Source organism: Adelges cooleyi, unplaced genomic scaffold (assembly GCF_023614345.1).
Source record: "Adelges cooleyi isolate 19-005CV unplaced genomic scaffold, UGA_ACOO_1.1 ACOO_flye_CR_arks_rails_tigmint_CR_PRNA_210, whole genome shotgun sequence".
Classification (NCBI taxonomy): domain Eukaryota; kingdom Metazoa; phylum Arthropoda; class Insecta; order Hemiptera; family Adelgidae; genus Adelges; species Adelges cooleyi.
Genome location: NW_026095872.1, coordinates 1 through 58,573, shown reverse-complemented (window position 1 = coordinate 58,573; position 58,573 = coordinate 1). Strand labels below are relative to the sequence as shown.

Here is a 58,573-nt window from a genome sequence, read left to right as displayed (position 1 = left end):
AGATTCTGTGAGACATGATGAGTAATATTAGAGAAGTCGCATACATTTTACACGAAACCTTACTATGATGCGGTCGAATGTTTAATAACACACATTTCCAACACGTTTGAAAATTATTCCATATTGACTGAGCCGTTGCATCAAATAAAAGCCGCCATCAACATAGTAAAAGTTACAGAATATTCTAAAAAGTATACAAAAAGGACAAAATAATTTCTTCGTCAATACTACTTAGAGAATAGGCAACGATATGGTAACATAAAGGATTTGGTGTATACTGTCAAATTTGGGAAATTCGAAAGTTTAACGGATTGTCAAAAATCTGCCAAAGAACTACAAAATATCCTTAAACTTGCATTTCAATATTTCAAAAAGAAACTGACATCGAATCAAGCGGTGACAATTCCCATACACTGCATCAACTCTAAAATGAGGTAATAAATATACAATTATAGTACTTACGGACGGCATCAGTTTAGGTCAAAATGAACACACACATTTTCCAACTAATGACTATGTAAAAACTGATCAAATTGGGGCTTGCATATAAGTAGTAGGCAGTAATATAATAATATATTTGACCTCAAAGTGTCCTTAAATCTTATAATTATTATATTAAAATAATTTTTTTCTCAAAAATTGTTTTCATGTTCGAATTTTTAATACTAACATTTTTAATAAACTATAAATATTATTATTTAAACTTTTGTTTAATGGATGTAAAAACTATGTATTAAATTGAAAATTTTTAGATTAAAAATTGAGTTTTTATAGGCATTTATATCTAAACTATGTGGTTAGTATTCTATTAAAACTGGTAAACTGAATTTGAAAAATGTTCAACCCTGATTTTTTTTTATATTAAAGAGTTTCAGATTTATCCGCTAGATTGCACTAGTAAGATGAAATATGACAAACGAAATAATGGAAAAGGGAAAATAGATTGTTACGAGAAAGCAACATGGCGCGTTGAAGGGTTAAATTGGTGTACTAAAATTACCGGTGAACATTTTCCTTGCTTAAATATTAAGTTCTAATATTATGTTTGATATCTTTTCTCCCAATTGTATATTGTAACCAGTGAGCGGATTATTGGGGTTTTACACATATTTATAGGCTTTATGCAGCTCTACGGGGTTAAGCAACTTGGACAATACATCAGAGAATTTGTTAATAGATATTATTTAGCATAACAGAGCATATTTGGTAATCTGGATATTATATTCAGGTTTGAACATCTTTAAAATTCATTTTACCAGTATTAATAATATATTATAAAATTTTTTTTAGTGCATATGGGTATAGTATTCGTATATTTTGCTAAAGCACCGCCGTTAGTATCACTATATTTAGATCATCCATAGTCATATATTGGTCAATAGAGGATTTAAAAGCCATACTGTTACTAGCATTTTACTTTTTCAAAGTATTAATATTTTAATACATGTCGTACAGGGTGATTGGTTGGACTACGATTCTCTCAAATTCATCTGAGATGTTAGACTTTTTTTTTCATAGTTTTTAGTTGATCTTATTGACAAAATATTTTTTTCTTGTTTTTGATCAAATATATCAAAATTGGGTGGACTGAAATAACAAATAATAAAATTGTAAAAAATAATAATAAGTCTTTTTCATTCTGTACAGCCAAAATCGCCTTGTATTAGAAACTATTCCGTAAAGTTTATGTCAAACGCGCGCGCGAATAATATCAGCTATTCAAACATAACATTGAACAAATAAAGCCTTAGCTCGTGTTGCATACATCAGTTATAAGAATTATTTTTTTATAATAACATTAAAATCCGCTGCAGTTTTACAGAAACGCGCGACATAGCGTTTGAAAAATTATATTGTATGTATTTTTTTTGGCTGACGAAATATGTGTAATTATTAGTTTTACACGATATCTTGAATTTGCAAAACATTTTAATAATTTCTAATTACTTTTTTTGGTTAGAAATCTTGTATCTTATAAATATTACTTCTTGTTATTTCCCCAAATTATTTAATACTGTTAGTACTTGTTTAATACCGTACCCATTTTATTATCGGCGGTGCAGATTTTTTATAGCTGAAAAAAAGATAACTAAAATAAATAAACGTGTCAACATTGTCGACACAAAGAAAACAGTTGAATCTCGACGATTTGTTCGGATTGAGACAAAATAATAATTAAAACAATTTGTATAGTAATAATGAATAAGTAATATTTCATTAAGACTAACACAATAAAGAAATAATTGAATACTTATAAAATTATAAGTAGGTACACAGAACGGGTGATTATTTTGAAATGTTAAATATCATTAGCTTACATGAAAATAGCGTGAAAAGCCTGTAACTAAGGCATCTCCAATACCCTTTGATATAAGATATACATAGATTCAATTTTCTATCAATTAAAGATTAGAAAATTGAAAATTGAGCGTTTATAAGGTGTATCAAACAGAATTTGTTCAAATTAAAACCGTTATACCGCATGAATGTGAAATCCGATTTACCTATTTATTATCTTTTATTAAAGCTATTAAAAATATCTATCCCCCCCCTTATTATAGTGTGTATAATTGGCGTAGGGCAAAAGCCTCAAATGTATATAATAATAAATACCCATATCCCACACCCCTCCTCCTCCCGTTAACATTATGTGATTATCGATTTTTATTATTTAGATTCAACTTTATACCAAATAAATATTAGGGTTTTTATGTATAGCTTAAGCTAAATAGGTACAGTCTAACCAAGTTGATTGTACCAAAGTCAAGTCCAGTATCTACACATTAACAGAGACAACCGGAATGTCCGCTGAAGTCGCATTATTAACTACATCAATTTTTTTTTTTTACATTTAAATAACAATAATAAGAACTATATGTGCTTTTAACAATTATTCTGTATTAACGTTAGGCTGAAAAATACTAATGACAAATTATTTTTTTATTTTTGGAAGACGAGAAGGGGTGAAGTACACGAAACGAACATCAAACCAATCCAATATCGTCTTGTTATTTGATCAAGTTTTTTTTTCTAATAAATCAAATCTACCCACTACCGAATGTATTATCGTTAGAAACAAACTTTAAGTGGGAATTTACCCTTGGGGGGGGGGGGTGGAGGGACATTACATGAAACTTGCATAGGACATTGTACCTATCTAAAAACATCGTCTTGTTATTTGTAAAAGGTTTTTTAAAAAGTCTAATTAAAATCCACTACAAAAATGATGAGTAATCGTTAGAAACAAATTTAATGTAACTGTGAAAAGTGTTTTAGATTGCCACGTAAGTTAAAACGGCGATTCAGTTGATACAACATATACTTCGTGGTGAGCAGTTATAATTTTGTAAAAAAATATTAGCTTTCATTTTATAACAATTATCATTTGATCACAGATAGCGTTTTTGGTTTTTTTTTTTTTCAAAAAATAACAAATAAAATAAGTTTAAAAAATGTTTTTGTTCCAAATCTGTGTTATTGCCCTATGCAGTCTTCGCTGTTGTCAAACGATGATCACATTGGAAACCATTCAAAAGTTGTATGAAACTGAACGGAAATTTATGAGTTTGGTGTTTTCGGACACTACGTGCTATACTCGCGTACCCACAATTCCCCCTCAGATGAGATGTGTTTGTACTCCGAGCGTTGTAGTGAATAATTATGAAAATTTCGGTGTGATACCGCCTTTCCCGGTTACTGAAGATCTGAGCCACAATATTTTATTCACCGGAAATTCGCTGGCGACCAATTATCAAAATGTAGAAAGTTTTATGGCCTTTGTAAGGAATTCCTATTGCTGTCCTGCCGTAAACCGAACATTGCACGCAGTGGTGGAAGACTGTGTAAGTAAAGGACGTTACGTCGAGGCATTCATTCGGCTTATGAACGTGATCGAAAGTGAAGGCATTTCGATGTTGGGTAGAATATGTCGTATATCATATAAAATAATAAAAAACATGCCAAAGAAGGCAATCAAACCTCACTTTGATTTGATCGATCCTGTAATAAAACACATTGAAGACAAGTTTAAATTGTATTTAATAGCGACCGAGCCGGTGCGTCAAATAGGACAGGCCATCAAAGCATTAAGGGCGCAATTTAAGTCACTGGATGAACGAAAAGAATTCTACAATGATGTGTGCATGGAGTTTAATCAACGATATGTTAACATGATGAACTTGGTGAGCACTGGCCAATATGCTGACGTCGAACATATACCGTCCATCTCCATAGCCAATCGAGAATTCGAAAATATCTTAAGACTTGCAATCGTGTACTTTAAAAAAAAACCCGACGATGGACCAAGCGGCGGTGATGACGAGTTCAATGTGCTATATCAACTCCAAAGTGAGAATAGAAACAGACAATTTTAATATTTCCGAGTGGCATCGCTTTAGGTCAAAATCAACACACACATTTTTTAACTAAAACTTAAATTCAAAATATCTAAAAATGTTTGCCAAAAGTTCCTTATGTGTTATCTAATATATAAAAATCTACGTATAAATGTATAAGCAATTAAAAAAATTAAATTTTTTCTATGTAATATTTTTGTAATTATTATTATTATTATTACTATATTATAATTTTTCGCTTGAAATGGTTATCATCAGTTAGCAAAGTGAAATTTTCCCATTTTCCTTTTACTTAATGTTTGACTACAGAATTTTGAAGAAAAAATGTACATATATATATATATTATATACATTATATGTATAATGTTATAGGTCACCTCCATTATAGTTCTACTTACGGTCTAATTTGCATACCTTAATCCTTGAAACTTTGCTTGAAAAAGTGAATTAAAGAAAAAAAAATTCCATATCCTTCTAGGGGAAATGGTTTATGCTATTATTTTTTTTTTGGTTTCCCAATATTTACCGCTAGTACTATGTTTAACGAATATTCCATAAAAATATATATTTTATTTTTTACATCATTTAAAGTGCCTTTCTGGTACGATTTGTGATTTATAGAGTAGCTACACGTAGAAATCGGTATTTATAATATTATTAATCTGACCAACAAACATTAAATGGTTATACGAATAACTACCGTACTTTGTAATATCATATAGTACGGTTGGTTTTGCTGTTTCCTCTACTTGCAATAGTACCGGCCAGCCTCTTCATAGTTAGGTGTAGGTAATAATTATTCGATAAAATTATTTAGGAACATAATGATTTACACGTTTCACTAACTATTATTTTTTTCATTGTTTTTATACATTGTGATCTAAATTGTTAACATTTTTTTAAAATTTTTACCGCCCTTCCAACTAAGTTTTTTTGATAGCAACTTTTGAAACTTAAACGGCAATGTGTACATTTCAATGAGTTTTAAGGTTAAAAATAATATACTTAAAATTTTGATTGATTAATAAACAATTCTGGACAATTAATTTGAATGTTATAAGATTTTAAAAGTCCGGATGGGAGGGGAAGTGCGCGCAGATAAAAATAACACTGCCCTCGACGACCATTCCTCTTGCCCTAAACTAGAAACGGCAATAACATCAAAAATAATTATCCAAAACCGGATAACGTTCAGTACATTATTCTCATTGTTTCAAAATCGTCTCGTTATCCGTTCCGAGTGTTTCTAATAAGAAACAAATAGTAATACAACTCCACAGTAATGTACCCGTAAAATATGTTTTGGAAGTTGTAACGAAAATTCAGTCGACAGAAAAATAAGCAATTATTAAGGACGGGAACGCGCAAAGTACATGAAACGAAACGAAATTTCACCAAAGTCAAACATCAAAACCGTCTTGTTGTTTGTTCAAGTTTTTCTGCCCGAGAAAATAGAAATATACGCGACCTACTACGGAAAAATAAGCGTTTCAATGAAATTGTATAACACTGTAAAATGTGAGATCGGATTGCCACGTAAGGTAAAACGACGATTCGGCCGACACAAAAAACTTTCGTAGTGAACTATACTTTTGTAGTGGGCAGTTATTATTTTGTGAAAAATATTAGTGTTCACGGTATACCCGTTTCGACGATTACCGAACACGAGTTGAAAAATGTTTTTCTTCCAAAATCTGCGTTATTGCTGTATGCAGTCTTCGGTGTTGTCAAACGACGATCACACGTGAAACCATTCAAATGTTGTATCGAATCGAGTCGGAATTTATGGAATTGAAGTTGTTGGACACTACTTGCTACACTCAAGTGACCGGATTCACTCGGAAAAGATGTGTCAGTATCCCGGCCGTTGTGGTGAATAATTATGGAAAATTCGGCGTGACACCGCCTTTTGCGGTCACTGAAAATCTGAAGCACAATGTTTTGTTCGTCGGAAATTCGGTGGCGACCGGCTTACAAAATATAGACAGTTTTATGGCCTTTGTACAGGGACCCGTTACCCGTGGTGCCGTCGGCCGAACATTGCGCCAAGTGATGGACAGCTGTGTGAGCGAAGGACGTCACGTCGAGGCGTTTATCCGGCTTATGAACGTGATCGAAAGCGAAGGTGTTTCGATGTTGAATAGATTTTGTCGTATATCGAAAAAAATCATAGAGCATATGGCGTCGGAGCCGATCATTGAGCACTTCAGGGATATCGATCCTATAATAGCCGACATTGAAAACAAGTTTAACGCTTATTTAATATCGATTCATCCGGTGCGTCAAATAGAAGAAGCCATCAAAGTGTTAAGGAAGAGAGACGAGTCGTTGGAAGTTTCTAGTTTTTCTAGTTTTTCAATTTTTTCTAGTTTTTCCAGTATTTCTAGTTTTTCTGGTTTTTTTGTTTTTCTAGTTTTTCTATCTTTTCTATAAAAACTATTAACACTAGAAAAACTAGAAAATCTAGAAAAACTATAAAAACTAGAAAAACTAGAAAAACCAGAAATACTTGAAAAACTAAAAAAAATTAAAAGTAGAAAAACTTTTCTAGTTTTTCTAATTTAATTTTTTTTAGTTTTTCTAGTTTTTAAATTTTTTCTAGTTTTTCTTTTTTTTCAATTTTTTCTAGTTTTTCTATCTTATCTAGAAAAACTAGAAAAACTAGAATAGTTTTTTAGTTTTTTAGGAAAACTAGAAATTCTAAAAAACTAGAAAAACTAGAAAAAATTAAAAGTAGAAAAACTAGAAAAGTTTTTCTACTTTAAATTTTTTTTAGTTTTTAAAGTGTTTCTGGTTTTTCTAGTTTTTCTAGTGTTAATAGTTTTTATAGAAAAGAAAGAAAAACTAGAAAAACAAAAAAAACTAGAAAAACTAGAAATACTGGAAAAACTAGAAAAAATTGAAAAACTAAAAAAACATTTTTAGTTTTTATAGTTTTTCTAATTTATCAATCTTTTCTATCATTTCTATAAAACCTATAAAAACAAGAAAAACTAAAAAACTATTCTAGTTTTTCTAGTTTTTCAGGTTTTTCAAGTTTTTCAATTTTTTCTAGTTTTTTAGTTTTTCAATTTTTTCTATTTTTCTAGTTTTTTAATTTTTTCAGGATTTCTAGATTTTCAATTTTTTCAATTTTTTCAGGATTTCTAGTTTTTCTAGTATTTCATTTTTTCTAGTTTTTCTAAATTTTCAATTTTTTTCAGGATTTCTAGTTTTTCTAGTTTTTCAATTTTTTCTAATTTTTCTAGTTTTTCTAAATTTTCAATTTTTTTAGGATTTCTAGTTTTCTAGTTTTTCAATTTTTTTAGGATTTCTAGTTTTTCTAGTTTTTTAATTTTTTCAGGATTTCTAGTTTTTCTAGTTTTTCAATTTTGTCAGGATTTCTAGTTTTTCAATTTTTTCTAGTTTTTCTAGTTTTTCTAAATTTTTAATTTTTTCTAGTTTTTCTAGTTTTCTTAATTTTCAATTTTTTCAGGATTTCTAGTTTACCTGTTATAATATTGTGAAGTACATGTCCAACATGGCTTTGTCTCTCTCGCACATATTATTATCTTGGATAACATTAAATTAGGTTTCAATTGGCAGTCCATTTAATATAGTGAATAATTATCGTTCATTTTGGAATTTTTTACCCATTCGTAATCGTGACATTGGGATTTGTACTTTGGCAAAGTATAATATATTTTTTACTGTGACTCGACCATGTCGTATTAATTGTATGTTAGGTATAATATAGTATACATAATAATATACATTATAATGTATATACTATATATACATTATTAAAACTTATAAAAACACATTGCCCCTTTTCCGCAGTCGGGTATTGACGTATTATATAAGTAATCAAAAAATATAAAAATCCAAATAATAAATAATATGGTTTGTCCGGCGAACATTGATCCTTTTTTTTTTTTTGTACCGGTCTTCGAATTTCGAATCCGACCTTTACAAGTATAATATAGTTATCTAAAGAACGACAATAGTAATGAAGGGTGTTTTTAAAAATACTATATAAGACCGCAGCGTAGGTATATGCCTATTGTTATCTAATGTGTAAAAATTCCGATTGTTTGGTAAATATCTATGGCATTGTTGAATAGGTAAAAAAATAACCAGGCCAAATGCTGATGAAAAAAGGTTCCCAATGCTATAAAGGCTAAAATTTTTCATCTACCTAAAATAAATCGAAAATGATTTTATCAAACGACTAAGTGTGACAAAAAAAAAATCACTCATTTTAGAGAGAAAAAAATGATTTGGGCTATAAAATAGATTATTCCAAAAATATAGCGTACGCGTGCGATGTTGACATTTAACTATAGTCTAAATGCGATGTCTCTCGAGCGGGTTTACTAAGTAAAGGATCTCGGATTTGTGTAGGTCCCTACCCTAGACTTTCTGCCCCATATTGATTTCGCAATCAGTCGAGCGTTACGAGCTCTTGGGTTTATTAGAAGACATTCGTCTGGTTTCAATTCTACCGAATGTCTGTCTGCCCTATATAATTCCCTAGTTCGGTCTAACCTAGAGTATGGCGCTGTCATCTGGGCGCCATATACTGCAGGTGACAGACAGAGAATGAACCGTGAACAGAATAGGTTTTTAAGTTTTGTTGGGTACCGCTTAAAAATCTTACACCCACCTCATGATTACAGTCCCATTGATAATGTTCTTGGACTGCAACCACTAGAACAGCGGCGCAAGAACCTCTGCTCTCGGTTTATTTCGGGTTTGTTAGACGGCCGAGTTGACGCCCCTCGCTTATTGGAACAACTTAGTATTCTGGTCCCGACTAACACCAGACTTCAAAAGTTCTTTTATCTTCCTACTACCAGATCTAATTTCACTAAAAATGCACCTCTCAATCGTATGATGGGAATTTTTAACGATTTTTGATTTATATTATTCGTGTTAAGGCCACACCTCTCAATATTACCTTTTTATCATGTATATTTTTTGTTGTTTTGTTTTGCTTTGTTTCGTTTTCTTTTGGTTGATTTGTGTATTTTAAATATCACTACATATATATATATAGGAAAATAATAATAAAATTTGGTTGTTTTATTTATTTATTTTATTTATTTATAGTAATTTACGTCAAACGACTTTTTATAAATTAGAAAGTTATATATATATATATATATATAATTTTCTAATTTATAAAAAGCCGTTTGGCGTATATTACTATAAATAAATAAAACAACCAAATTTTATTATTTTTTTCCTTGTTCGAAAACACAAAAATTTTATTTCATTGGTTGTCAACTCACCTAGTCCTAAGTAATCTTATATAAAATGTACTTTTATTTGAATACCGGCAGAAAAAGGTAACCGCTAAAAATTAAATTTCGTTAATAGCATTAAACATTTTATAATAGGTACTATGATATTACAAAACTAAATTAACCAAAAAAAAAATTGATCCAGCATTTAAACGATGAAGTTAAAAAAATTATATTTGGCTATTTCTTGAAAAAACGGATTTGTGTATTATATTTTCTAGCGGTATGCGCTTCATATATTATTTATACAATTTTAAGGATGTCTTAAAAGCATAACATATTTTCCGGTAAACGCATTGTCGTCCATAAAAGTAAACCTATTATCAAGTGCATTAATCACGGACATGTTTAGAGCCAAGCCGATTTCGATGCGGATTTCACTCGTTTAATCAACACCCGTTTTCAACAATATGTTAATTTTTATGTAATAAAGTATTACCGAGGTTTGAGTTTTACCTATGTATTTAATTGATATTATTGTTAAATTTAAATTCTCAACGCCAACCCGGGTAATAACACGCTTCCCCCGTGCCATAGGCGACCGTTAGCCGGGCAACGCATGCTGTGTTTATACCGCGTCACGGGGCTTTTTTTTTTTTTTTTTGGGAAGCGTTTGTTTTGGATTAAAAACCAAGTGTTGCCTGTTATCTATATTTTATGTATGTTAGTATATATTGTGTGTGGGTGTAAGAGGGCCGAGGTTACGAAGACATGACGACGGCGGAGACAGAGAAAATCTTTGCGGGCAAACCGAACTGGGAGTACGACCACAGGCGAGCGGACGAATCGTTACAATCGCTCTGCGGGTTCAGGGTCAGGCCCCGGCTGAGGGACGCGTTCAACGAGCGGCTGGTCAGGACCGCCGTGCAAACCGTCCACTCGGATTACCTGGCCGGGAAGACGTGGGAAGACCTGGACCACAAGGTCACTTGCCGGGCCGTTGTCCGGGACGTGGAGCGCCGCGTCAAGGAGATATGCGACGACACACGCCCGGCGGGGTCCCGGTACAAGATAATTGCACACACGTTCATCAATAACAATACGGTATCGTTTCATGTACATGGTGACTTTGGCTGTACAGAATGAAAAAGACCTATTACTCTATTTTATAATTTTATAGGTTTTAGCGCGCCTAATTTTGATATATTTTTTATAAAATCAATGATTTTAGGTTGAAAACTTAATTAAAACTGTGGGGAAAAAAAATCTAACATCTTAGAAGAATTTGAGACAGTCATAATAAACCAATCATACTGTACAACATGTATTGAAATATGAATACTAAGAAAAAAAAAAATTTCTTGTAGCATTATTACTTTTACATCCACTATTGACTAGTATGTAGCCATGGCTCGTCTAATGATGATGATATTAATGACAGTGCATTAGCCTTACACACGAATATCAATATACCCATAACAGTTTAAAAATGAGAGATGCCGTTAAAAAAATAATGATCTGGTCTTTATCGTTATTGAGCAACATCTGCGGCTAATTACGAAACTATTGGCCGATCTAGAATTTATTTTTACATCAAAAACTTATCGATTTTTCCGCTAGATAGTACTAATAAGATGAAATATATGAAATTATATAATTAAAAATGAAAAGATTGTTTCAAATAAGCAACATGGCGCATTAAAGGGTTAAATTGGTGTAGGGTTAGTTGGGGTAAGTGCGTTAAAATATTTTTTTTTTTTTACTTATTCATTTATATTAGCTTACTTTCTAGGTTTATGATTTCGCTAAGGGTATCTTTGTTATCCTTAGTATTGAAGCTATTCATATTTTATAACAAAAAATAAATAGTTGAAAATGTAATTTTTAGAAGAGCTTAAAAAAAAAAAAAAAAATGATGCATTAACCCCATAACTCGGGGTAAATGTATTGTATGAATATACTTCTAAATGTAATAATATAAGTACGACAACTGGGCAAGAGCGTTATAATATAAAATCATAGCTATAAACATTTTTTATCAGATATAAATTATCATTTTTTTTCATTCACAATAAACATTTTAAATTAACGAAATTTTAAATTTTAAATTTAACATTTTTATTTACTTTAAATCAATCAAAATTTCACTTAGAATAAGTCTTAGAGGTACAAATTATCACATTTATTATTATTACTATTTAGGTAGGTACCGATTTAAACAATTTTTTTAGGAACTTTTTTTCTTGTAGACGTTCTTGGCCTATTACGAGGCCTTGTGCCCTACAAGTAAATAATATATTTTTTTTTTAGTTAGACTTTAATATTATTTATTAACAATTGTGTTTTTGTATGGAAAAAAAAATGACGCTCTTGTCCCGGTATTACATAACGGGCTTTACCCGTGAATACTTTTCAGCGGGGTAAGTGCATCATTGAGTATAATAGTAATTAAAAAGAAGAATTACATAAAATTCATGACAAAAACACAAAGCACATTAGTAATGGGTTTATATTGACTAGGAAAAATTTGATGACTCTGTATATTTTATTGATTATAAATTTTCAAAAACAGTATGTTCATTTAAATAAGTTGATAACACTACCGAGCATTTCTTTATCAAGCCAGTTTTATCATGTGTTTGTTATACAGTGTTGCCATATATAAAAATGTGTTTGGAGTAACATTTAATTCATTATTTACTTATTATCTGTTGTTTGAGAAGTATCATACTGTTATTAGTTTGTAACAACGCGCTTACATATTATTACAAGAAAGAAGATTATTAGTTTTTTACACATATTTATTAGCTTTATGCAGCTCTACGGGGTTGAACACATTGTACAATACAATAGATATTATTTTGCCTAATAGAGCAGATTTGGGAGGTAAGAGATTATATTCAGGTTTGAAAATTTTTGAAATTTAGTTTACCAGTAATAATAGAATATTATGAGATTTTTTTTAATAAGAATATATTTTTTTTTAGCTGACATATATATATGTATGACTAGTCTAATAGTGTGAATATTCGTGGAAAAAAATAAACCAATGCGATGCTCCGTAACAAGAGATTATAATTTTATTTTCTGCGTTTAACGTCATATTTACAATATTTACAAACTTACCTGTAACAAGAGAAACCACAAATTGTAATTCTTTGTTACACCTCTAACTGTTAATATAAACTTAATATGTTAAACAATATCTTACACTTTTTAAATTAAACAATATTTTACCGAGTTATGTCTTACCGAGTTGTTCTGGATTATATAGCCTTAATATTTTACCAAATCCGAGACGAACGTAAATTTCTTGAATTTTAATCTGAAACCTTTTTTTTGTTATTGCCTCTAATACCTGTTTTATATGTTCCACGTGTTTCTCAAACAATGGTGAGTATATCAAGATATCAACAATATCTTACACTTTTTATATTAAACAATATTTTACAATTTTTATTTAAACAATCTATATCAACTGATTCCATATATTCATTTCTTCTGATCAGTAATACCTTCTTATGTAGCTCACACCAATGTACAATAAAGAAAGTATTTTGCTTTACATAAATAAATAAATATATATATATATATATATATATAATATTTTCTGTGGTCAAACATTAAATAATTATGGAGAATCAAAAAAAAAAGAAAGTAAAAAACCATTTTGGATGAAAAATCATAATTTAATAATAATAATTATACAAGTATAATAAAGAAAATTTGTAATTTTTTATTAGACAACACATAAGATATTTTTGACAAACAAAAGGAGATTTTGAGGTTAATTATAACACATTACTATTTTAAAATATACATACATGTGAGCTTTAATTTTCATCAATTTTTCAAGTCATGAGTTGAAAATGTGTGTGTGTAGATTTTGGTCCAAACCGATGCCACCTGTATACATTATAATTGTCTATTTATTTCCTCATTTTGAAGTTGTTGTAGTACATCACCGCCGCTTGGTCGAGCGTCCGTTTCTTCTTTAAAGTACATGATTGTACGGTTTAAAATACGTTTTAATTCTTGTCTGGCCATTTGGGGAGTCTCTAGAAGTTCGACGTCGTCATATACGCCAGTACTCACCAGGCCCATCATGTTACCATACCGTTGACTAAACTCCATGCATGTCAGTTTAAAGAATTCTTTTCGTTCATTCAAACCCCTCCTTTCGGACACTCTTACTACGTTGATGGCGTCTCTCATTTGAAGCACCGGCGCAGTCGATATTAAATATAATTTAAACTTGTTGTAAATGAGTTCTATTATAGGAATGATCGTATCAAATAGCTTATTAATTCTCTTCGATACCTTATTCGTTATAATTTTATTTGATACATGACATAATCTACTCAACATCGAAATTCCTTCACTTTCGATTACGTTCATAAGCCGAATATATGCCTGGGCGTAACGTCCATTATCTACACAGTTCATCATCACTGCATTCAATGTTTGACCTACGGCACCACCGCAATAGGTTTGCAGTATAATGGCCATATAGCTTTCTGTTATTTCTATATTGGTTGTCGGCGCATATTCAGTGATTAAAATATTATACTGCAGATCTTCAGTAACCGTAAAGGGTGGCATCACATTGTAGTATTCATATTGCACTTGTACGTCTGGGTTACTAACGCATCTTTTCTGCGGTGCTTCTTCGGTCTGGTTCGGTTTATCTCGAGTGTAGCACGTATTGTCCAAAAACACCAAACTCATAAAGTTCGACTCGGTTATTAGCAAATTCTGAATAGTTTCCAATGTGATCATCGTTTGACAACCGCTAAGACTGCATAGTGCAATAACACAAATTTGGAACACAAACATTTTTTAACTCGTATTCGTTGAGTGTCGAAAATAATCAAAACAGGTAAACTATGAACACCAAAAACTTTCATAAAAGAATAACTGCTCACACTACTGCAATGCGGGTTAATACCTTACTTGGTTACATTGTACCTATTTAGTTTAGGAACGAGCTAAGGCTTTATTTGTTCAATGTTATGTTTGAAGAGCTGTTGTTATTCGCGTGCGTTTGACAAAAACAACATGGTAACGTTTCTTTTTCATGGCGACTTTGGCTGTACAGAAAGGAAAAGACATATTATTCTGTTTTATAATTTTATGGGTTTTAGCGCGCACAAATTTTATATATGTTTTAAAAAATAAATCTATTAATTTAAGATTAACTAAAAACTGTATAAAAAAAAGGTCTAACACTTTAGACGAATTTAAGAGCGTCATAGCCAACCAATCATACTGTACAACATTTATTGAAATAATAATACTTTGAAAAAATCAATTATCGATTATTCTGCTAGATAGTACTAGTAAAATGAAATATAACAAATTATATTATTTAAAAAAAAAAATATTATTTTAAATAAGCAACATGGCGCATTGAAGGATAATTTGGTGTACTCAAATGTATTACCTGTGAACATAAAAAATAGAATTTCATTTGTTTTACTAAAGTACTAAGTCCTAATATATTGTATATTATAATAAGATTTTAATTAGATTTTTAGGTTTTCACACATATTTATTAGCTTTATGCAGCTCTACGGGGTTGAACAAATTGTACAATACAATAGATATTATTTTGCCTATTAGAGCATATTTGGGAGGTAAGAGATTATATTCAGGTTATTCAGGTTTGAATATTTTTAAAATTTAGTTTACCAGTAATAATAGAATATTATGAGATTTTTTTTTTTAGTGCATATTATCAAAATATTTTGAACTTTTAAAAACCAAAAGTCCAATCTCAAATTTAAACAATTCTTTGGATTCAAAATACATTTGTCAATTACATATCTTTACATTACAAACATTGGCAACTCGTTTACAACTTATTTTATGTTGACTGAGCCGTTTCGTCAAGTTGTTATCAACGTAGTAATGCTTACAGAGTCTATTAAATATCAAATAGTAACCGGCCATCTTAGTACACTATATTTGAAATAGAAAAGAAAATAATACATATTATCTCATTCGTGGAAAAGAATCTAAAGCGTCCCGGCGCGCGTTATCATGTCAATACGTTATCACATTATAATAACGGTGACGGCATTTTTTGTTTAATTGTTTTTTTGTGACATTTTGTTACATGGTATTCATTTTATAGAAGTCGACATGTTTTCCGGTCTGACAAAGATTACCTATGTGACGTTGGATTGTTGTTTAATTTGCTTATGAATAAAAAAAATTAATAATTTTTCTACGTTTTTAAGAAAATGTATAATTTATATTTACAGAGTGTTTCTCTTATCATGAACCACTCAATATTTCATAGGGTTTAATTAGAAATTAAAATATTTTTTTTTCATATTGTTGTTGTAGAATGTGATCTCAATTTTTCACAATGTTTTTTGTTTTTACCCCCTCCCAACTTGGTTGTTTTGATAGCAACTATTGAAACTTATATGGTAACATAATATAATATATTAACTTTTTCTATAGAGAATAATGTACTAAAAATATTGACTGGTCGATAACCAGTTTTGTATAACTATTTTTGAAGTTATTAAAGTTTCAAGTTTAGGGCAGGAGGAAAGGTGGATTAATATTTTTATACCAACGCCTGTATGGTCAAAGACACATATCGGTATATCGCACTGGCTGGAGCGCTTATAGTATGTTTATCAATCATCATGTGCTGTGCTAAGCCACTGGCGTTAAGCGTCTATCAATACTACACGTGTTCAAGCTGGAAGACAAACGATAAGTTATGAGCACTAATTACGTCACCCTTAATTTTCTCTGACACTACGATGTTGAATGTGTACAACTCGCTTGCTGAAATAGCTAAGACAGAATAACTATTTTTTCCGAGGTAAATCAAGTGCGATATCAGCAGTTAAGCTCAACAGTTTTCATAGCACCATTTTACAAAGAAAGCGACAAAGACTGCCGCTGGTCTTTTATCTGAATCGGACGTGATATTACCCAAGTTAAATAGAAAACTTTTTGGTTCAACATAAACTTCACGATTACCTGATATTTAAGTATAAAAAGAAAGAAAAAAGATATTAACGATTTTTATGATGAGAAATAATGATCAACTTTTTGGTTTTTGAGTTGAAATAAAATTGCATAAGCACTAGATAGAAGTTATATAAGGAATAAATTATTTAAATATAAGAAATAGTTGTCGGGTCGAACGCAATCCCACTGGCCAAGAGGCTTGATAAACTAAACTGGCTGGGTTGATCTTGTTACAATGCGTTATTGTTCTGAACTCGACTTCTTTGATCCCAACACTAAAGATCTATGTAGTGTATTTTCATTAATGTATTCCTTATGAGTTTCTGTCCAGTTTATATGGCTCACGTTTATTAAATAGATATGACATTTTACAAATTAGATAAATAAGTGAAATTGTGTTATTCTGTGCATGGAGTATTTTAAAATATTTAAAAAACATTTGATATTTATTGTTTATTACAAATGCTATCCAAATTTTCTTAGCCGCGTCCTCGCGGCTAGAAATAGAATTCCGATGATTTTAAATAATAATATTATGGAAGATTTGTAATTATGATTTTAACTGTAATGTACATATAAATGTATTTGATACATACATGTTATGTATTACTAATATTAATTAAATTTGTTTGATAAATATGAAGTTTTACAATAAAAAAAAAAGTGTTATGTTTGACATTTGTTTATTTTACTTATGTAATCAAGCACAATTGTTTAGCTATTCAAATTCTATATAGGTTGTTAAACTTCGAACTATAATTAATAATATTTTTTGTTACAAAAAGAGATGCTACGAATATTTTATATATTATTTGTTTACAATATGTGATAACAACAGCATTAGCGGTAATCGATTAGAAGTAAACATTTATGTTTATTACAAAACGTATCTTCTTTGAAAAAAAAAAAACGATTTAAACACAATAAGTTGCTTGCTACATTTTTGTGGAATGAAGTTTTTACAAACGGTCTTTCACGAATGAGATAGAGATTTCATATTTACTCTTAATTTTAAATTATTTATTGACAACAAATTTCATAAACTTTAATAAGCACACAGAGAAAACAGCAAATAACTTGATGCATAAAAACAAATAGCCAATTTCGATTTCGTTACAACAATCGTCAAATATTAACGTGTTCCGGTAGGTTATCTTGGCAAAATATTTGTAGGCAGTTTTACTAATATTACTCTAAGTGTTTATTATAAAACTAGTTGTTTTAACTATTCCTCTCATAGAAAATTCAAAATTGGGCATAATTTCTTTAGTAATCAAATCAACAACAGAAAACAGAAACGGAACAGAAGAAAAATGATTTTATAAATTAAAACTAAAGCTGCTGTATTTATATATTTAACGTAATTGACTGTTAGATGGGTATATAAATATCACGGTATAGAGCCACACAGGTTTCATTTCTTATGAAGTCGTCCCTATGACCGTCGATAGCACTTGTCTCTCTACGAATCTAAAATATATAGAATTTGTAAAAAAATTACTTATATTTTTAGAAAATACACACAATTGGCACAGAGTAATGGATAAAATCAAAGATAATATTATTTATTTTATTAGACACAGAATGAACCCAAAGCACAAAAAAAAATTTTAAGTTTATGGGTTTTAAAAATAAATTAGACAGTAAGAAATAAGATAATACTCCTAGAATGACTATTTACAATATTAAAGAAGAGTATTCATTGGCGAACCGCTTTAGTTGAATAATAGGGAAGTTTGAGCCATAGTTTGTAGGAATGGGATTAGGAAGAGGATGATAGAGTGTGTGATAAGTTAGGTGTGCGGAAATTAATCAATGAAAGTAGAAAAGGACAACCTATTTTACTAGTGAGAAAAGAAATAATAGCCAGGATATAAGTTAGGACATAAAGTGCGGGAAACAAATGGTATTATAGTAGTAATCTCAATTTATCACAAGTTTTAGTTTTGAAACTCAAATAGGTACGCATACATTTCATTAACTTTAATTAAAAATAATGTACTGAAAAATGTTGAGTTTAGTTTAAAAAAAAACACCCAAAAAATGTACATATTTTTCAACTTAAAAATACTACACTCTAACACTTTTTTTTTAAATGCTCTAACTATTTCCAAATTTGTATGGAATATTCTTTTAACATAGTACTACCGGTAAACATTGGCTAACCAAAAAAATAGCATAAACCCTTTTTCTAGGAGGGATAGAATTTATTTTTCTTTATTTCACTTTTTCAAACTAAGTTTTAGTGATTAGAGTTTAAAAGTAGACCAAAGGTATAGCTACAGTGAAGCTATTACATTATAAATATATAATATTTTCTGTAGTCAATCATTAAGGAGAACCAAAAAAAAAAAACATTTTAAGCGAAAAATTATAGTATAATAATTATAATAAAAGAAAGTTTGTAATTTTTTAAAACATTTTTTACATTTATAACGTAGAATTTTATTATTAGATAACGCATAAGGACTTTTTGTCAAACGAAAGGATATTTTGAGGTTAATACATTACTATTTTATAATATGCATACATGCAAGCTTTAATTTTTATCAATTTTTTAAGTAATAGTTAAAATATGTGTGTGTAGATTTTGGTCCAAGCCGTTGCCACCCGTAAACATGACAATTGTCTATTCATTTCCTTAAGAGTTGTTGCAGTTCGCCACCACCGGGTGGTTCAGCGTCCGTTTCTTTTTTGAAGTACCTGGTTGCACGTTCTAAAATACGTTTTAGTTCTTGTCTGGCCATTTGGGTAGCCTCTAGAAGTTCGACGTCGGCATATACGCCTGTACTAACCAAGTCCATCATGTTACCATACCGTTGACTAAACTCCATGCATGTCAGTTTGAAGAATTCTTTTCGTTCTTTCAAACCCCCCCTTTCTGACACTCTTACTACGTCTATGGCGGCTTCCATTTGACGCACCGGCTCAGTCGATATTAAATGCAATTTAAACTTGTTGTAAATGAGTTCTATTATAGGAATGATGGTATCAAAGACCTCATTAATATCCTTCGATGCCTTCTTTGTTATCAATTTATTTGATACATGACATAATCTACTCAACATCGAAATGCCTTCACTTTCGATCACGTTCATAAACCGAATAAATGCCTCGACGTAACGACCTTCATCTACATAGTTCTTCATCACTGCGGTCAATGATTGACCTACGGCACGACCGATATAGGTGTCCAGTATAAAGGCCATAAAACTGTTTATACTTTGTACATTGGTTGACAGCGAATATCCAGTGAATATAAAACTGTATCCCACATCTTCAGTAACCGTAAAGGGTGGCATCACACCGTAGTTTTCATATGGTACTTTAACGTCCGGGATACTAACGCATCTTTTCTGTGGGGCTTCTTCGGTCATGTTCGGTTTATCTCGAGTATAGCACGTATTGTCCAAAAACACCAAACTCATAAATTTCCATTCTGTTATTTGCAAATTCTGAATGGTTTTCAGAAAGATAGAAAAACTAGAAAAACTAGAAATATTAGAAACACTTGAAAAACTAGAAAAAATAGAAAAAATAGAAAAACTAGAAAAAATTGAAAACTAGAAAAACTAAAAAAGTTTTTTTAGTTTTTCTAGTTTTTCAATTTTTTTCAGGTTTTTCAATTTTTTCTAGTGTTTCTAGAAAAGATAGAAAAACTAGAAAAACTAGAAAAACTAGAAATAATTGAAAAACTAGAAGAACTAGAAATCCTGACAAAATTGAAAAACTAGAAAAACCAGAAAAAATTGAAAAACTAGAAAAACTAGAATAGTTTTTTAGTTTTTTAGATAAACTAGAAATCCTGAAAAAATTGAAAAACTAGAAAAAAAGAAAAAATTGAAAAAATTGAAAAAATTGAAAAAATAGAAAAATTTAAAAACTAGAAAAACTAGAATAGTTTTTTAGTTTCTTAGCAAAACTAGAAATCCTGAAAAAATTGAAAATTTAGAAAAACTAGAAAAACTAGAAATCCTAAAAAACTAGAAAAACTAGAAAAAATTGAAAAACTAAAAAACTAGAAATCCTGACAAAATTGAAAAACTAGAAAAACTAGAAAAACTAGAAATCCTGAAAAAATTGAAAATTTAGAAAAACTAGAAATCCTGATTTAATTAAAAAACTAGAAAAACTAGAAAAAATGAAAAAAATTGAAAAACTAGAAATCCTGAAAAAATTAAAAAACTAGAAAAACTAGAAATCCTGATAAAATTGAAAAAATTGAAAAACTAGATATCCTGAAAAAATTGAAATACTAGAAAAACTAGAAATCCTGAAAAAATTGAAAATTTAAAAAAACTAGATTTTATTACAACTGAAAGTGATAAAATCACTTTTAAATAAACGCTTCGATGCGAATCTGTGGATAGTTAGTTCAAACCAGTTATAGCGGCTTAGAAGATATCGTGGGACCAGCAATAATGCACTTAAAATTTAATATTTAGTCTTGTGCAGGGTGGATACGATAAGGGTTGATCGTCTGTCTATAAAAATGTACTGTCATAGTTACCCATGTATCGTAATTAAAAATATAATGAAAATATTTTCATTTTACATATTTTTAAAGAAATTGTATATGTTGTAGTTCCATTGTAGATCTATCTTCGGCCTAATTTTCAGATCTAAATCTCTAAAATTTGCTTGAAAAAGTGAAATAAAGAAAAAAATTCTATCCCTTATAAGGGAAAGGGTTTATCATTTTTTTTTTGGTTTGTTAATGTTTATCGATAGTACTATATTTGAGGAACAATTCATATAAATTTGGAACATTTTCGACTATTTTTAAAAAAGTTATAGAGCATCGTAATTTTAAGTTGAAAAATTTGTACATTTTTTTCTCAATTTTTTTATAAGGAATAAAAATATCTAATAATAACACTGTCATTTTTGTAACGGCAATTAACGTTTGCCTGAGCTCTATATGTTTATTCTCCATTGACTGTTTGTTAATAACATAGACATTGCTTATCATTTTTACCAAAATTTAAGTAGACAACTGTGTGTGTTATGTTACAGGTTTGGACGCCCAAGACAGTCCAGCATTAGTATATTTAGATGAATAAATCAATAACCAGATTACAGTAAGTACATCTAAATGCTACATAATATCTAAATGTTCTTCTGCTGACAGAAGGGATGCCAAATAATATCAAATTTCAACTATTCGAATAAATAAATTCAAAAAATTGCATTAAAAAAAAATATTTTATTATTTGAGTAAAACATTTTTTTGTACATTCTTTGCAAATTTGTTTTACTATCATTTGTAGGTGTAAAAAAACTGACAATGAATTTAAAGCCAACGACACATGTAAGACATTGATAAATTATAAAAATAACACACGTGCAAATTGAAAATATTAAAAACAAACAAAATCACTACTACAAATAAATCTTATTTAAACCATTATAAAAATAAACTTAAATTTAAAAAGTAATGACACACATGCAATTAATTTACTAAGACATTTTTAAAACGTTATTATAAAGAAATACAAAAATAAATAAATAGATAAAATAAAAAATACAGTGCATAAGTTAGACAAAAAAAAAATTTTCTTTAATGTCAATTTTCTTCGACAGTAAATGTAATAGAGAATATAAAAATATTTAAAATTTAGTGATTTTACGTTACGTGAACATACTCAAGTCTTATGAATTGAATTTCAGCCGAATAAAATGCATTGACTAGTATAGGATCGGTGGGGGTTTGGAACTTCCTATTCACTGAAACATGCAAATCAAAAATTATAGAAGTAATATACTATAAGGATAGTAATTATTGACACACACATAAGACGTCAAAATAGGAATGTTTGAGAACAATTGGAAATAATTGTTGTAACGCTTTACAGCAGTAAAGAAGTCTCGACTCTGGAATATAAGTCTTGACCGATGTGTCAGTGTTACTCGACGTTGTGATAGGTAGGAGTATGCTTTTGTATAGTATAATTATCCAAGCTATAAAATGAACTTACGCTAATTGTACACAATGATTTTTTTGAATCTACGCTCGACACAGTTGGTGAAGTATTCAAAGGTCTAGGCGCTACTGATGAAACGGAAACTATTTTAATGCAGTTATCATCTTCATCTTCATCTTCGCTGATAAGAGATGAGTATAGTGAAGTGTCCGGACAACTGATAATCTTTGCTTTTTTATTTTCATAATATTCATCAATGTCCTGATGGTCTTCCGTTTGTCGTCGTTTGATAGGTTCTTTTTCTTCGCTGTAATCTATGGAAAAAAAAAGATTAAAATAAAGAATGTTTGTCTATTATTTGGGTTAGGATTTAAAACGCCGAGTCAGAAAACATAATACGTTGTCGATGGGAATATAATAAGAACATTAGCTGTAAAACATTTTAAATTTGACGCAAATACTTTTTTTTTTTTTAGACCACTAAAAAAAATTAAAATCAAACCTACCTAATTTGGTGTTTTTGACTTTATGTTTATTCGCAGGATGTGTCAATTTCCAATCTCTGTACAGATTTATCTTTGATTCGTTGTTGGTGCTTAGATAATTGTATTCGTGCTTTTCAACCCTTTGGAGATATTCTTCGAGCGAAAGTATTAAGCTCTCAGGGTTTCCCTCGGCTACGGATTCCTCGATAAGCGTACGGACTCCTTGCACAGTGTTGGCTATCATTTTGAAATTATCTTCGTTAGGTTTGAACTGGGATCTCGATCGAAACGTTTTACATATGCCTAAACAAAGTAGGAAATTGTTTTAAAAAAAGAGAAACAACAAAAAATCAACGTTATCTCACCTTTGAGCCTAGGCAATTCGTCTTCCAGATCTCTGTTTTCAAATGGTTCTCCTTTAAGACCGCCATCGAACTAGGGTAAAGTTAAAAACAAATAATTAGCTTAAAAAAGATAAATCATTTACATTTTTTTACATAAGTTCTCCTGTAAAAACGCATAGTTACCTTCTTATCATTGGAAGTTTTATGATAGTACAGTCGCAGATCGGGCATTATACTGAAGTAAAAATACTCTTCGGTACCATCATTGCTTTTCCATACTGTACATTTCTCTTCTTTACATTTTACAACAATGTCCTTCATACTTTTATATTTAAACTAAAAAAAAAAAAAACAGTTTACGAATAATTACTTTTAAAAAAATTAGCTCTCAAAATATGTCGTAGCTTAAATTAAAAAGCCGTAACTCTATAAATACTTTGGTTTTAATCAAACTAAAAGATTCTAAAAAGCATAGAAGTTTCATGAAGATTTTTACTTTTTTTTTTGGAAGCAATATCTAAAAAACAAGCTGCATCGCATCAAGCCATTCATCTAGCATTCGGTTTGGCCTGAACCGTCCAAAGCACGCAGGCGAGTCCAGTACTATCTTGTATTTAAAATACCTACGGTAAAATTAAATTAGAATGCAACAATTTTTGTCATATTCCAAATTTTGACTTGATAATGTTGAATTTTTTTTTTATCTACCACCATTGTTTTTTTATTTTAACTTGACTTCAAATTGTGTAAAACTCGGTCCGCGATGGTCTTACAGTAAACACACCGATTTTTAAATAAAAATATTGATATGACATCCCCCATTAAATTATCATCTTCTATATAATTACATTATGCAGTGCATCGTGTACTAAGCGTTCTTGGTGAAAGCCAACTCCAATAAAAATATTGATTAAAACGTTAGTTATTTAGTTGGTTTGACTTATAATTTTGATAATATTTTCAAGTTGTACTAATCTAATTGTTTGTGTAAATTTGACTATGAATGTTGTAAATTAACACGTCCGAACTGTACCGTGAAATATTTTGTAGGTATTTTAAATTTTAAAATCTTTGTTTATTTTTATTTAATTGTGAAGTTGGATTTAAGATATTTTAGCGGTTCATACCGATGCGCACCGATAGGACACATTTAAGAAAACCGTTTGATTGTGTGGCCGTTCACTTCTGATAACGTTATTTTTATTTATCACAATTTTCTTTTTTGTTATCAAAAAAAAAAATACAAGCAATAAAAGCAGCGATATTTTCTACACTAAGCTACAAGCTTTTTTTAAAGATAGGTTAGGTTAAAAAAAAAAGAAATAGTAAATAAATTGAATTTAAATTTTTAAGTCGTCAACTAAGATGTATTGTTATGATTAATTAATAATCACAAAAGTCGTAAGAAAAAAACATAAGACGGCCAAATGCAAAATAAAAAAAAACATTATGCAAGCATGCAAACTTGTGTGACATTGGCTTTTTGGCCATAAAATAATATTAACAGCAATTATTATCCGTGAATTAGTTTCAATGAAGAATTGGTCGATATTTTGAAAAAATAAACATCTTTAATTCTTTCAACAAATACACTGTCAATATGATTATTATTATCTTATATTGATCGCATTATGTTTGCAGTTAATTTATTGTTCAGACTTTGAAATAAAAAAAAATTAAAAATAATCGCGTATGACTTGGCCGGCTATGCAAAAACTACTGTTAAATAAAATTTAAACAAGCTCCGAGATCTACTTAACTATGGTTTTTAATATTTTATGCAGGATTATTAAACTTACCAGTACATGATCGCACAGTCCTTTAAGTAACCAGACTTTAACCAAGTATGGCAATTCAAAATATTCTTTATCGATTAATGGGTTCTTGTCGCCCACGACAGTCCAAAAATCTCGATGGATGCCGAATTCTTTGAAAACCTAAATAAAAATCACAAGTAGTTTCAATTGTAAAAAAAAACAATCTCTTTTTGCCATTATAATATACGTATGGTGCCATCGTATTGATTTGTTAAAAATTTAAACACTTACCTTAGCTTTGCCTTGGTCCTTTTCGTGGTAAACTTCAAACCAACTCGATATTTTTTTCGACAATTTCTCGGTCCAAACTTTGTATGACATTAAATTATTGATACATCTCTTACCGCTCATCGGCCCCAACAATAATGTCATTATTTTACTCATTAACGTCGACTCTTTAGGTATCAAAAACATCCCTTCGATTTCGCCTTGATATACATCTCCGATATGAAAAGTCCCAGCAAGAGCAGATACGAAGTTTCCGATTTCAGCCAACTGAAAAAAAATTATATTTATACAATTTTAGTATTAACGTATAATATAAATTTAAAATTGCATCGAAGCTAAAAGTATAAAATTAAATTTTTCATACAAACCTCCCACATTGAAGTTACATATTGACTGTGGCATTCAAAATCGATTTCATTTTTCCTTCTATTTAGTTCTTCTAATAACATAACACTTTTCTCAGTTAGGGCAATCTTATCCTCAATAGCGTTATGATATATCTTCAATCGTTCTGGACGACAATGAGCGACACTTTTTAATAACTTTGAATCATAATGGTCTGAAATGACAATTTAAATTGAAATAAATACCCATTATTAAAAATATATATATATATATATATGTTAACAATATTCGTTTAACAGTAATACAAAATTAACACAAGCAACTACGACATCACAAATTTTGTAATAAATATGAAAATACCTTTAGGGTATAAGTATTTATAGTCGTAAGTCTTCTCCGTTTTAAATATATCCAACGCCTGTTGAACATCTGTTGTACTCTTTAGACGCCTGCAACACAATCAAATAATAATATTTAACATAAATAGTTGTTTTCCTTAAGGTACAACTGTGTGATCGATCATAAGTGCGTAGGTTGATGAGATGAATTATTTAAATGAAACGTTCACTAAAATTAGCTGTTAACATAAATTGTTAAAGCCATTAGTTGTTGTACTAAATTTATTATGAGGAGGCACTTATGAACAATTATAATTTATTATTTGTAAAATATTATTACTCGTCCAGGCAAAAAATACATTCATCCAACAATTTTTCAACGTTCAAAGCAGCATAAGTAGTCTTATGTCTAGGGCCAAAATATTTGTAACAGTTCAACAAAAGACATCGTATTTCCGTAATCACATCGGCAAACGACTTGTATTCTCCGTCTTCCGCATTCATTTCGACTAAAATTATAGATTATATTTATTAGACTATTTTTTAAAATCCAACGAAAATATGACAGCGTTTACTATAAACGTTTTATTTTATACATACTCTCGTATAAGTCTCTGTTGTCTCTTTTATCAATGTATTCTAGGTAATCCAAATTATGAGCAATTACTTGAACACATTGTGGAGCTACTGTATAGAGTTGCCTTATTATTCTATAAATATTTGTATTATTATTATTACTGTTTCAAAATATTATTTGTAAATTTGAAAAATAAAATAATTTAATGCTTACAATATGGCTTGGTGTAGTTCTTGCTTTTTTTCATCCACAAAATTCGTTGACTCGTCCATGTTTACCTAAACATACAAAAATTGCGGTTTATAGATGTTATTGATTTTCAAACAAATATATATATTTATATACAGATAGATTTCCACAAATATTTAGTCAATAGAATCATGTTTTTTCCGTTGAATATTTAACACAATACTTTTAATCTCGTGTTTAATTAAATTACTATTTAATAACATATATTTTACTTATAGAAATACAGTTTTTACCTATGTTAGTGCCTGCACAACTTTAAATTGTGCTATCCTTAAGAGTTAAAATGCGATAGGTCACTACGAAACCATTCATCGCAACACAAGTAGTTTCAACGCAAATCAAATAAAACTAAACATTAGAATTTCAATAAACATATAGGTATATACCTATATTTTATTAACTAGTTTTCATAAAAAAAATAAACATTATTAATTATTTATCATATTATTATAATGTCTACTATTTTTTCATCAGTTAATAATGTAAACAATTCAATGATAACCACCACCTATATCATCCCTCTTATCACATTCGACTCTTAATCTAATTATTATTACCAAAAAAAAAAAAAAAATGATTAGCAAATCCAAGTTTACCAATGATTCGATTATAATAATACAAATAAAAATCGATAAATGTATCGATTGTATAACCTACCTAAGAAATAAACGCACAATTGTTTTTTTTAAATTAACGCTATGGCTTTTATTTTTAGTCATACTGTTATAATTTTAGAATTGCCCAAACAAAGGTAGAAAGCAAAATAGTTGACATAAAATACACTAAAAGCTATATAAATTAGCGTTTATGTATTATTTCACGGTATTCAAATAGTTTTAAATATGCCTAGTGACAATAGTAAAATTAAATGTTTTCTTTTAGTTTTTAAATAAAAATATTTTTTTTTAAAGATAATATTAAATTCAAATTAATTTCAATTTTTCTGTGTTCACTTGACTATAGAAACGACACTTATCGCATAAAATAGTTACTAAACGTAGCTTAAGTATTGTGACCAAGTTTGTTAAAATCTAAATGAAAAATTGGACATAACATTATGCCAATATCTCATAAATAGTATATGGATTATAAAACCCAGAAAAAAAAATTTTTAACATAGTAGTTATTTAAGTCAATGGTGTAAACATTTAATTGTGAGCGCAAACACAGTTCCCATAAAGTAACCGCAAAATAAAAATATTGCTGAGTAATATAGGGACAAAATACTAATTCTTTGATTGAGTTTGAACTGTTCTAAGAACATCAGAGACGAGTGAAAGTGTTTAGTTCTTTTTAAACAGCCATAAGATATAAAGACACTACGCTGCTCTGATAAAACTGAATTAGCGTTGTGTATTCTAATAATTAATTTTTGAATAAGAGTAATAAAAATGTATAAACTTATTAATTAAATTGTATAAATATCAAGAAAATAAATAGGGATAGCTACTGGTAAGAACTTGTACTGCATGTTAACATGATTTTGACGTCAGAGAGTTGTCATACGAAATGTTCAAAAAATGTTATGTTATTTTTTTAAAAATAATAGCTCAAACAAAAAAAAATCCTTCGGGTTATTTAATTTTGTACAAATCACTCTTCATACCACCTAGTTTCATTTCAATAATTATTGCAAAAAAAATTCGGGATCATTGTGTTATGGTAAGATAAACTGATAAAATTTTAAATTTAGTTTAGAAATTGTGGTGAATTTTTTAAATGATTATTCTCTGGACTAATATTTTAACTTGAAATTTCTGTTTGTACAAACGTTCAAAAAAAAAACAACGCTCAGAAAGACCGTCGACGAAATACACGTTGGTAATTTAAAGTGATTTAATACATTTTTAAATAAAATAAATAACAAATTTATCATTTATTTACCTGGAGGTCGGTGGTCATCATCGGATCTGCGTCAATGTCCATTAGACTTCTTTGGATATTGGAATATTCTTGAAATAAACACTGTTAGAAGAGACTCGTTACAACGTTGTGCTCGTCCGGAAACCGAATGTCGTTTGCCAAAAAACCAAAATATGATTCACCAGCTAATGTTTGGGACACGCCATTACAATAGATAAGGTCTACGGTCAAAATTTCAAATGCGCCATCTACCGCGACCAGCAGGTACCTACAACCTCTTTGGGCGTTTCCAAAGAGATTGTAAGCGACCCGTACCTGTTGTGGCGGGCTCGGGACAATTTCAAAACCGAATAATATTACCTATTATACTTCTCATCGTGTTTATGATTATAATGAAGAATGTATTTATTACCTTGGAAAAGGTTATTTTTCATATCGTTCAACTAATTAACACAACCCGCGTACATCAAGGTAAATAAAAACGGCTGTAATCGTATCTTTTGTGGGCTACAAGAGTCTTATTACTAATCGATTTTCAATGATCTCAGAGTGACCGATTTTTGTGGCTTCATCGTTTATTATTAGTTTACAATATTGTTGATTATCAATGTTTATATTTAAACATACGAAACAATAATCAGAAGCGGACACCCAAAACAATTTGGCAAAACAAAGTTTTAGGTTTTAAATTGTTTTTTTATTGGTTTTTAGGAGAGGGAAACAAGATAAATACTTCTCCTTCCCCTCTCCTCTTTCTCGTTAAAAGCGAACCGGTTATTGGCCGCTGGTACTAATATTAGTTAAAGTAATTGACATACGTTTATTTGTAATTAGTATAGTATGTTAGATAAAATAGGGTTAAATAATTGTATTATAATAACGTAATGATACAATTTTATTACTTTAACTAAAAATAACATTTTAGTGAGATCATTTTAGTTTTTTTAACTAAAAATAACATTATAATGAGATCTATACTCGATTTCGTTGATTTGTGTTTATATGTATCTATCTTTATTAAATATAATCAACAGTTTCGATAGGAACGAAATAAAAAAGGCGAAAATTTAAGTTCAATTAAATTAATTTAAAAGTAAAAAAAAAAAAAATTGGGCTAGTTAAGAGGCAAAAAAATAGACATTATTTAACAAAAATTTATCTAGTAACAATTTTAAGTAAACCGACTAATTTTAATGAAAATAAATATTACGTTTATCTAGTTATAAAACTTTAAGTTATTTTTCTCCGAGTTATGGACCTAACCGAACGTTTTCCAGCGTTATCTATTGGGCGGATTTCAATTTTTATTTTCTTTGTGTGAAGTTTACTATTTTCTCTATGCGGGCCAAGAGGCCGATTTCTTATTTAGCCATTTGAAAATACCGTAAAAATATAAACGTGTAAACCAAAGCGTTCCGTTTTGAAATAGTGTATAGTTTTACACGCTGTTTGTTTAAAAAAAAAAGTGTTGTATCACAGTGTACACTTTTTTCACACCGACCGTAGAGTAGGTGTAATACCTAATTTTCGGCGTTGGTCGTTATCATATTTCTTATCAACCAAATTGTATTATCAATAGAAAACAGTTATCAGTTGATTAATCCTACACCAAAAACACGTTTGTTTTGAAATACCACACCATTTACACTTGACGCTAATTGGTGTAATTTTTTGTCAAAACGAACAAAGCTATTATTGTACCAAAATTGAATTTTTCAATGTATTAAGTCGAAAACTTATATTTTCGACCTAAGTCGTTTGTACCAAGCATATCCAGTATATATATATATTTTATTGATATAATAATATATATTATATGCATTGATAACACACCTAAATCCCACCAGAATGGCGGACCGTCGGCTTCAATTCTTATCGCTAGTTAGCAATCTAGTTTATTATATATATTTGTGTATCAAAGTCTCTTGTACTCTCTCTTTCGTTTAACGTCTTGTACACGCTAAATAATAACAATAGTAATGTTATAATATTTGCGAACAATACAAAAATTGCAATCTTCGTACTACCGGGGGAGGGGTTGGGGGGTGTTTTAGCCGTCGCCATTCTGCGGTAGTCAATAATAGTAAACGGCCACCACTTGGGTGGTGCAAAACAGCTCGGCGTTGCGGTAATTCTCGTGGACCAGCCGATCGGTTTTCTCGTCCCACAGGCACCGCATGCCGATGGTGACCGACTGCCAACGATGCGCCCCGATGAACGTGTGTGCAATTATCTTGTACCGGGACCCCGCCGGGCGTGTGTCGTCGCATATCTCCTTGACGCGGCGCTCCACGTCCCGGACAACGGCCCGGCAAGTGACCTTGTGGTCCAGGTCTTCCCACGTCTTCCCGGCCAGGTAATCCGAGTGGACGGTTTGCACGGCGGTCCTGACCAGCCGCTCGTTGAACGCGTCCCTCAGCCGGGGCCTGACCCTGAACCCGCCGAGCGATTGTAACGATTCGTCCGCTCGCCTGTGGTCGTACTCCCAGTTCGGTTTGCCCGCAAAGATTTTCTCTGTCTCCGCCGTCGTCATGTCTTCGTAACCTCGGCCCTCTTACACCCACACACAATGTATACTAACATACATAAAATATAGATAACAGGCAACACTTGGTTTTTAATCCAAAACAAACGCATCCCAAAAAAAAAAAAAAAAAAGCCCCGTGACACGGTATAAACACAGCATGCGTTGCCCGGCTAACGGTCGCCTATGGCACGGGGGAAGCGTGTTATTACCCGGGTTGGCGTTGAGAATTTAAATTTAACAATAATATCAATTAAATACATAGGTAAAACTCAAACCTCGGCAAAGTATATTATATTTTTTACTGTGACTCGACCATGTCGTATCAATTGTATGTTAGGTATAATATAGTATACATAATAATATACATTATAATGTATATACTATATATACATTATTAAAACTTATAAAAACACATTGCCCCTTTTCCGCAGTCGGGTATTGACATATTATATAAATAATCAAAAAATATAAAAATCCAAATAATAAATAATATGGTTTGTCCGACGAACATAGATCCTTTTTTTTTTTTTGTACCGGTCTTCGAATTTCGAATCCGACCTTTACAAGTATAATATAGTTATCTAAAGAACGACAATAGTAATGAAGGGTGTTTTTAAAAATACTATATAAGACCGCAGCGTAGGTATATGCCTATTGTTATCAAATGTGTATAAATTCCGATTGTTTGGTAAATATCTATGGCATTGTTGAATAGGTAAAAAAATAACCAGGCCAAATGCTGATGAAAAAAGGTTCCCAATGCTATAAAGGCTAAAATTTTTCATCTACCTAAAATAAATCGAAAATGATTTTATCAAACGACTAAGTGTGACAAAAAAAAAATCATTTTTTTTTTTTTTTTTGGGAAGCGTTTGTTTTGGATTAAAAACCTATTTTATAGCCCAAATCATTTTTTTCTCTCTAAAATGATTGATTGTTGCCTGTTATCTATATTTTATGTATGTTAGTATACATTGTGTGTGGGTGTAAGAGGGCCGAGGTTACGAAGACATGACGACGGCGGAGACAGAGAAAATCTTTGCGGGCAAACCGAACTGGGAGTACGACCACAGGCGAGCGGACGAATCGTTACAATCGCTCGGCGGGTTCAGGGTCAGGCCCCGGCTGAGGGACGCGTTCAACGAGCGGCTGGTCAGGACCGCCGTGCAAACCGTCCACTCGGATTACCTGGCCGGGAAGACGTGGGAAGACCTGGACCACAAGGTCACTTGCCGGGCCGTTGTCCGGGACGTGGAGCGCCGCGTCAAGGAGATATGCGACGACACACGCCCGGCGGGGTCCCGGTACAAGATAATTGCACACACGTTCATCGGGGCGCATCGTTGGCAGTCGGTCACCATCGGCATGCGGTGCCTGTGGGACGAGAAAACCGATCGGCTGGTCCACGAGAATTACCGCAACGCCGAGCTGTTTTGCACCACCCAAGTGGTGGCCGTTTACTATTATTGACTACCGCAGAATGGCGACGGCTAAAACACCCCCCAACCCCTCCCCCGGTAGTACGAAGATTGCAATTTTTGTATTGTTCGCAAATATTATAACATTACTATTGTTATTATTTAGCGTGTACAAGACGTTAAACGAAAGAGAGAGTACAAGAGACTTTGATACACAGATATATATAATAAACTAGATTGCTAACTAGCGATAAGAATTGAAGCCGACGGTCCGCCATTCTGGTGGGATTTAGGTGTGTTATCAATGCATATAATATATATTATTATATCAATAAAATATATATATATACTGGATATGCTTGGTACAAACGACTTAGGTCGAAAATATAAGTTTTCGACTTAATACATTGAAAAATTCAATTTTGGTACAATAATAGCTTTGTTCGTTTTGACAAAAAATTACACCAATTAGCGTCAAGTGTAAATGGTGTGGTATTTCAAAACAAACGTGTTTTTGGTGTAGGATTAATCAACTGATAACTGTTTTCTATTGATAATACAATTTGGTTGATAAGAAATATGATAACGACCAACGCCGAAAATTAGGTATTACACCTACTCTACGGTCGGTGTGAAAAAAGTGTACACTGTGATACAACACTTTTTTTTTAAACAAACAGCGTGTAAAACTATACACTATTTCAAAACGGAACGCTTTGGTTTACACGTTTATATTTTTACGGTATTTTCAAATGGCTAAATAAGAAATCGGCCTCTTGGCCCGCATAGAGAAAATAGTAAACTTCACACAAAGAAAATAAAAATTGAAATCCGCCCAATAGATAACGCTGGAAAACGTTCGGTTAGGTCCATAACTCGGAGAAAAATAACTTAAAGTTTTATAACTAGATAAACGTAATATTTATTTTCATTAAAATTAGTCGGTTTACTTAAAATTGTTACTAGATAAATTTTTGTTAAATAATGTCTATTTTTTTGCCTCTTAACTAGCCCAATTTTTTTTTTTTTTACTTTTAAATTAATTTAATTGAACTTAAATTTTCGCCTTTTTTTATTTCGTTCCTATCGAAACTGTTGATTATATTTAATAAAGATAGATACATATAAACACAAATCAACGAAATCGAGTATAGATCTCATTATAATGTTATTTTTAGTTAAAAAAACTAAAATGATCTCACTAAAATGTTATTTTTAGTTAAAGTAATAAAATTGTATCATTACGTTATTATAATACAATTATTTAACCCTATTTTATCTAACATACTATACTAATTACAAATAAACGTATGTCAATTACTTTAACTAATATTAGTACCAGCGGCCAATAACCGGTTCGCTTTTAACGAGAAAGAGGAGAGGGGAAGGAGAAGTATTTATCTTGTTTCCCTCTCCTAAAAACCAATAAAAAAACAATTTAAAACCTAAAACTTTGTTTTGCCAAATTGTTTTGGGTGTCCGCTTCTGATTATTGTTTCGTATGTTTAAATATAAACATTGATAATCAACAATATTGTAAACTAATAATAAACGATGAAGCCACAAAAATCGGTCACTCTGAGATCATTGAAAATCGATTAGTAATAAGACTCTTGTAGCCCACAAAAGATACGATTACAGCCGTTTTTATTTACCTTGATGTACCCGGGTTGTGTTAATTAGTTGAACGATATGAAAAATAACCTTTTCCAAGGTAATAAATACATTCTTCATTATAATCATAAACACGATGAGAAGTATAATAGGTAATATTATTCGGTTTTGAAATTGTCCCGAGCCCGCCACAACAGGTACGGGTCGCTTACAATCTCTTTGGAAACGCCCAAAGAGGTTGTAGGTACCTGCTGGTCGCGGTAGATGGCGCATTTGAAATTTTGACCGTAGACCTTATCTATTGTAATGGCGTGTCCCAAACATTAGCTGGTGAATCATATTTTGGTTTTTTGGCAAACGACATTCGGTTTCCGGACGAGCACAACGTTGTAACGAGTCTCTTCTAACAGTGTTTATTTCAAGAATATTCCAATATCCAAAGAAGTCTAATGGACATTGACGCAGATCCGATGATGACCACCGACCTCCAGGTAAATAAATGATAAATTTGTTATTTATTTTATTTAAAAATGTATTAAATCACTTTAAATTACCAACGTGTATTTCGTCGACGGTCTTTCTGAGCGTTGTTTTTTTTTTGAACGTTTGTACAAACAGAAATTTCAAGTTAAAATATTAGTCCAGAGAATAATCATTTAAAAAATTCACCACAATTTCTAAACTAAATTTAAAATTTTATCAGTTTATCTTACCATAACACAATGATCCCGAATTTTTTTTGCAATAATTATTGAAATGAAACTAGGTGGTATGAAGAGTGATTTGTACAAAATTAAATAACCCGAAGGATTTTTTTTTGTTTGAGCTATTATTTTTAAAAAAATAACATAACATTTTTTGAACATTTCGTATGACAACTCTCTGACGTCAAAATCATGTTAACATGCAGTACAAGTTCTTACCAGTAGCTATCCCTATTTATTTTCTTGATATTTATACAATTTAATTAATAAGTTTATACATTTTTATTACTCTTATTCAAAAATTAATTATTAGAATACACAACGCTAATTCAGTTTTATCAGAGCAGCGTAGTGTCTTTATATCTTATGGCTGTTTAAAAAGAACTAAACACTTTCACTCGTCTCTGATGTTCTTAGAACAGTTCAAACTCAATCAAAGAATTAGTATTTTGTCCCTATATTACTCAGCAATATTTTTATTTTGCGGTTACTTTATGGGAACTGTGTTTGCGCTCACAATTAAATGTTTACACCATTGACTTAAATAACTACTATGTTAAAAATTTTTTTTTCTGGGTTTTATAATCCATATACTATTTATGAGATATTGGCATAATGTTATGTCCAATTTTTCATTTAGATTTTAACAAACTTGGTCACAATACTTAAGCTACGTTTAGTAACTATTTTATGCGATAAGTGTCGTTTCTATAGTCAAGTGAACACAGAAAAATTGAAATTAATTTGAATTTAATATTATCTTTAAAAAAAAAATATTTTTATTTAAAAATTAAAAGAAAACATTTAATTTTACTATTGTCACTAGGCATATTTAAAACTATTTGAATACCGTGAAATAATACATAAACGCTAATTTATATAGCTTTTAGTGTATTTTATGTCAACTATTTTGCTTTCTACCTTTGTTTGGGCAATTCTAAAATTATAACAGTATGACTAAAAATAAAAGCCATAGCGTTAATTTAAAAAAAATAATTGTGCGTTTATTTCTTAGGTAGGTTATACAATCGATACATTTATCGATTTTTATTTGTATTATTATAATCGAATCATTGGTAAACTTGGATTTGCTAATCATTTTTTTTTTTTTTTTGGTAATAATAATTAGATTAAGAGTCGAATGTGATAAGAGGGATGATATAGGTGGTGGTTATCATTGAATTGTTTACATTATTAACTGATGAAAAAATAGTAGACATTATAATAATATGATAAATAATTAATAATGTTTATTTTTTTTATGAAAACTAGTTAATAAAATATAGGTATATACCTATATGTTTATTGAAATTCTAATGTTTAGTTTTATTTGATTTGCGTTGAAACTACTTGTGTTGCGATGAATGGTTTCGTAGTGACCTATCGCATTTTAACTCTTAAGGATAGCACAATTTAAAGTTGTGCAGGCACTAACATAGGTAAAAACTGTATTTCTATAAGTAAAATATATGTTATTAAATAGTAATTTAATTAAATACGAGATTAAAAGTATTGTGTTAAATATTCAACGGAAAAAACATGATTCTATTGACTAAATATTTGTGGAAATCTATCTGTATATAAATATATATATTTGTTTAAAATCAATAACATCTATAAACCGCAATTTTTGTATGTTTAGGTAAACATGGACGAGTCAACGAATTTTGTGGATGAAAAAAAGCAAGAACTACACCAAGCCATATTGTAAGCATTAAATTATTTTATTTTTCAAATTTACAAATAATATTTTGAAACAGTAATAATAATAATACAAATATTTATAGAATAATAAGGCAACTCTATACAGTAGCTCCACAATGTGTTCAAGTAATTGCTCATAATTTGGATTACCTAGAATACATTGATAAAAGAGACAACAGAGACTTATACGAGAGTATGTATAAAATAAAACGTTTATAGTAAACGCTGTCATATTTTCGTTGGATTTTAAAAAATAGTCTAATAAATATAATCTATAATTTTAGTCGAAATGAATGCGGAAGACGGAGAATACAAGTCGTTTGCCGATGTGATTACGGAAATACGATGTCTTTTGTTGAACTGTTACAAATATTTTGGCCCTAGACATAAGACTACTTATGCTGCTTTGAACGTTGAAAAATTGTTGGATGAATGTATTTTTTGCCTGGACGAGTAATAATATTTTACAAATAATAAATTATAATTGTTCATAAGTGCCTCCTCATAATAAATTTAGTACAACAACTAATGGCTTTAACAATTTATGTTAACAGCTAATTTTAGTGAACGTTTCATTTAAATAATTCATCTCATCAACCTACGCACTTATGATCGATCACACAGTTGTACCTTAAGGAAAACAACTATTTATGTTAAATATTATTATTTGATTGTGTTGCAGGCGTCTAAAGAGTACAACAGATGTTCAACAGGCGTTGGATATATTTAAAACGGAGAAGACTTACGACTATAAATACTTATACCCTAAAGGTATTTTCATATTTATTACAAAATTTGTGATGTCGTAGTTGCTTGTGTTAATTTTGTATTACTGTTAAACGAATATTGTTAACATATATTATATATATATATTTTTAATAATGGGTATTTATTTCAATTTAAATTGTCATTTCAGACCATTATGATTCAAAGTTATTAAAAAGTGTCGCTCATTGTCGTCCAGAACGATTGAAGATATATCATAACGCTATTGAGGATAAGATTGCCCTAACTGAGAAAAGTGTTATGTTATTAGAAGAACTAAATAGAAGGAAAAATGAAATCGATTTTGATTGCCACAGTCAATATGTAACTTCAATGTGGGAGGTTTGTATGAAAAATTTAATTTTATACTTTTAGCTTCGATGCAATTTTAAATTTATATTATACGTTAATACTAAAATTGTATAAATATAATTTTTTTTCAGTTGGCTGAAATCGGAAACTTCGTATCTGCTCTTGCTGGGACTTTTCATATCGGAGATGTATATCAAGGCGAAATCGAAGGGATGTTTTTGATACCTAAAGAGTCGACGTTAATGAGTAAAATAATGACATTATTGTTGGGGCCGATGAGCGGTAAGAGATGTATCAATAATTTAATGTCATACAAAGTTTGGACCGAGAAATTGTCGAAAAAAATATCGAGTTGGTTTGAAGTTTACCACGAAAAGGACCAAGGCAAAGCTAAGGTAAGTGTTTAAATTTGTAACAAATCAATACGATGGCACCATACGTATATTATAATGGCAAAAAGAGATTGTTTTTTTTTTACAATTGAAACTACTTGTGATTTTTATTTAGGTTTTCAAAGAATTCGGCATCCATCGAGATTTTTGGACTGTCGTGGGCGACAAGAACCCATTAATCGATAAAGAATATTTTGAATTGCCATACTTGGTTAAAGTCTGGTTACTTAAAGGACTGTGCGATCATGTACTGGTAAGTTTAATAATCCTGCATAAAATATTAAAAACCATAGTTAAGTAGATCTCGGAGCTTGTTTAAATTTTATTTACCAGTAGTTTTTGCATAGCCGGCCAAGTCATACGCGATTATTTTTAATTTTTTTTTATTTCAAAGTCTGAACAATAAATTAACTGCAAACATAATGCGATCAATATAAGATAATAATAATAATATTGACAGTGTATTTGTTGAAAGAATTAAAAATGTTTATTTTTTCAAAATATCGACCAGTTCTTCATTGAAACTAATACACGGATAATAATTGATGTTAATATTATTTTATGGCCAAAAAGCCAATGTCACACAAGTTTGCATGCTTGCATAATGTTTTTTTTATTTTGCATTTGGCCGTCTTATGTTTTTTTCTTACGACTTTTGTGATTATTAATTAATCATAACAATACATCTTAGTTGACGACTTAAAAATTTAAATTCAATTTATTTACTATTTCTTTTTTTTTTAACCTAACCTATCTTTAAAAAAAGCTTGTAGCTTAGTGTAGAAAATATCGCTGCTTTTATTGCTTGTATTTTTTTTTTTTATAACTAAAAGGAAATTGTGATAAATAAAAATAACGTTATCAGAAGTGAACGGCCACACAATCAAACGGTTTTCTTAAATGTGTCCTATCGGTGCGCATCGGTATGAACCGCTAAAATATCTTAAATCCAACTTCACAATTAAATAAAAATAAACAAAGATTTTAAAATTTAAAATACCTACAAAATATTTCACGGTACAGTTCGGACGTGTTAATTTACAACATTCATAGTCAAATTTACACAAACAATTAGATTAGTACAACTTGAAAATATTATCAAAATTATAAGTCAAACCAACTAAATAACTAACGTTTTAATCAATATTTTTATTGGAGTTGGCTTTCACCAAGAACGCTTAGTACACGATGCACTGCATAATGTAATTATATAGAAGATGATAATTTAATGGGGGATGTCATATCAATATTTTTATTTAAAAATCGGTGTGTTTACTGTAAGACCATCGCGGACCGAGTTTAACACAATTTGAAGGCAAGTTAAAATAAAAAAACAATGGTGGTAGATAAAAAAAAAATTCAACATTATCAAGTCAAAATTTGGAATATCACAAAAATTGTTGCATTTTAATTTAATTTTACCGTAGGTATTTTAAATACAAGATAGTACTGGACTCGCCTGCGTGCTTTGGACGGTTCAGGCCAAACCGAATGCTAGATTAATAGCTTGATGCGATGCAGCTTGTTTTTTTAGATATTGCTTCCAAAAAAAAAAGTAAAAATCTTCATGAAACTTCTATGCTTTTTAGAATCTTTTAGTTTGATTAAAACCAAAGTATTTATAGAGTTACGGCTTTTTAATTTAAGCTACGACATATTTTGAGAGCTAATTTTTTTAAAAGTAATTATTCGTAAACTGTTTTTTTTTTTTTAGTTTAAATATAAAAGTATGAAGGACATTGTTGTAAAATGTAAAGAAGAGAAATGTACAGTATGGAAAAGCAATGATGGTACCGAAGAGTATTTTTACTTTAGTATAATGCCCGATCTGCGACTGTACTATCATAAAACTTCCAATGATAAGAAGGTAACTATGCGTTTTTACAGGAGAACTTATGTAAAAAAATGTAATTGATTTATCTTTTTAAGCTAATTATTTGTTTTTAACTTTACCCTAGTTCGATGGCGGTCTTAAAGGAGAACCATTTGAAAACAGAGATCTGGAAGACGAATTGCCTAGGCTCAAAGGTGAGATAACGTTGATTTTTTGTTGTTTCTCTTTTTTTAAAACAATTTCCTACTTTGTTTAGGCATATGTAAAACGTTTCGATCGAGATCCCAGTTCAAACCTAACGAAGATAATTTCAAAATGATAGCCAACACTGTGCAAGGAGTCCGTACGCTTATCGAGGAATCCGTAGCCGAGGGAAACCCTGAGAGCTTAATACTTTCGCTCGAAGAATATCTCCGATGGGTTGAAAAGCACGAATACAATTATCTAAGCACCAACAACGAATCAAAGATAAACCTGTACAGAGATTGGAAATTGACACATCCTGCGAATAAACATAAAGTCAAAAAAACCAAATTAGGTAGGTTTGGTTTTAATTTTTCTTAGTGGTCTAAAAAAAAAAAAAAAGTATTTGCGTCAAATTTAAAATGTTTTAAAGAAAGGTTTTTTTTATTTATAATGAAACCATTTAAAATAATTTTTGTTATTAGTTGGTTGCATCTTGCAAATTCCAAAGAAATGTCTTTTTGAAGGTACTTTTTAAGATTTTTTTTATCGAATGCATTACATTTATCTGAATTAACTGATGTGACCAGACTTACTTTTTTTTCCTTTAAATTTAAACAACTTGCACATTTGTTGCATAAGACACCATTTAATTTATTATCCAAGATAAAGTTATTGACATGCTAGCTTACAGCTAATGTTCTTATTATATTCCCATCGACAACGTATTATGTTTTCTGACTCGGCGTTTTAAATCCTAACCCAAATAATAGACAAACATTCTTTATTTTAATCTTTTTTTTTCCATAGATTACAGCGAAGAAAAAGAACCTATCAAACGACGACAAACGGAAGACCATCAGGACATTGATGAATATTATGAAAATAAAAAAGCAAAGATTATCAGTTGTCCGGACACTTCACTATACTCATCTCTTATCAGCGAAGATGAAGATGAAGATGATAACTGCATTAAAATAGTTTCCGTTTCATCAGTAGCGCCTTTGAATACTTCACCAACTGTGTCGAGCGTAGATTCAAAAAACTCATTGTGTACAATTAGCGTAAGTTCATTTTATAGCTTGGATAATTATACTATACAAAAGCATACTCCTACCTATCACAACGTCGAGTAACACTGACTCATCGGTCAAGACTTATATTCCAGAGTCGAGACTTCTTTACTGCTGTAAAGCGTTACAACAATTATTTCCAATTGTTCTCAAACATTCCTATTTTGACGTCTTATGTGTGTGTCAATAATTACTATCCTTATAGTATATTACTTCTATAATTTTTGATTTGCATGTTTCAGTGAATAGGAAGTTCCAAACCCCCACCGATCCTATACTAGTCAATGCATTTTGTTCGACTGACATTCAATTTATAAGACTTGAGTATGTTCACGTAACGTAAAATCAATAAATTTTAAATATTTTTATATTCTCTATTACATTTACTGTCGAAGATAATTGACATTAAAGAAAATTTTTTTTTTGTCTAACTTATGCACTGTATTTTTTATTTTATCTATTTATTTATTTTTGTATTTCTTTATAATAACGTTTTAAAAATATCTTAGTAAATTAATTGCATGTGTGTCATTACTTTTTAAATTTAAGTTTATTTTTATAATGGTTTAAATAAGATTTATTTGTAGTAGTGATTTTGTTTGTTTTTAATATTTTCAATTTGCACGTGTGTTATTATTATAATTTATCAATGTCTTACATGTGTCGTTGGCTTTAAATTCATTGTCAGTTTTTTACAACTACAAATGATAGTAAAACAAATTTGCAAAGAATGTACAAAAAAATGTTTTACTCAAATAATAAAATATTTTTTTTAATGCGATTTTTTGAATTTATTTATTCGAATAGTTGAAATTTGATACTATTTGGCATCCCTTCTGTCAGCAGAAGAACATCTAGATATTATGTAGCATTTAGGTGTACTTACTGTAATCTGGTTATTGATTTATTCATCTAAATATACTAATGCTGGACTGTCTTGGGCGTCCAAACCTGTAACATAACACACACAGTTGTGTACTTAAATTTTGGTAAAAATGATAAGCAATGTCTATGTTATTAACAAACAGTCAATGGAGAATAAACATATAGAGCTCAGGCAAACGTTAATTGCCGTTACAAAAATGACAGTGTTATTATTAGATATTTTTATTCCTTATATAAAAATTGAGAAAAAAATGTACAAATTTTTCAACTTAAAATTACGATGCTCTATAACTTTTTTAAAAATAGTCGAAAATGTTCCAAATTTATATGAATTGTTCCTCAAATATAGTACTATCGATAAACATTAACAAACCAAAAAAAAAATCATAAGCCCTTTCCCTTATAAGGGATAGAATTTTTTTCTTTATTTCACTTTTTCAAGCAAAGTTTTAGAGATTTAGATCTGAAAATTAGGCCGAAGGTAGATCTACAATGGAACTACAACATATACAATTTCTTTAAAAATCTGTAAAATGAAAATATTTTCATTATATTTATTACGATACATGGGTAAATATGACAGTACATTTTTATAGACAGACGATCAACCCTTATCGTATCCACCCTGCACAAGACTAAATATTAAATTTTAAGTGCATTATTGCTGGTCCCACGATATCTTCTAAGCCGCTATAACTGGTTTGAACATACTATCAACAGATTCGCATCGAAGCGTTTATTTAAAAGTGATCTTATCACTTTTAAATAGTTTTTCTAGTATTTCAATTTTTTCAGGATTTCTAGTTTTTCTAAAAACCTAAAAAACTATTCTAGTTTTTCTAGTTTTTCTAGTTTTTTAATTTTTTCAGGATTTCTAGTTTTTCAATTTTTCTAGTTCTTCTAGTTTTTCTTAATTTCAATTTTTTCTAGTTTTTCTAAATTTTCAATTTCTTCAGGATTTCTAGTTTTTCTAATTTTCCAATTTATTCAAGATTTCTAGTTTTTCTAGTTTTTCAATTTTTTGAATTTTTTTTAGGATTTCTAATTTTTCTAGTTTTTCTAAATTTTCAATTTTTTCAGGATTTCTAGTTTTTCTAAAAACCTAAAAAACTATTCTAGTTTTTCTAGTTTTTCTAGTTTTTTTATTTTTTCTATTTTTTCTAGTTTTTCAAGTTTTTCTAGTTTTTCTAGTTTTTCTAGTGTTAATAGTTTTTATAGAAAAGATAGAAAAACTAGAAAAACAAAAAAAACAGAAAAACTAGAAATACTGGAAAAACTAGAAAAAATTGAAAAATTAGAAAAATCAAAAAAACATTTTTAGTTTTTCTAGTTTTTCTAGTTTTTTATAGTTTTTCTATTTTATCTATCTTTTCTATCTTTCCTATAAAACCTATAAAAACTAGAAAAACTAAAAAACTGTTAAAAAATAGAAATACTAGAAAAACTAGAAAAACTAGAAATCTAGAAAAACCTGAAAAACTTGAAAAACCTGAAAACCTAGAAAAAATTGAAAAACTAGAAAAACCTGAAAAACTAGAAAAAATTGAAAAGCTAAAAAAAGTTTTTCTACTTTTAATTTTTTTTAGTTTTTCTAGTTTTTCTAGTTTTTGAATTTTTTCTAGTTTTTCTATTTTTTCACAGTTCGAACCAGGATGATCATGGACGAGAACCCAGTAGGCAGGAGACCACTGGGAAGACCACGATTGAGGTGGGAAGATGTGATAAGAAAGACGTGGAAACACTGAACGGAGGACGGGATTGGAAAACAAGAGCGGTGGAAAGGGAAGGCTGGAGGATTTGATGTGTGATGGGATGGTCTTGATGGCCGGAAAACCCAAGAAGAAGAAGAAGAAGAAGAATATTATTCTTTAAACCTTTGTTTAAACAATGTAAAAGCTATGTATAAAATTGCAATTCTTTAGATTAAAATTGAGTTTTTTGTTCTGATATATTTTGTTATTAGCATGTATAAATAGTTTTTACCTAATTAATACGTTGGAAATAAAAACAATTGTTCATTATTTATAAATTATAATATTCGTAGCTTATGATTTAAAAGTAGGTAGGTTGTTCAGGATGAAACATGATAAGACTGTATTAAAAATGGTAAACAAACTTTCAAAAATATTCAAAACTGATTATAATCTCTAACCCTTCAATGCGAAAAGTTGCTTATTTAAAAAGCTCTTTTTTTTTTACTAATTATTTAATTTGTTATATTTCATCTTACTAGTACTATCCAGCGGATAAAACAAACAGTTTTTTGTTTAAAAAAATTCTTGATCAGCCAATCGTAGACCAGATCATTGTTTTTATAACGGTATTCCTAGTTTTTAAAATGTTAAGGGTATCTGGAATTAATATACTTACTTTTGAAAAATAAATGAAAATTAGGCGCATTAAAACTTATAAAATTATAAAAAATAATAATATGTCTCTTCCGTCAAGAAACTATACGGTGTTGTTTTCGCCAAACGCGCACGAATAACAACAGCTCTTCAAACATGACATTGAACAAATAAAGCCTTAGCTCGTGCTGCATACATTAGTTAAAACAACACACTTATTACCATGGCATAGAAATTTGCTGTGACTTTATAAAAACGCGGGACATAGTGTTTTAAAGATTGTATAATATTATGAAATTTCTGTTGGGCCGTGAAATTCTGTTATTATTAGTTTTACACAATATCATGCAGTTTGGCAAAACGTTTTAATATTTTCTATTTATTTTTTTGCTATAACTATTACTTCTTGTTAATTTCCCAACAAATTTAAATGTATTGAAAAAGCAATAGTAACTTCTTTAATACCGTATCAATTTTATTATCGGCGCTACTATTTGTTTATAGGCGAATAAAAGAAAATTTAAAAGAATAAATAAACGTGTGAACATTGTCAATAAAAAAAAAAAGCGTTCAATGTTGAAATTTGTGTGGATCGAGACAAGATAAGAATCAACACAATTTGTATAGTTATAATAATAAAGTAATATTTCATTAAGACTAATACAATGATATAATAAATAAATACTTGTAAAATTATAAAGTGCCCAGACAGAGCGTTTAATTTGACTTGTTAGTTATTATTAGCTTACATAAAATCTGTGTGGAAAATTAGTAACTAAGACGCCTCCCATACCCCCAGATACCCTTTGATATGAGTTATTTAAAGATTCAACATTCTGTAAATTATACACTAGAGAAAATTGAAAATTCAGTGTTTTCGGTGCGGTCAAAAAATACAAAAAAAAAAAGATATTTTTTTCTTTATTTTTTTTTAAGGACGGGAAGCGGGAAAGTACATAAAACGAACAGCAAATATTGTACCTATCCCATATCGACTTGTTATTTATTTTAGTTTTTCTAAAAAATGTAATAGAAATATTCCTTCCCACTACCAAAACTATTGCCGTTACAAACAAATTTAATGTAGCTGTAAAAAGTGGTTTGGATTGTCACGTAAGTTAAACGACAATTCAGTCGATACAGCATACTTCGTAGTGCGCAGTTATAATTTTGTAAAAAATATTAGTGTTCATATTATAACGAATAACAATTGTACATAGTATACCTGTTTTAAATTTTTTTCGACAGTTAAAGAATACAAGGAAAAAAATGTTTTTGTTCCAAATCTGTGTTATTGCACTATGCAGTCTTCGCCGTTGTCAAACGATGATTACATTGGAGACCATTCGAAATTTGCAAGAAACCGAGTCCAAATTTATAAGTTTGGTGTTTTTGGACAAAACGTGCTATACTCAATATAGATCGAACGAGACCGAAGAAGCCCCGCAGAAAAGATGTGTTAGTATCCCGGACGTTCAAGTGCCATATAAAAACTTCGATGTGATGCCACCCTTTACGGTTACTGAAGATCTGGGCCGTAATATTTTTTCCACTGAAAGTTCGCTGACAGCCAATATACCAAGTACAGACTGTTTTATGGCCGTTATACTGGACACCTATTGCGGTCTTGCAGTAGGCCTGCCATTGCAAGTAGTGATGGAGAACTGTGTAAAAAAAGAACGTTACTTCGAGGCATTTATTCGGCTTATAAACGTAATTGAAAGTGAAGGCATTTCAATGTTGAGTAGATTGTGTCATGTATCAAATTAAATAATACCAAATAAGTTATCAAAAGATATTAATGAGCTCTTTGATACGATCGTTCCTATTATAGAACACATTTACAACAAGTTTAAATTTTTTTTAGTATTGACTGAGGCGGTGCGTCAAATAGTAACCGCCATCAACGTAGTAAGGGTGAAAGAGAGGGGGGGTTTGAAAAAACGAAAAGAATTCTTCACACTTACATGCATGGAGTTTAGTCAACGGTATGGTAACATGATGGGCTTGGTGAGTACTGGCGTATATACGGACGTCGAACATCTACCGACTCCCTACAAAGCCAACCAAGAATTATCCCTTATTAAGTTACGTACAATCAAGTACTTTAAAAAAGAAACGGACACTGGACCAAGCGGTGGTGTTGGTGAATTCAATATACTTCATCAACTACAAAATCAGGAATAAAATAGCCAATTATAATGTTTACAAGTGACATCGGATTAGGCTAAAATCTACACACACATTTTTAATCTAATTATTTGAATAATTGATAAAAATTATAGTTTGCATAAATGTGTATAAGAAAATAGTAGCATATTATATTTAACCACAAAAATGTCAAATTCTTCTATAATGTTAGACCTATTTTCATAGATTTTAGTTAATTTGAAATTAATGGATTTATTTATTTTTAAGTATATCAAAATTAGGTGCATTAAAAACCTATAAAATTATAAAAAAGAATAATAATTTTTTTTTGTTCTGTACAGCCAATGTCATCGTGTACAAGAAACGATACCATTTTTTTTATCAAACGTGCGCGAATGACAGCAGCTCTTCAAACATAACATTGAACAATATAAATCCACATAGTATCATCGTACCAAAATCAAGTCCAATATCTAGGTAGGCTTTTGCGAATGCTTAGATATTAACGTCACGGTACAAATTCAAAAAATAAATTGTTTTCCTTTTTTTGGAAGGACGGGAAGCGGGATAGTACATGCAACAAAAATCAAACATCGTCCCTATTCAATGTCGTCTTGTTATTTGCTTCGATGATACATGCATGGAGTTTAGACAACGATATAGTAACATGATGGGCTTAGTCAATACTGGCAAATATGCGAATGTCGAAAACTTATCGACTTGCGACATAGCTGACCTAGAATTAATCTTAGATCGTGCGACCAAGTACTTTACAAGAGACACGGACGTTGGTCTAAGCGGTGGTAATAAAGAATTCAATGTACTGCATCAACTCCAAAATCAAGAAAAAAATAGCCAATTTTAATGTTTACAAGTGACATCGGATTAGTCTTAAATCTACACACACATTTTTAATCTAATTATTTGAAAAATGTATAAAAATTAAAGCTTGCATAAATGTATGTAATAAAATAGTAGCATATTATATTTAACCTCAAAATCTCCTAAAAAGTTTGCCAAAAATTCCTTTGGTGTTATCTAATAATAAAAATCTACGTTATAAATGTAAAAATTTTTCAATAAATTCCAAACTTTCTTCATAATATTTGTATAATTACTATTATTATTATGATATCATAATTTTTCGCTAGAAGGGTTTTCTTTTTTCTTTTGGTTCTTCTTAATGACATAATGTTTGACTACAGAATATTTTATATATATATATAATGTTATAGCTCCACTGTAGATATACCTACGGTCTAGTTTTCAAACTCTAAACACTAAAACTTTGTTTGAAAAGTGCAATAAAGAAAAAAAAATTCTGTCCCTTCTAGAAGTTAATTGGTTTATGCTTTTTTTTTGGTTCGCCAATGTTAACCGGTAGGACTATGTTTAAAAAATATTCCATACAAATGTATACAAAAAATAAATTAAAATACAATTATAAACATATTTTTGGCTTTACAATTATTATTTTTATCGGTATTTTATACTTTACCATCCTCGCTCCACAGATTCAAACAGGTTGCAGAGTAGTTTCATTATGTTGTTAATTACTTTATAATGAAAACAACACAATAAACCTTTGTTTTAATAAACAAAAGGGACCTGGAGGGGGGGGGGGGAAGAAATGACTACCGTCAGTGCCTCCCCCCCTAGGCCTTCATTCAATGAAAAAAAAATATATATCGTATACTTTAAACCTTTGTTTAAACAATGTAAAAGCTATGTATAAAATTCCAATTTATTTAGATTAAAAATTGAGTTTTTTGTTTTGACATATTTTGTTGTTAGCATGTGTAAATAGTTTTTACCTAATTAATACGTTGGGAATAAAAATAATTTTTCGTCATTTATAAATTATAGTATTCGTAGCTTATGATTTAAAAGTAGGTAGGTTGTTTAGGATGTAACAGACATAATACTGTATTAAAAAAGGTAAACTAAATTTCAAAAATATTCAAACCTGAATATAATCTCTAACCCTTCAATGCGCCAAGTTGCTTATTTGAAATAATCTTTTTTCTTAATTAGTTATTTAATTTGTTATATTTCAACTTACTAGTACTATCTAGCGGATAAATCGAGCAGTTTTTTATTTAAAAAAATTCTTGATCAGCCAAAAATTTCGTAGACCCGATCATTATTTTTATAACGGTATTCCTCGTTTTTAAATTGTTAAGAGTATCTGGAATTAATACAAATATATTTTTTTAAAAATATGAAAATTGGGCGCATTAAAACTTATCTTTATATATAAATTTCTTCTGTGCGTGTGCAAGTATGCAAACTTCTCTTAAACGGCTGGACAGATATTTATGAAATTTTGTGTGCGCGATTAAGTTGATTCGAGAAAGGTTTCACAATTTGATACGATAGAACATGTTTTCAATTTTTAATAAATTAAAATGATTAATTATGATTATCAATAGTAAAAAATAATAGTATGTCTTTTTCATCAAAAAACTACGGTGTTGTTTTCGTCAAACCTGCACGAATAACAACAGCTCTTTTAACATAACATTGAACAAACAAAGCCTCAGCTCGTGCTGTATACATTATTTATAAGAATACTTTTATTACCATGGCATTGAAATTCGCTGTGATTTTATAAAATGCGGGACAGTGTTTGAAAATTGTATAATATTATGTAATTTCTGTTGGGCCGTGAAATTCTATTATTATTAGTTTTACACAATATCATGCAGTTTGGCAAAACGTTTTAATATTTTCTAATGATTTTTTGCTAAAAATTATTACTTCTTGTTAATTTCCCAACAAATTTAAATGTAGTGAAAAAGCAATAGTGACTTTTTTAATACCGTGTCAATTTTATTACCGGCGCTACTATTTGTTTATAGGTGAATAAAAGAAATCTCAAAAGAATAAATAAACGTGTGAACTTTGTCAACATAAAAAAAAAACGTTCAATGTTGAAATTTGTGTGGATCGAGACAAGATAAGAATCAACACAATTTGTATAGTTATAATAATAAAGTAATATTTCATTAAGACTAATACAATGATATAATAAATAAATACTTGTAAAATTATAAAGTGCCCAGATAGAGCGTTTAATTTGACTTGTTAGTTATTATTAGCTTGCATGAATATAGTGTGGTAAATGAGTAACTAAGACGCCCCCCCAATACGCTAATATAAGGTAAATATAGATTTAACTTTCTGTAAATTATACACTAGGGAAAATTGAAAATTCAGTGTTTTCGGCACGGTGAAAAATATTTTTTTTAAGGACGGGAAGCGGGAAAGTATATAAAACGAACAGCAAACATTATTAATACCCTAATTAAGACCCGATCATTATTTTTATAATGGTATTCCTCGTTTTTAAATTTTTAAGAGTATCTGCAATTAATATATTTGTCTTTGAAAAAGTATATGAAAATTTGGCGCATCAAAACTAATCTTTAGGTGTATATAGATATCTATAAATTATAGACTAAGAAAAATTGAAAATTAAGTGTTTATACGATTAATCTTAAAACTGAACAATGAAGGCTGCCGACACAAACGGGAACGCGGAAAGACGTCTAGTGGCAGTCATTCCAAACTTGACAACTCTCACTTTCATTCAAGCCTTACCAGGTCCAATACTTCTCAACCTACAGCCGTTAAAAGCTACACCATTATATTTGATACATCCTGTAGTGTGTAGAATTTTTAGCAATACGGCAAAAGCCTCAAATTTTTATAATAATTATTACCCATACTCCACACCCTTCCTCCCGTCAACATTATCTGATTTTCGATTTTTTTTTTTGTATAGCTTAAACTAAATATGTAAAGTCTAACTGAATAAGGTATAAACCAGCATAGCATGATTGTATATGATTTTACATTTAAATAAACGTAAACATTTTATACGCCTATACGAATGCTTAAGTATTAACGTCACGGTGAAAAAATACAAAAAATAAATTATTTTCTTTATTTTTTGAAGGACGGTAAGCGGGAAAGTACATGAAACGAACATCAAACATTGAACCTATCCAAAATCGACTTGTTATTTGTTCTAGTTTTTCTAAAAAATTGAATAAAAATATTACTTCACACTAACAAAATTATTAGCGTTAGATACAAATTTATTGTAGTTGTAAAAAGTGTTTTGGATTTTCAAGTAAATTAAACGACGATTCAGTCGATACAACATACTACATAGTGAGCATAAATGCTTTTGTGAAAGTTCTTAGTGTTCATAGTATAAAAAATGTTTGTGTTCCAAATCTGTGTTATTGCACTATGCAGTCTTCGCCGTTGTCAAACGATGATAACATTGGAAACCATTCGAAATTTGCAAGAAATTGAGTCGATATTTATGAGTTTGGTGTTTTTGGACAATACGTGCTATACACGAGATAAACCGAACCACACCGAAGAAGCCCCCCAGAAAAGATGCGTTAGTATCCCGGACGTTCAAGTGCCATATGCAAACTACGGTGTGATGCCACCCTTTACGGTTACTGAAGATCTGAGCCGTAATATTTTTTCCACTGAAAGTTCGCTGACAGCCAATATACCAAGTACAGACTGTTTTATGGCCGTTATACTGGACACCTATTGCTGTCTTGCAGTAGGCCAAACATTGCAAGCAGTTATGGAGAACTGTGTAAAAGAAGAACGTTACTTCGAGGCATTTATTCGGCTTATAAACGTAATCGAAAGTGAAGGCATTTCAATGTTGAGTAGATTATGTCATGTATCAAATCAAATAATACCAAATAAGGTATTAAAGGATATTAATGAGCTCTTTGATACGATCGTTCCTATAGTAGAACACATTTACAACAAGTTTAAATTGTATTCAATATCGACTGAGCCGGTGCGTCAAATAGTAACCGCCATCAACGTAGTAAGGGTGAAAGAGAGGGGGGGTTTGAAAAAACGAAAAGAATTCTTCACACTTACATGCATGGAGTTTAGTCAACGGTATGGTAACATGATGGGCTTGGTGAGTACTGGCGTATATACGGACGTCGAACATCTACCGACTCCCTTCAAAGCCAACCAAGAATTAACCCGTATTAAGATACGTGCAACCAATTGCTTTAAAAAAGAAACGGACGCTGGACCAAGCGGTGGTGTTGTCGAATTCAATATATTGCATCAACTCCAAAATGAGGAAAAAAATAGCCAATTATAATGTTTACAAGTGACATCGGATTAGTCTAAAATCTACACACACATGTAACTTTTTGAAAAATTGGTAAAAATTAAAGCTTACATAAATGTTTATAATAAAATAGTATTATATTATATTTAACCTCAAAATTGACTGCCAAAAATTACTTCTGTGTTATCTAATAAAAAAATGTATGCTATAAATGCATATGAAATTTAAACAAATTAAATAATTACCTTATAATATTTGTATAATTATTATTATTTTATTAAAATTTTTCGTTTTAAATGGTTTTCATCTGTTAATAAATAAAAACTCATCATTGTAAAAACAATATTTTCTCAACTCCACGCCGAAATTATTATGTGTAAAAACCTGAAAATCTGCTCTCTTGTTATACAGTTGGGAAAAAATGTATCAAACATATTAGGTCTTAGTACTTTAGCAGAACAAATGAAATTCTATTTTTTTATGTTCACAGGTAATACATTTCAGTACACCAATTTAACCCTTCAATGCGCTATGTTGCTTATTTGAAACAAACTAATTAGCCGCTGATGTTGTTTAATAATGATAAAGAGCTGATCATTATTTTTTTAACGGTATCTCTCATTTTTAAATTGTTGTGGGTATAATAATATTAGTGTATTTGGCTAATGCATCGTCATTAGTATCATCATCCTTAGATCAGTCATGGATTTAAATACTATTCAATGGTGGATATAAACTCAATACTGTTAATAAAATTTAATTTTTAGGAATTTCATGATTAATGATAGAGAAGATAATTTTGATACATTAAAAATTCATGTGTGCGATAATAATAACTCATGCAATGATAAAAAATTCAAAACGTTAATAAGAGTCTCTAGTATTCGTTATCTGGGTTAGGTTGGGAATGTGATGTATTTAAAAAAAGCATTTGGTGAAAAATTCGTGGACTACCTGGGTCCTACTTATTTAAATTTTATGCCTGTTATTATAAAAAAGAATAAAATCGATAAACATAAAAGTGTTAAAATAACTATTAATAACTGGTTATTATTGAACTAAGAATAAGTTATTTATACGTTTACAATTAGTTACCATGTACACCTTAGTATTTTTTTTTATTTTTCTTTCATTATTATTCAATTATTATTTGTAAGTAAACTGTCGCTCTCTACCTTCAACACAAGCTTGCTTTTAGAAGGTAGATAATCTCATTGTTATTTATGTATATCTTGTTTTAATGTAACAACAATGGATTTACAATAAAATAAAAATTGCACTTGCCCTGAGTTATGGGGTTAATGTGTCACTTTATTGTTATATTGCTATATGTTGCTTATTTGAAACAGTATTTTTTTTTTTAAATTATATAATTTCTTCTATTTCATCTTACAAGTACTATCTAGCGGAATAATCGATGTATTTTATGTAAAAAAAAATTCTAGACCGGTCAATAGTTTCGCAATTAGCCGCAGATGTTGCTCACTAATGATTAAGACTAGATCATCATTCTTTTAACAGTGTCACTCATTTTTAAATTATTATGGGTATTGTAATATATGTGTATTTAGCTAACGCACCGTCATTAATATCATCATCCTTAGACGAGCCATGGCTACATACTAGTCAATAGTGGATGTAAAAGCAATAATGTTACAAGAATTTTATTTTTTTTATGTATTCATATTTCAATACATTTATTTTGTACAGTATGATTGGTTTATTATGACTGTCTCAAATTCTTCTAAGATGTTAGACCTTTTTTTCCCACAGTTTTAATTCAGTTGTTAACCTAAAATTATTGATTTCTTTAAAAATATATCAAAATTAGGCGCGGTAAAACCTATAAAATTATAAAATAGAGTAATAGGTCTTTTTCATTCTGTCCAGCCAAAGTCACCATGTACAAGAAACGATACCGTATTGTTTTTGTCAAACGCGCGGGATTGCGTTCGACCCGACAACTATTTCTTATATTTAAATAATTTATTCCTTATATAACTTCTATCTAGTGCTTATGCAATTTTATTTCAACTCAAAAACCAAAAAGTTGATCATTATTTCTCATCATAAAAATCGTTAATATTTTTTTTCTTTTTTTTTATACTTAAATATCAGGTACTCGTGAAGTTTATGTTGTACCAAAAAGTTTTCTATTTAACTTGGGTAATATCACGTCCGATTCAGATAAAAGACCTGCGGCAGTCTTTGTCGCTTTCTTTGTAAAGTGGTGCTATGAAAACTGTTGAGCTTAACTGCTGATATCGCACTTGATTTACCTCGGAAAAAATAGTTATTCTGTCTTAGCTATTTCAGCAAGCGAGTTGTACACATTCAACATCGTAGTGTCAGAGAAAATTAAGGGTGACGTAATTAGTGCTCATAACTTATCGTTTGTCTTCCAGCCTGAACACGTGTAGTATTGATAGACGCTTAACGCCAGTGGCTTAGCACAGCACATGATGATTGATAAACATACTATAAGCGCTCCAGCTAGTCCGATAAACCGGTATGTGTCCTTGACCATACAGGCGTTGGTATAAAAATAATAATCCACCTTCCCTCCTGCCCTAAACTTCAAAAATAGTTATACAAAACTGGTTATAGACCAGTCAATATTTTTAGTACATTAGTCTCATTTTAAAAAGTTACAATATTATATTATGTTACCATATACGTTTCAATAGTTGCTATCAAAAAAACCAAGTTTGGAGGGGGTAAAAATAAAAAACATTGTGAAAAATTGAGATCACATTATACAACGACAATATGAAAAAAAAAAATTTCAGTTTCTTATTAAAACCTATGAAATATTGAGCTCTGTATATATAGTTTATACATTTTCTAACAAACGTAACAAAATTATTTATTTTTTTATTCATAAGCAAATCAAACAACAATCCAACGTCAAATAGGTAATCTTTGTCAGACCGGAAAACATGTCGACTTCTATTAAATGAATACCATGTAACAAAATGTCACAAAAAAACAATTAAACAAAACATGCCGTCACGGTTATTATAATGTGATAACGTATTGACATGATAACGCGCGCCGGGACTGTGCACTGCTGATGCGCTTTAGATTCTTTTCTACGAGTGAGATAATATGTATTATTTTCTTTTCTATTTCAAATATAGTGTACTAAGATGGCCGGTTACTATTTGATATTTAATAGATTCTGTAAGCATTACTACGTTGATAACAACTTGACGAAATGGCTCAGTCAACATAAAATAAGTTGTAAACGTGTTGCCAATGTGTGTAATGTAAAAACATGTAATTGACAAATGTATATTGAATCCAAAGAATTGCTTAAATTTGAGATTGGATATTTGGTTTTTAAAAGTTCAAAATATTTTGATAATATGCACTAAAAAAAAATCTCATAATATTCTATTATTACTGGTAAACTAAATTTTAAAAATATTCAAACCTGAATATAATCTCTTACCTCCCAAATATGCTTTAATATGCAAAATAATATCTAATGTATTGTACAAATTGTTCAACTTCGTAGAGCTGTATAAAGCTAATCAATATGTGTGAAAACCTAAAAATCTGCTCCCTTATTATAATATACAATATATTAGGAATTAGTACTTTAGTAGAACAAATGACATTCTATTTTTTATGTTCACAGGTAATACATTTGAGTACACCAAATTATCCATCAATGTTGCTTATTTAAAATAATACTTTTTTTTTAAAAATAATATAATTTGTTATATTTCATTTTACTAGTACTATCTAGCAGAATAATCGATAATTGATTTTTTCAAAGTATTATTATTTCAATAAATGTTGTACAGTATGATTGGTTCACTATGACGCTCTAAAATTCGTCTAAAGTGTTAGACCTTTTTTTTATACAGTTTTTAATTAATCTTAAATTAATAGATTTATTTTTTAAAACTTATATCAAATTTGCACGCGCTAAAACCCATAAAATTATAAAATAGAATAATATGTCTTTTCCTTTCTGTACAGCCAAAGTCGCCATGAAAAAGAAACGGTACGATGTAGTTTTTGTCAAACGCGTGCGAATAACAACAGCTCTTCAAACATAACATTGAACAAATAAAGCTCGTTCCTAAACTAAATAGGTACAATTTAACCAAGTAAGGTATAAACCCGCATAGCAGTAGTGTGAGCATTTATTCTTTTGTGAAAGTGATTGGTGTTCATAGTTTACCTGTTTTGATTATTTTCGACACTCAACGAATACGAGTTAAAAAATGTTTGTGTTCCAAATTTGTGTTATTGCACTATGCAGTCTTAGCGGTTGTCAAACGATGATCACATTGGAAACTATTCAGAATTTGCTAATAACCGAGTCGAACTTTATGAGTTTGGTGTTTTTGGACAATACGTGCTATACTCGAGATAAACCGAACCACACCGAAGAAGCACCGCAGAAAAGATGCGTTAGTATCCCAGACGTACAAGTGCAATATGAATACTACAGTGTGATGCCACCCTTTACGGTTACTGAAGATCTGCGGTATAATATTTTAATCACTGAATATGCGCCGACAACCAATATAGAAATAACAGAAAGCTATATGGCCATTATACTGCAAACCTATTGCGGTGGTGCCGTTGGTCAAACATTGAACGCAGTGATGATGAACTGTGTAGATAATGGACGTTACGCCCAGGCATATATTCGGTTTATGAACTTAATCGAAAGTGAAGGCATTTCGATGTTGAGTAGATTATGTCATGTATCAAATAAAATGATAACGAAGAAGGCATCGAAGGCAATTAATGAGCTCTTTGATACGATTATTCCTATAATAGAACTTATTTACAACAAGTTTAAATTATATTTAATATCGACTGCGCCGGTGCTTCAAATGAGAGCCGCCATCAACGTAGTAAGAGTGTCCGAAAGGGGGGGTTTGAATGAACGAAAAGAATTCTTTAAACTGACATGCATGGAGTTTAGTCAACGGTATGGTAACATGATGGGCTTGGTGAGTACTGGCGTATATGACGACGTCGAACTTCTAGAGACTCCCCAAATGGCCAGACAAGAATTAAAACGTATTTTAAACCGTACAATCATGTACTTTAAAGAAGAAACGGACGCTCGACCAAGCGGCGGTGATGTACTACAACAACTTCAAAATGAGGAAATAAATAGACAATTATAATGTATACAGGTGGCATCGGTTTGGACCAAAATCTACACACACACATTTTCAACTGATGACTTGAAAAATTGATGAAAATTAAAGCTCACATGTATGTATATTTTAAAATAGTAATGTGTTATAATTAACCTCAAAATCTCCTTTTGTTTGTCAAAAATATCTTATGTGTTGTCTAATAAAAAATTACAAATTTTCTTTATTATACTTGTATAATTATTATTATTAAATTATGATTTTTCATCCAAAATGGTTTTTCCTTTCTTTTTTTTTGGTTCTCCATAATTATTTAATGTTTGACCACAGAAAATATTATATATATATATATATATATATATATTTATGTAAAGCAAAATACTTTCTTTATTGTACATTGGTGTGAGCTACATAAGTTGGTATTACTGATCAGAAGAAATGAATATATGGAATCAGTTGATATAGATTGTTTAAATAAAAATTGTAAAATATTGTTTAATATAAAAAGTGTAAGATATTGTTGATATCTTGATATACTCACCATTGTTTGAGAAACACGTGGAACATATAAAACAGGTATAAGAGGCAATAACAAAAAAAAGGTTTCAGATTAAAGTTCAAGAAATTTACGTTCGTCTCGGATTTGGTAAAATATTAAGGCTATATAATCCAGAACAACTCGGTAAGACATAACTCGGTAAAATATTGTTTAATTTAAAAAGTGTAAGATATTGTTTAACATATTAAGTTTATATTAACAGTTAGAGGTGTAACAAAGAATTACAATTTGTGGTTTCTCTTGTTACAGGTAAGTTTGTAAATATTGTAAATATGACGTTAAACGCAGAAAATGAAATTATAATCTCTTGTTACAGAGCATCGCATTGGTTTATTTTTTTTCACGAATATTCACACTATTAGACTAGTCATACATATATATATGTCAGCTAAAAAAAAATATATTCTTATTAAAAAAAATCTCATAATATTCTATTGACAGTCCAATGACCACAGCTGTCGCGGACTATATTTAATAAAAAAAAAAAAAAATATTTTATTATTACTGGTAAACTAAATTTCAAAAATGTTCAAACCTGAATATAATCTCTTACCTCCCAGATCTGCTCTATTAGGCAAAATAATATCTGATGTATTGTACAAATTGTTGAACCCCGTAGAGCTGCATAAAGCTAATAAATAAGTGTAAAAACATAAAAATCTCTTCTCCTGTAATAATATGTAAGCGCGTTGTTACAAACTAATAACAGTATGATACTTCTCAAACAACAAATAATAAGTAAATAATGAATTAAATGTTACTCCAAACACATTTTTATATATGGCAACACTGTATAACAAACACATGATAAAACTGGCTTGATAAAGAAATGCTCGGTAGTGTTATCAATTTTTTTAAATGAACGTACTGTTTTTGAAAATTTATAATCAATAAAATATACAGAGTCATCAAATTTTTCCTAGTCAATATAAACCCATTACTAATGTGCTTTGTGTTTTTGTCATGAATTTTATGTAATTCTTCTTTTTAATTACTATTATATTCAATGATGCACTTACCCCGCTGAAAAGTATTCACGGGTAAAGCCCGTTACGTAATACCGGGACAAGAGCGTCATTTTTTTTTCCATACAAA

The 58,573-nt window shown here is 30.0% G+C and overlaps 4 protein-coding genes and 1 long non-coding RNA gene across 5 annotated transcripts; 2 read left to right on the top strand and 3 right to left on the bottom strand.

Annotated features, from left to right (window-relative positions):
- Positions 1–22,244: 22,244 nt before the first annotated feature.
- On the bottom strand, positions 22,245–23,087 carry LOC126835075 (uncharacterized). Its single transcript, XR_007685133.1, has 3 exons — positions 23,007–23,087; positions 22,555–22,814; positions 22,245–22,303 (listed from the first exon to the last, which is right to left on the bottom strand). It is a non-coding gene; the product is annotated as an uncharacterized LOC126835075 (long non-coding RNA).
- A 9-nt stretch (positions 23,088–23,096) lies between these two features.
- Positions 23,097–28,892, bottom strand: LOC126835079 (uncharacterized protein KIAA2026-like). Its single transcript, XM_050567381.1, has 12 exons — positions 28,768–28,892; positions 26,848–26,912; positions 26,658–26,767; positions 26,398–26,566; positions 26,080–26,168; positions 25,743–25,933; positions 25,378–25,641; positions 25,129–25,266; positions 23,513–23,665; positions 23,351–23,420; positions 23,160–23,288; positions 23,097–23,125 (listed from the first exon to the last, which is right to left on the bottom strand). The coding sequence occupies exons 1-12, from the start codon at positions 28,807–28,809 to the stop codon at positions 23,097–23,099; spliced, it is 1,449 nt and encodes a 482-aa protein (XP_050423338.1). The 5' UTR covers positions 28,810–28,892.
- A 1,928-nt stretch (positions 28,893–30,820) lies between these two features.
- LOC126835078 (dynein light chain Tctex-type protein 2B-like) lies at positions 30,821–31,279 on the bottom strand. Its single transcript, XM_050567380.1, has one exon. It carries the CDS (start codon positions 31,277–31,279, stop codon positions 30,821–30,823), a length of 459 nt encoding a protein of 152 aa, XP_050423337.1.
- A 1,005-nt stretch (positions 31,280–32,284) lies between these two features.
- On the top strand, positions 32,285–32,743 carry LOC126835077 (dynein light chain Tctex-type protein 2B-like). The gene has a single exon (XM_050567379.1). The coding sequence runs from the start codon at positions 32,285–32,287 to the stop codon at positions 32,741–32,743; it is 459 nt and encodes a 152-aa protein (XP_050423336.1).
- Positions 32,744–34,749: 2,006 nt separating this feature from the next.
- On the top strand, positions 34,750–41,615 carry LOC126835076 (uncharacterized). The gene is made up of 14 exons (XM_050567378.1): positions 34,750–34,796; positions 36,652–36,716; positions 36,797–36,906; positions 36,998–37,166; positions 37,396–37,484; positions 37,630–37,820; positions 37,922–38,185; positions 38,298–38,435; positions 39,897–40,049; positions 40,141–40,210; positions 40,273–40,554; positions 40,685–40,726; positions 41,010–41,252; positions 41,515–41,615. The coding sequence occupies exons 1-14, from the start codon at positions 34,755–34,757 to the stop codon at positions 41,613–41,615; spliced, it is 1,959 nt and encodes a 652-aa protein (XP_050423335.1). The 5' UTR covers positions 34,750–34,754.
- The last annotated feature ends 16,958 nt before the right edge of the window (positions 41,616–58,573 follow it).

Coding starts and splice junctions, on each gene's coding strand:
- LOC126835079 (XM_050567381.1), bottom strand. CDS start 28,809: ATGGACATTGACGCAGATCCGATGATGACCACCGACCTCCAG. Junction 25,642..25,742: donor ATGTAACTTCAATGTGGGAG/GTTTGTATGAAA, acceptor ATTTTTTTTCAG/TTGGCTGAAATCGGAAACTT. Junction 23,289..23,350: donor CGAATTGCCTAGGCTCAAAG/GTGAGATAACGT, acceptor TACTTTGTTTAG/GCATATGTAAAACGTTTCGA.
- LOC126835078 (XM_050567380.1), bottom strand. CDS start 31,279: ATGACGACGGCGGAGACAGAGAAAATCTTTGCGGGCAAACCGAACTGG.
- LOC126835077 (XM_050567379.1), top strand. CDS start 32,285: ATGACGACGGCGGAGACAGAGAAAATCTTTGCGGGCAAACCGAACTGG.
- LOC126835076 (XM_050567378.1), top strand. CDS start 34,755: ATGGACATTGACGCAGATCCGATGATGACCACCGACCTCCAG. Junction 40,555..40,684: donor AGTCAAAAAAACCAAATTAG/GTAGGTTTGGTT, acceptor TTTTGTTATTAG/TTGGTTGCATCTTGCAAATT. Junction 40,727..41,009: donor AAAGAAATGTCTTTTTGAAG/GTACTTTTTAAG, acceptor TTTTTTCCATAG/ATTACAGCGAAGAAAAAGAA.